Source organism: Panthera onca, chromosome B3, assembly GCF_046562875.1.
Source record: "Panthera onca isolate mPanOnc1 chromosome B3, mPanOnc1 haplotype 2, whole genome shotgun sequence".
In the NCBI taxonomy this organism is placed as follows: domain Eukaryota; kingdom Metazoa; phylum Chordata; class Mammalia; order Carnivora; family Felidae; genus Panthera; species Panthera onca.
The window spans coordinates 124,017,319-124,089,407 of record NC_138344.1 but is presented as its reverse complement, the minus strand read 5'-3'; positions in this window follow the sequence as shown (position 1 = coordinate 124,089,407).

Sequence of the window (72,089 nt, the reverse complement as noted above, 5' to 3'; positions counted from 1 at the left end):
AATTTAGAAATAATTATTAAATGTTGCATTAAATGTAGTGCTTATTATGAATGTGTTCTCATACTGTTTCTTGTACAACCCCCAAACTTAGGAGTATTTTTGTTTGGAAACTAATTTAAGTGTTTCGTATTATGAAAGCCATGTATTTTTTCAAATTTTCCAAGTTCTATTATTAAATTATATTTCTTTGAAGAGTACATTCCCTGATTTATCTACCAGATTTACACCTGAACTTCTACGGGAACATCTTGCTATCTGCTTCCTCTCCCCCCAGAATGCTGTTAAATGTAAGCAAAGGGAGAAGAGAGTTTGGACTTGGTGTTTACCAGTATGCCAAATGTGATTGAGGTCAAGTAGAATGATGAGTACAAGTGAAGTCTTTGAGATTTGGCAAGAAGGTGATTATTAGATGTCCATGGGAAGAGCAGTTTTATAGCTAAACAATGATGGAAACCAGATTGGAAAGCAATGGTAAGATACATTTAAACCCATCAGACAGTCTAAAATGTAAAATCTGACAACACGGATTGCTGCAAGGCTGTGGGGAAGCCTCAAACCTTAACAGTGAAAGAACACATTGAAACAACTATTTTGGAGATGCAATTGGTGAAAACACACACTGCCTGAGGCCCAGATATTGCACATCTGGCTAATTACTTTAAAGAAACTTTTACCCATGCCCAGAAAAAGACATGAACTAAAGTGTCCGTTTTGACATTATATTTGGTAGTGAACAATTAGAAGCCATGTAAATGTCCATCATAAGGGAAAGATAAATGACTCGTGTCTTATTTATATGATGAATATTACTCATCAGGTTAAAATGAATAAATTGAAGTCATGTATCAATATTGATAAATCTCAAATATATACAATATAAAATATATTTAATGAACAAATTTCAGAATGGAACATATAGTATGATATCATGTACTTAAACACTCAAAGGAACACTATTTTAAAAACTACATAGACCCATAAATATGTAGCAAAAGAATAAAATACTAAATAAGAAGGATTCAGAATGGTTACTTAGTGGGGGAAGGAGTTGACAGAGGTGTTAGGTGGGAATGGGGCCAACCAGAGCTACAAGGATACTGCAAATGCACTTGATATGCTTTATTTATTTTTATTTTTTAAGTTCAAATTAAATAAGACCAAACTCTAACATGGGTTCATTTAAGTGGTAGATGACTTCTTATTTTACTCTAGATACGTTTGAAATATTTTATTAAAACATGAAAGTAAAGATTGGTTTTCAATTTGGGGAGTCATAATTGTATTTTAAGATAGAGGATGCTAAGAAAGAAGGAGAATTTTAAGACTCTGAAGAGACTGGGGATAAAGCATGGACCTCTTAAAAATGAAATGCACAGGGTCTCAGGATTAGAGAGGAGTGGACTCTGAGATCCATGCCACATCTTTCTCTTCGCACATCAAAGAAGACTTGAAGGAGAGAATAAATCAGAGCTAAATTAAAGAAAGGACAAAAGCTGTGGCATTTATTCTGTGTAACCAAGAAGAAAGATATTTTCCTGTTGAGAATGGAAGGGCTTGAAACACTAAGATTTATTTTCTTTTTCAAACACTTGGATCATGTTCTCTTGGTGGTGGAGCCTAACTACGTCCCCAAAACTTAAATTCAATTATATTGTGAGGGAAAATGATAATTTGGGAAAAGCAATTGCCAGATCTACTGAACTGTAAGAGATAACTTGCATTGGTATATTAAGGGGAAGCAGACATAAAGGGAATTTTGTGAAGCTTTGGATAAGTCAGAGAGTTGGTAAAAGGTGGTTGATTTACTGACTGAATTGAACTGGGTTAGAAAACTCTGTAGCAGTAACCTTATTTTGTATTAATATGAAGGCTATGCAGGCATATGCACTGGACAACTCACATACTAACAGTGCTGTACCAACAATGGGTAGTGTTGCTTTGAACTATGAATCACACTGTGTGCATAGTAGCAACAGCTACATTAAAACTCTCACTAGGGCTGTCCCCAAGATCTGCAATTAGAGTCGACCTTAACTTGATTCTTTGGTTTCATTCATTTAATATTATCACTGATGTCAGAGGACTAAGGACAGGGCAGATGTTGACTATAGGTCATTTGTAATTGTACTATTGCATGTGATAAATCATCAAATAATTCTGAGATAATTGCTTGGCCAAATAAATAACACCAAATAATTCTGAGATAGTTTCTGTCTTCTGGAAAACAAATCTCAGGGTTTTATGACATTATACAGAATTTCAGTGTCAAAAAATTGTAATTGATAGGTAGTCAAATTAGTTGGGGCTTTCAGATTTTCTGCATTACATTTTCTTTATGACTAGAAGCTCTAAAAGCACCAACTAAATAGAATTACAGTAAATTAGAAAAGGTAAGCGTCTATTAATATTTCACAAAATACAGTAGTCAGTGGGCATCTGGTAACCATTGTGTATAACTTTAACCAAATTTTATTATGTTTTTATCAGGTGTTAAATCTAAGAGTAAAATCATGTGATGGATTCTGAAAACACATAAAATAGTATAAATATGGAAAGGGTAACTATGGGCCTACTAGCAATTCCAGTCCACCACCTGTTTTTGCATGGATGTGTGCTAAGGATAGTTTTTACATTTTTAAGTGGTTGAAGGAGATCTAAATAAGAATAGTATTTTATTACATAAGAAAATTGTAATAAATTCAAATTTTTGTTCATAAATAAAGTTTGATTGGAACATAGCCACACTCATTCATTTCTGTATCATCTGTGGCTGCTTTCACACTACAGCCAGAGTTGAGTAGTTGTGACAAAGACCACATGGTCCACAAATTCTAAAATATTTACTCTATGGGCCTTTACAGAAGAAGTTTGCTGACCCCTGGTCTAAATATGTTATTTTGTAATTATGTAGTACTTTTCCTTCCTGAGATTGGCATAAACAACTCTTTGGGTCACTTGACAGTCTTGGGGTTTGGCCGGTCATCAACCATCACATTAATCGTCCTCCGAAGGCCACAAGACAGAGAATAGACAATTATATAACAGTCATCCATGTAGGAAATAATGGCAATAATCATGTAGAATTTCCCGAGCACTGCAAGAGGAGCTATTGAAAGCATACTTCCGTTAGAGGTCTTTCAGCTCTTGCTGGAAAAAAAAGATCTTATTTAACCAACTTGTTGAGAATGCTTTACAAGTAATATTGGTAGTCATAGACAAAGAAAATAGAGTTGTTATTTCTTAGAACCCTGAACAGAAGTTGCTAGATGAATATCTGCTTCCTTATTCCTTATTTGGAAAGGCCAGCTTGTATAGCCGAACTTTGTCCTGTGTATTCAGCTCTTGTTTTTTAGTGTTTAATAGCTCAATTAAAAAAAAAAAAAAAAAAAAAAAAGGAATTCTTCCATGAAACTAGCTGTCTGTGCACAGAATTTGCTCATTTTTTGGTGCTTGTTGTTTTAATTGCCTGGCCCCTTTGGCTCTCTAATGCCCTTTTACTGTAAATTCTACACCAACTTGGTCTTTGTGTTTTTGTTTCAATGCGCTGGGCATTGAACGTGGAGGTACAATGTCCCCACATACTATAAAGGAGCCATAGAACCTTAAGAACACAGGAAAAAATTCTCTTTGGTATTTGACCATGTCAGAGTAGTTTCTCTGCCTTGCTGAGGAAAAATCCAGAAATGATGTTTTCCTTTTCAATTACTGAATTTTATTGGAAATGTCTAACATTGCTATTGGCTTACCTGTCTCTTTCAAACAGATGTGATTTTGTGTTTTCATAGTTGTTGGATTCAGAAATACCTACATGAGGTAAAGACTTTTTTTTTCTTTTTTCTTTTCTTTCTTTTCTTTCTTTCTTTCTTTCTTTCTTTCTTTCTTTCTTTCTTTCTTTCTTTCATGTCATGGCTGTGGAGCTTTTTCTTCCTTTGATGGCATTGAAGGCTGTTTAAGCAGCCAGGCAACTAGTGAAGCTCATAAAGGCTGAAAAGGCAGAATGGAAATGGCAATTTCTCTATTGCTTCTGGAGAACTTTGAGAGAAGTTTGATACCACCATGCTCGTCTCTGACACACTTTCATTCAATTTTCAATACAGAATTTTATATTCCTCTAAAAAACATTTTTGCAGTTTCCTTCTCTTCTTCCCTTCTTTCTTTTCCCTCCCCATCCTTTCTCTCTTTCCTTTATCTTCTTTTCTTTCCTCATCCTTTTTTTTCCCCTCTATTCTTTTCCTCATGTGCGGAAAGGAGTTTCCTTTCTATTTTTTTATTGGATTATCATTTCTTAGATAATGCGGATCATGATTTCAGTTTAATTGTCCAATTTAATTATGTGTGTCAGATGTACTATCACCACTCCATGCAAACAGGGGAACAGTCAAAGAAACAAACCTAAGCATGTTTTATCTCTAACTAGAAATATTTAGGGGCACCTGGGTGGCTCAGTCGGTAAAGCGTCCGACTTCGGCTCAGGTCATGCTCTTGGTTTGTGAGTTCAGGCCCCGGGCTGACAGCTCAGAGCCTGGAAACTGCTTCGGATTCTGTGTCTCCCCCTTTCTCTGCTCCTCCCATGCTCATGCTCTGTCTCTCTCTGTCTCTCATTAGTAAATAAATGTTAAAAATTTTTTTAAAAAAGAAAAAGAAATTTTTAGGGCAGGGGCACCTGGGTGGTTCAGTTGGTTAAGCGTTGGACTGTTGATTTTGGCTCAGGTCAGGATCTCTTGCTTGGTGGAATCGAGCCCTGTGTCAGGCTCCATGCTGACACTGTGGCGCCTGCTTGAGATTCTCTCTCTCTCCCTCTGCCCTTCCCTGCTCACTCTTTCTCTCAAAATACATAAACATTGGAGGAAAAAAAAAGAAATATTTAGGGCAAACTTCATATATCTTATCTCTTTCCACCTTTATGTCTTTCCTCATTTCTTTCCTTTGATGGTGCTCCATCCTACTCAGTTTTCACCTGGTTTCTTTCTCACTCCATTCTTTCTTCCAGGTTTCTCTCTTCGTTTTCTCACTGTAATGTAATAATATGTTTTCTGTTGCTGTGTATTACTGCAAACTTACTGGCTTAAAACAATACCCGTTTGTATCTCACAGTTCTACAGGTCAGTGCCAAGGTGGACCTGATTGGATTCTTGGCTTAGGCTCTTGAAAGTTTAGTTAATCTGGAGTCTCCAGAGAAGAACCCATTTCTAAGCTCATTCGAGTTGTTGGCAGAATTTAGTGCTTTGAAGTTTTAGGACTGAGGCCCCTACTTTCTCACTAGTGATTGGCTGCTACCTTTCTCAGCTCTTTGAGGCTACTTGCCTCAGGGGCAAGGACCAACCCCCCCATCTTTGCAATGGAGAACCTCACTTATAACAATCTCTCTTGTACTTTGAATTTCTCTGACTTTCTCTTCTGCTACCAGTTGGAGAAAACTTTGCTTTTAGAGGGATCAAGTGATTAGGGTGGGTCCCTGTGGATAATCTCCCTGTGATAAAGTCAACAGATTGGTCATCTTGATTACAACCGAAAAATCCCTTTTGCCACATGAGGTAGCAATCACTAGGGCTAACGATAGGAGGTACAGGTCATGGGGGTCATGTTAGAATTTTGCCTACCACAAATAATAACATTTATTTCTTCTTCTTCCTGGGATAGGTTGAGACATTGGTAATGATGAAAGTTGACCCTGCCTTTTATATATGAGGAAACTCACTGATATCCTCAATAAAGTTAGTTGAATCAGATGTTATCAGATATGTGAGACTAAAAAAGGGCTTTATGACTCCTGCTAAAGTGTTTTCTTGGCTATACCTTGGTGCTTTTCTTATAAAAGTTGTAGAATGTGAATTCCACTTTTTCCCTCCAACTTTGAATACCAACACTTATCAAAAGACAAGTAGTTATTAAGGGCTGAAAGGTGGAGGAGTCTTTGAAAAGAGCTTTTATTTATTCCTTCATTAAGAATTGTTATGAGTTGAATTGTGTTTTCCCAAAATTCATATGCTAAATTCCTAATCCCCAATACATCAGAATGTGACCTTATTTGGAAAGAGTGCCTTTGTAGATATACTTGTTAAAATGGGGTCATACAGAAGTGAGATAGGCCCCTAATCCAACATGACTGATGTTCCTATAAATAATAAGGGGAAATTAGGACATGGGCATACACAGAAGAATGCCACTTGAAGATGAAGAAAGAGATTGTGGTGACGCTTCCACAAGCCAAGGAATGACAAAGGTTGACAGTAAACCTCTAGGAACTACGGGAGAGGCATGGAGCAGATTCTCCCCCCACAGAACTCAGAGGGAACCAGCTTTACTGACACATTGATTTTGAACTTCTAGCTCCAGAACTATGGGACAATAAATTTCTGTTATTTAAGCTCCCCAGTTTATGGTACTTGGTTATGGCAGCCCTAAGAAACTAATCAAGTTTTTTACAGTGATCCAAATTTTAAAACTGTAGTCTATCATATACAAGTTACATTTTGAACAGGTACCATCTGAGTTCTAATAGATGACTACTAAGCAGTCCAGTAAAAAACATTACAGAAATTAAGGACACCTGACTCATGAAAACACATATTTCTTTTGTTTTGATTATTGAACTCTTACTAAAACTATGATATTAAATAAGGAAAACCTAAAAACCTGTCAACAGTTTGAAGTAAGCAGCGAGGGTTCATCTTTGTACCCCAGCCCTGGCTATTTATAGCAGGTGTTGAATAAATGGTCGTGGAATCAAAGAATGCAAAAGAGGAAAGTTGATATCCCACTATCAGTTCAGAGAAGGCTTTAAATAAATAAACAAGAACAAACTATTTTTAATTCAAAAACAAAGATCTTAAATGTATGGGACCTTCTTAGGAGAAATCCTAAGTTCATCATAGCACTCATTCAGTAAATATTTATTCTGCACGCATGAGCTGTGAGGTACAGTACTGGGCCGTGGGGGTAGACACCCAGACATGAGCCTCTTGGAGATGACAGTGAGTGGAGAAGATCTGAAACAAACACCCACTGGCAGATCTTTTAAATTACAAGTTCCCTTAAATGTGATGAAGGAGACAAAGTCTTCCATTCTCGCTCCCTGTCTTTGGCAAAAAAAAAAAAAAAAAAAAAAAAAGATAAAAATATAACACAGCTCTAGCTGTGATAATAAAATATACACTGGGTGGCTTAAATAATAATCTATTTGCTTACAGGTTTAGAGGCTGGATGTCTGAAATCAGGGCTCCAGGATAGTCCAGTTCTGGCCTCCTTTTCAGAATGTGTTCAAATGACATTTCTTTGCTGCCTGCATGCAAAGAGAGAAAGCTCTGGTGTATCTTCCTTTTATAAAGGTATCAGCCTTGTCAGATTAGGGATTTACCCTTATGACCTCATTCAACTTTTTTCACCTCCTCATAGGCCCTATCTCCAAGTGTAGACACAATTGGGCCTTAGGGCTTCAACATATGAGTTTTGGCAGGGTGGGGTGGGGGGAACACAAACATTCATTGCATAAGTCCTTCAAATTATTCCCCCAAGGAGCAAACAGGATGATGACTTATATAATGCAAAGCAGATCATATCACCCTTCACTCAAAAACTTCCAAGGGCTTCCGATTTCAGTGAGGGTAAAAGCCAGGGAATCTGCTATGGTGTCCAAGGTCCTGCTCCATATGACCCTACCATTACTTCTCCAGCATCATCTCTTAACAGCTGTCCACTACTTCAGCCAGCACAGTCCCTTGTCTCCCTCAAATATTCCAGGTACTTTCCTGCCTCAGGACCTTTGTGCTTGATACTCCCTCTGCCTGGAACACTTTCTCCTTGGATAGTCACAAGGAAACTTGCCGGTCCCCTTTGGCAGTCTCTTCTCACCTGCTAGCCTCTCAGTAAAATATTCCCTAGCTCCAGTATCTAAAATAAAGTATCTAGATGTTTTTGATACTCATTTACTTATTTTTCTCACCATATGCTTTTCTGACTAAAATGTTCATCAACACGCATCTTTTTGTGTGTTTTGTTAACTGTTGTATCCACAATGCTTCACACAGGTACTGGCACATAATAAGTATACAAATACATTTGTTAAGTGAATGAAAAAATAAACAGGGTGTTTTGTGATAGGAAAGAGTGGGGGATATCTGTCTAGGTCAAGAAAGGCCTGTCTGAGGGGCAATAAAGTGCAAACGTGAAAAATAAGATGCCATCATGAGAAGAATCTAGGGGAGGACAGTCGTTTGGGAGAGGAGAACAGGTGGGGAGGGATGTGATACACAAAGAGGGAGAAGTATATGCTGTGGGTTGGGAAAGGGTCTGGCATGGTTTAGGAAGTTAAAGGAGAGGAGTATTGATGGAACAAATGAGAAACGGAGAAGGGGTTTATGATGAGGTTGCAAAGGTAGGCAGGGGCCAGCTTATAAAGCACTTTGAAGGCCATGCTAAAGAATTTGCACTTTTTTTCTTTGTGCAATGGGAAGCTGTTGAAAGTTTTAAGTGGGGGAAGGGTATGACCTGATAGAGTATTTGTAAAAATCATTGTAGGCTACATGAAGAGAAAGGATTGGGGTGGGCAAGAAGGGTGGTAGAGTAGATGTTACAGCTGTCTGAGTAAGATACAACGGTTATTTGGATTTAGTGGTATCTTCCCGTAGCTTTATTTGCCCCATGCCAGTTACCTTGCTGGTTCCTGTTATCGGCATATAGCTATAAGAGGGGCAGCAGGCTGTGGACATTTCTCTTGACCAGTTACCATTACTTGGGTGCAGTATATTCAAAGCTTAATGACAAACATAGAGTTCTACAGTCTTTATCTTACTGGAAATACTGTTCTCAACCTAGTTGTTACCTCAGTGGGATCTAAGGGTGAGGATTACTTTTGAATTGGCACCTATCATGATAAGGATTCTATCTATGCTGTATGACTTTATGGAATATTGATTATGTGAGCAGAGCACAACCAATCAGATGCCCATTTTCTCCATCTGCCAAGTGGGAATGCTCCTTGTTTTTAAGGGCATGTCTCTCTTGAGGTAGAGACAATAAAGAAGATGAATAAGTCAGCAGGGACAGCTCTAGAGATGAAAGGTGATAAGCAAAATTAAAAGTATTCTAAGGACTCTTTAAGAACTTTTCAACTGAGATTCTCAAAGGAATTTACCAGCTCTTTATTATTGGTCATGACTGTTCCAGCTGAGGAGAGAGGTAGCTTGCAGTGGTAAAGATCCCAGGGGTAACAAAGTTGAGTTCCCCAAAGTCCTTGGCCTATTTTACAAATTTTAATAAATATGCAATCCAATATGCCTGTTCTAGGACAGAACTAACATTTTATTTGGATGCAATACAGCGTACAATTGCAATGGTTTTGACACATTCGGTTAGACAAGAGTTACTGAATCCTGCTATTGTACAGAAAATTAACAATGGATGCTATTGCTGAATCTTAGTATCTAGATATAATCAATCCAAGGGCAACAAATCAAAGCGGGGAGGTCTGTTAACCACCTCATGCACAGATATAAAAATATGTGTGAGCGAAGTTTCTAAGGGCAAGTAACTTCGTGTATGGCAACATTGCTAAGACCTGTAGGTACACAGGCACATAGACATGGGCCCAGAGCACAAACTGAAAGGAAGAGTCTGTATTCCCCATGCTGGTTACTATATTCAGTAACTGTTATCCTTTCTTTTGGTGAGGGTCATGCTCAAGTTTATTTTTAAGCAAGATTATCATGAGAGAGGAATTGCGAATGATTTGTAAGTTTAGCTAGGAGGCTTTAGGGAGCTCTGCCTATGCCTCTTGATTGCCCAGCTGCTTTCTGCAGGTCTACTCCATTGGTAGAAAATTTGGAAAGTGGGTTGAAGAGGACTTTGACAGCATCCTGGTAGAAATAGGGATTATTGCTGCGATCTCATGACAGGCCATGATTCCATTGGGAATTACATGCTTGAAAATACGCTCAAGTTTTGCCCCACTTCCTCAGCTTGGCATATTGGTCCTTGGCATATTTGTGACTTAAGCAGAATTTGCAATGACACTGTGCATCTGCCAAAAGACCTCATGTTGTATATAATGAGCTTCCTCAGGTATACAGCCTTGATTCCACCAATATGAAACATTTATTTAGCTACGGTGTAATTTGCAAATAATGTCCTGATAGTGCCTGTGTTAGGCAGCTGGAGCTACTGTATCTTGTGCACCATATGCCCTAGTGGTTAAGAACTCTAGTGTGTCTACCTGTCTGGCTTCAAATATACACTGCGACTCCTGCTACCTCTGTGACTTTTGCCAAGTTATTGATTCCATGTGCCTCAGTTTCCTTACCTGTAAAAATTGATAATGGTAATTTCCACATAGGTAGTACTAACACCATAGAGTTGAGGATTAAGTACATTGATTCATGTAAAGTACTGAGAAATGTGCTGAGTGCCTAGTAAGCTCTCTATAATGTTACTTTTTATGATGTAGTATGAGGCAGAGCATGACTAGAATGAGAGCAAAAGCCCAATAAACATCATGTCAGCAGGAAAGAGTACATATTTACTAGAACGTGTGGTGACTTTGCTCTATAAGAATTTAAAACAGCACATACACAGTTTTACTTAAATAGCTACACAGGGCTGAAAGATTGCCAGTGCATGGTGTTGACATTGTGAAACACTGTTATTCTAAATTATTGCTACTTTAGTGCTATTTGGGGACTTTTATCCTATTCAAGTGTCCCACCAAATGTGATGAGTTTTTGTGCTGAGAACTAAGATGGATGTTAATTGCCTCGTGCTTTCTTTAGGAACCCCCACCCCAACCCTTAAATGTCTTCCTATGACTGAGCACTCATATACTCCTGCTGCCCCCTTGTTAATTCTTAACTTAGGGCTGATCCATTGATTGAACCGTTCATTCATTCATTCATTCAACAAATTTTTTGAATGCATAATAATAATTATGGTTTCTATTAAGTGCAAACTCTGTCAAGCATTGTGAGAAGTACTTAAAAGTATATCTTTATCCTCAGAAGAATATTTGAAGGAAGGAATTACTATGCTCGTTTTATAGATTAGGATTTATGAGGTGCAGGATCTTATCCAAAGTCACAGAACTTGTAATTGGCAAAATTTGAACTCAAGCCCAGGACTGTAAAATCAAAGCACTACGTTAAACTGCTTCCATGTGATCAGGCACTATGCCAGGTGCTGGTAAAACAAAAATAAACGAGCCAAGGATCCCAATTTTAAGATCAGTTTAGGTCAGGGACTAGTTACAATACAAAGAATGACAACACAGTGGGATAAGTGTTTATGTAATGCACCAAGAGCTTTGCTCCAAATCTTTCCTTCCTCCATTATCACATCTATCCTTCCTCTTTCTTATTGAAATGTGCCTGCGTCATGTCCCATTAAGTCAGGGCTCTAATCTCAGATAGGGAATTGCTAAATAATTGAGTATATGGTTACAATGCGTTAGAGTCCTCTATGTCGGATATTTTACAGAGTGCTTCTAGAGGAGGCAGGAGGCATCTTATTGTAAAAGGCTGACATCAGTAGGCATCTCAAGGGAAAAGCTGTGAGGTTTAGTCTTTGTCATTGCATCAGATCATGAGGGCCTGTCATTTATGTGACAACCATGCCTGTGGCCCCTTTATTTGTGCAAAGGAGAATTCCTCACCTCCATCCCTCATCTATTTCCTCAAGCAAAGCTTTCTTGCCTTTGCTTCTTCACTACCTGAGTTTACCTTTGAAGGAAGGGAAGACAAAAAGTCTCAATATTTCACAAAATTGGATGATTTACTTTTGGAGTCAAATTTGGCAATGTGACCAGGAAATCTTTTGGAAAAAAAAAAAAAAGTTCTTGGTATTTCCTGCTTCTTTGCAGATAATGAATTCAGAAAGGATGACCTCCCCCCAACAAGCTTAAAAAAATGTTTACCTACCCTTCTGTTTTCCAATCCAAACTGGTATGATAACATTCAGGAGGTCAACATTTGAAAATGGGTTTTGAAAAAGAAAACCACCCACACTCAAAAAAACTATTTTCCTTCCTAGTAAATGTAATTTTAAATTTCAAAGACAGGATTTAGGTCAGTGGTTTGGGTCATTTTTTATTTTACCCAAACTGGGCCACCCTTCCCTTATTGTGCAATCTAGAGGAATCAGAAAGATGTCAGGTAATAAAAATCCAGCAAGGAAAAAAAGTTGGAATACATTCTGCCCAAAGTTGCATGCCCTTAAGTCCTGCTGACTTCAGCAGGATTTGTACATAAGTAACAAAGGGCACAATCTGGTCCACTGATTTTATTATCATTGAAGAGGAGATTTTTCTGACTGTAAAATGAAAAAAAAGATAATTTATGATTCAGACCCAGGCTGACAGGCTGAACAAGAGATGGCAACTTACCTGCTTGTGGCTTTAAATACAAATATATGCAAGTCAGTGGCAAGCAGGAGCACCCACACGTGACCGAGAGGCACTCAGGTCCAACGTGACCTTTCCATTCCCAGAGCATCCAAAGCATATGGATGTGCTTTCAGACAGGGTCTGCAAGAGAAGTTTATTATGACATGGAAGCAAGATGAGGTATGCCAGGCTGACTGGACAAGTGACCTTTTCAAGCTGTCAATCTCTGTTATCCTCATATATCATTTTAGTGCAAGGCAAGAGCCAAGAAGACTGCTTCTCACCTCATACATAAAGCTTTAGCTTGCTAGTGCTGATGCTTAACCTGGACTTAATCACCTTTGATGGATGGTAAAAATATGGCCAAGGTGCAAAAATGATGTTCCTTTGAAAACCCTTTTCTGTTTTTCTTCTTTTTTACCCCAACCTGCTGTACTCCTATCTGAACTTGTTCACTTCTTACCTCCTGCATTTGCTTGACCTTCTGATTTCATATGAATGTGCTTCTTTCTTGTACTAAATGCTCCAGTGTTATGGTCCTTCAGCTGACTGGTGACTCCATTTCAGAGATGATTCCAAACAATTGATGTATGCAGTTTTGCTGTTTGTGATGATATTAACATATAGACTCTCTAACAAGTTCACATTTAATGAACATGTTTTTCTTAATCATGCCCCCTTCTCTTTATGTAACACTTTTTAGAAGCTCATATGTTTATTCAACAAACATAACCCAGTACTTGGTACATAGTAGATATTTAATTAATGTTTGCTGAATAGATGAATGGCTTCTTATTTATAGAAGATGTTGTATTTGAACTGGAATTTGAAGGATAGATAGAATTAAATAAGTGAACAGGGCTGGGGGAAGGTTAAAGCCATAGGTAGGGAAGTACAAGGTATGTATGTGGAATGGGCTTAATATCTGGTATGAGGTCAGTAATCAACAAGTATATGTTGAATGGGTGGATGGATGAATGAATAATGGTGTTAGACACCAAACAAATAGAAGGATAAGTTATACTCTCTTCAAAGAGCTCAGAGTCTAAGCTGTAAATAACTAATGATAAACCATTTACTTATTCAAATATTTACTGAGTGCCTACTATATTAGAGTTCCCCAGAAAGAGAGAATCAGTAGTATCTCTCTTTTGATAGATAAGTAGGCAGATAGATAGATAGATAGATAGAGACACAGATGGATATAAATTTCTATATCCATATATAAATATATATATATATATAGAGAGAGAGAGAGAGAGAGAGAGAGATTTAAGGAATTGGCTAAGAAGATTGTGGGTTCTGGCAAGTTTAATTGTCATAGTAGGAGAGCAGGCTGGATATTCAGAAAAGAGTTGTACCATAGCTTGAATGCTGTCTGAAGGCAGAATTCCCTCTTCCTTGGGGGGAGCTGAGGTTTTTTTTCTCTTATGGTCTTTAGCTGATTGAGTGATGCCCACCCACATTATGAAGGTTCATCTACTTTACTCAAAATCTACTGATTTAAATGTTATTCTCATCTAAAAATGCCTTCACAGGGGCGCCTGGGTGGCGCAGTCGGTTAAGCATCCGACTTCAGCCAGGTCACGATCCCGCGGTCCGTGAGTTTGAGCCCCGCGTCAGTCTCTGGGCTGATGGCTCGGAGCCTGGAGCCTGTTTCCGATTCTGTGTCTCCCTCTCTCTCTGCCCCTCCCCCGTTCATGCTCTGTCTCTCTCTGTCCCAAAAATAAATTAAAAAAAAAAAAAAAAACAAAAACCAAAAAAAAAAAAACCAAAAAAAAAACAAAAAATAAATAAATAAATAAATAAAATAAAATAAAATAAAATAAAAATGCCTTCACAGTGATATCTAGACTGGCGTTTGACCAAATATCTGGTTACCATGGTGTAGCCAAGCTGACACATAAAATTAGCCATCATACCTACTAAGTAGTGAGCCCTGTTCTTGTTACTAAGCATACAGCAGTGAATGATATAGGTAAAGATCCCCATGATTATGGACTTTACAGCACACCCATATGCAAAATTTGTATTACAATATATGATAAATACTGTGTGAAAAATATAGTAAAATAAAAAAGAGAGAGGGGAAGCTACAGTGTTAAAGAATGGTGAGAGAGGCCTCATGGAGAAGCTCCCATTTGTATCAAAACCTTAAAGAAGTAAGGAAGTGACCATACAGTAGTCCGGGAGAGGGAATAGCAATTGTAAACCTTAGGAGGAGAGTGCCTAGTGTGCTTGAGGATCAGCTTTTGATAAGTGTTTTAATATATGTAAAATGTAAGCAAAGATGTAATATAGGCAGAGCTTGATGTTGAATTACTGTGGAAAGAGAGATCATTGTCTGCCAGAGCTTTCTTGGAATAGACCCCAGTACCTAGTACGTAGTAGATAACATTTTCTGAATAAATGAATGATATTTCATCATAGATGATGCTATATTTGGGCTGGATATGGAAGGATAGGTGGAATTAAGTAGGGAACACAGGGAGAAAGAACAAGATGAGCAGGAAGAAAGTACAAGGTATTTTTGCCCAGAATTGCTGAGGCATGAACAGTTTGGGGGAACTGAGCATGGGGTGTATAAGGAAGACTGGCTCAAAAGAAGGTTGAAGCCTGACCATGAAAGGCTTTGTAGCTAGGCAACAGAACTTGGGTGTCATTTCATAACCACTTCTAACCATCAGATTTTTAAGGGAGGGAGGAGAAAAATGAAGTTATGTTGTGATTTAGGAAAGTATTTGCTGAAGGACATTCTTTAAACACTTATTCTTAGATTATTGGTAGGTATTATATGAAGAAAACCAACAACAATGTAATTTTCAAACAAATTTGGGACATGGTAGATTAAGCAAAGTTAAAGAGTTCTTTTTTGTTCTGTAATACTTCAAATAATCTTAATATGCCAAGAGACATTTTAAGGCTCAGAGAGATGGATGTAATAAGCTATGTTTTCCTAATATTTTTGGTCACAGAAATGCTTTTATGATAGTATATCTAAAAGGATTAACAGATCATTGTGCACACTTCATTGGAAACCCTGTTTTAGGAAGATAACACTTGTTGTAGGACTGGATTGAAGGAGTAACTGACATAAGGAAGATTGTTTGGAAAGCTGATAGAATAGCCACAGGGGAGGTAATAAGAACCTGAACTGGGGCTAAGTGGGATTGTGAAATTTTTCAGAGGCAGCATCACAAATCTGTCAACAGATTATTCTATGTTTGATAGAGGGGTTTGGGGGGTTATTAAAAGAAAAAACTTGAAAAGTTTAATGTCTTAGAGCAAGGGAAGCTGCTGATGTCCTCTGAGGCAAAACCCCAAAAATAGATTTAGGTTTAAGGAGAAAAAAAATGCATTTGAGAGACTTAAAGAGAAAACAATTTTATAATTCCTAAATATTGGGGTATTTTCTAGATATCTTTTTGTTATTGATCTAGTTTAATTTCATTGTGGTCAGAAATTATATTTTGTATGATATAAATTTTAAAAATTTGGGGCGCTTGAGTGGCTCAGTCAGTTAAGCATCCAACTTTGGCTCACGTCATGATCTCATGGCCTGTGAGTTCCAGCCCCGTGTCAGGCTCTGCACTGGCAGCTCAGAGCCTGGAGCCTGCTTTGGATTCTGTGTCGCCCTCTCTCTCTCTCTCTCTCTCTCTCTCTACCCCTCCCCACTCATGCTCTCTCTCTGTCTCTCAAAAATGAATAAACGTTAAACAAAAAATAAATAAAATAAAATAAAATTTTAAAAATTTGTTGAAATTCATTTTCAGATACAGAATATAGCCTATCATGGTGAATGTTCCATATTACTAGAAAATAATGTGTGCTATTCTGTCGTGGAATGAAAGATCCTATAAATATCAATTTGATGAATTTAGTTGATAGTGTTGTTCAGGTCTTCTATATCCTCAGTGATTTTCTATTGTTTTATGAATTACTAAGAGAAGAGCTTGGAAATATCCAACAAGAACTGTAGATTTGACATTTTCTTTTAGTTCTGTTTTCTGTATTTTAAAGTTCTGCTTTTGGGTGCAATAATATTTACAGTTGTTGTTTCATTATGAAATGTCCTTGTATATACCTAGGAGCATTCTCTGTGCTGAGGTCTTTCTGATATGACAGCCACTCTCGCTTTTATTTTAAGTTTATTTACTTATTTATTATGAGAGAGGAGGTGGGGCAGAGAGAGAGAGAGGGAGAAAGAGAATCCCAGGGAGGCTCTGTGCTATTAGTATGGAGCCCAAAGTAGGGCTTGAACCCATGAACTGCGATATCATGACCTGAGCCAAAACCAAGAGTTGGACACTTAACTGACTGAGCCACCCAGGCGCCCCACTCTCAGTTTCTTCTGACTTCTGTCTGCATGGCATATCTTTTCTCAACCTTTTACTATTCGCCTGTCTATATCATTATAGGTAAAGTGGATTCTTACAGATAAACTATAGTTGTGTCTTGCTTTTTAAAAAAATTCAGTCTAACAATCTTTGCCTTTTAATTGGGGTGTTAGACAATATATTAATGCAACTACTGACAAGCTTAGATTTGACATGCTGCTTCTCCTCCACTTGCCTCATGTATTCTTAGTTCCCCCTTTCCTCTTTTTCTACGTTTGTTGATTCAATTTTATTTTCATGATGGGCTGATTAGCTATACCTCTTTTACAGTTTTTCAAGAGTGCTCCAGGGTTGGAATATATAACTTCCATTTAAAATGGTCGATATTATATTAAACTATTTCACATATCGCATAAGAAACTTTCAATCATATATTTTAATTTCCTCTCATACTTTGTGATATCGTTTCATACAGTTTACTTCTACATGTTATAAAACCAGCAAGACATTATTTTTGGTTTAGACAGTTAATTGTTGTTAAAGCAATTAAAATAAGAACAATGTACCTTTCTTATAGAGCCTCCGTTTAAAAAGATATTTCTCTTGCTCTTAATTTGTCTTTGTAAGATCCTTATTTCTAAATGGTATCATACTTCTTTCATGAAAGATTTTTCTTTAAATCTTTTTGAGTACACATCTAATGATGAAACAATGAAAAACAATGAAAAAGACTTTAAATTCCTTTCATTATTGAAAGATATTTTTGCTAAATACACAATTCTGGGCGTGCAGTTTTTTGTTTGTTTTCTTATTGTTTTTTTTTCCCCTTCCATCCTTTAAGTATGTAAGTCTAATACCTTTAGGCTTGTATAATTTCTGACAAAATATCTGGCGTAATTCATATCTTTGTTTCTCCTTATGCATATTCCTTTTGTCTATCTTCAAGATTTTCTCTTTACCTTGCTTTTCATCAGTTTGACTATGGTGTGTCTAGGTGTGTCTTTTCATGTCTATCCAGTGTGGAATTCTCTGAGCTTATCAGATCTGTGGTATGTTGTTTTTCATTAGTTTTAGAAAACTGTTAGCCATTGTCTCAATGTTTTTGATGTTTTATTCTTTCTCTCTTGGACTTCCGTAATCTTTATGTTAAACCATTGCTATTATCCCACAGTTTTTGAATGCTTTCTTTTAATCCTCCACTCTTTTGCTTTCTGTCTTTATATTGAAGTGTTTATGAGAAGGATGGCGTTCTTTTCATATGATGACATGGTCTGAATCTGTTTGTCACCTTAGTCTTTGTTCCACATGCCCATCTGCAAAGGGCCATAATAAGAAGGGAAACCCCTTATCACCCTGAACACTAGGTCTACATGCCACAAAAAATTTTATAATACAATTAAATTAAATTTTTTTTAGAATCTAATAAAGGAGAGACTGAACTAGCATATATTAAAGGGATTTTACCAGGCTGGTTTTCTTTGCTTGTGGGGACTCACAGGCTGTTTGGTTCTTTCTTCAGAGTGACATAGTCTTGGGACAATTTAATCATGGGGTAATCAGCAGATATAGGAAGTGGCACACAAATCTCAATCTCAGTAAAATCTGATACATATATTTTAAGCTACTGCTATGGTGCTTATAGTTTGTGCTTGATTGAAACACCCTAAAATGAAGTAGAAATCCATCTGAAGTTGGTACTTCATAGGGATATTCCTAGTTAACTCAAAGCTGCCATAATAAACATAGAAGACAAACTGGAAAACACATGGATGCATCTGTTATGACTATTTTCAACTATCTTTGAGAAATTATCACAAAACTCTTGCAAAAGTTTAATAATTATAAGAGAAAATGTAAGAAATATGAAGAGTAGTCCCAGGCTGTTCAATCTAGTAATAGGAGAAAAAAAAAAAGGACAGATAAATAATTAAAAAGCATATGAAAAGGAGGAAATTTCCCACAGGTGAACACTTGAGTTTTTACCTTGCAAGCAATCATCATATCAAATTCAGGCAAAATAAAAAGAAACTGCACCTATACTTAAACTCAACATATTTTAAATTTGGGAAAAAAAGGAAAAATTCTTGCAAACATTCAGGCAGAAGAAATAAGTTGTTTATGAATTAAATTTCTTTTAAAATATTAAATGCTATGAGGCAGGCTTCACATTTTGAGGGGGAAAATTTGACTTAAAAATTTTATACTCAGTCAACGTATTTTTTACAATCACGGCATCAAAAATAAATTTTCAGAAATTTAATTTTGTTTTTTAAAGGTAAATTCTTTAAAATCTTTGAAGAAAAGATAAATCTATGCTCTGAAACAAAGCTTAGTACAAGATGGACCTCTTCTCAATTTGTTTTACAAAGCCAGACTAAGCTGATAAGAAAATATATATATATATATTGTTTTCTTGGTAGATGCAAAAAATTTGGTAAAATGCAACACCTCTTGACCTGAAAAATAAGAGCCTTAGTAACCTATGACAGGGGAAAACTTGCTTAAAATACTAAAATTATCAGTCTGAAATAAATTGAAAATGTAATATTTAAAGGTGAAAGACTAGAATAATGTCAAAATCAGGAATAAAGTAAATATATCAGTTATTACTACTTATTATTGCTTTTTAACAGATGGAATAAGATAAAAGGCAATGAGTTATAAATATTAGAAAGGAGGAGACAATTACTATTTGAAGATCATATAGAAAACTAAATCATCTTAAGTGCTATTAGAACTAGCAAGACAATGAAATAAGGTATCCTTCTAAAACTTAAACAATAAGAATTAGTAGATTTCCTACATGTTTATATTTTAAAATGTGAAAACAATAGAAACAATTTCTCAATAGTCACAAAATTTGAAAATACCTAAGAATAAAGTTATCACGAAGCATATATAGTTGACAGAAAATTCATAAGCTTTACTAAGCAACCTAAAAGAAGGCTAATAAAAATCGAATCCGTTTTTGAAGGATTTAATTACATAAGTAATTGTTTATAATATTTCCTTGAAATTGGCAATACCCAGAGCTTTATTTTTTTTTTTAAGTTTATTTATTTATTTTGAGATATATAGAGAGAACCAGCAGAGAAGGGGCAGAGAGAAAGGGAGACAGAGGATCTGATGCGGACTCTCTGCTGACAGCAAGGAGCCCAATATGGGGCTCAAACTCATGAACCATGAGATCATGACTAGAGCTGAGTCAGATGCTTAATTGACTGAGTCACCCAGGGGCCTCAACCCAGAGCTTGACATACAGCATAAATTCAATTTTTTTTTTAATTCACTTAGGAAATAAATTGAAGAAGACCTACCAAATGTTAACAGTGGCTATCTCTGTATAATAGAAGGTGGACTGATTTATCGTTTGTGTGATTTTTTTTCTTCAACATGAAGAAATGAATAAACATTTTTAAAATTCAGAATAAATAAAAAATTATATACTTTTAAAAGGTAAAAACATCATAGTGTTATGGATATGAAACGTGTAGGAGTTAAATCAGTATTTGTCAAAGTATAATCTGGAGTCATCTTATCAGATTTCACCTGGACTATTTGTTTAAAAATTCTGACTCTTGGATCTCATGTCACACCCACCTAATTAGGCTACCTTGGTGAGAGCTCAGGAACTTATATTGTAAACAAGCACTCTAAGTGGTTCTTTTGCACACTAGAATTTGAGAACAACCAGGGTAAAGGGCTTGCTCAGCTTATGCAGAGGGAAAACATTTTGTAGAGCAGAGGATAGAATAAAGTTGTAAGACTTCTGCGGTCTGGAATGAGTTTAGATGCAACGCTGGAAGTCACCTGGAGGGTGAAGTGAGTCTCACTAGTTACTAAGTCATTTCTCTTCATACTTGGCAAAATTCTCTCCCAGGTGCTCATGAGCTGGAGAGAAATTCTTACAGTCTCATTAGCTCTCATTGTTCTCTAAACTCAGTAAATTCCACTTTCTGGGATGGAAGCACAGCCTGTCATCTTCACCACTCTATCCCCAGCACCTAGCATGGTGCCGGGAAATTATAGATGCACAGTCAATACAGTAAAACCTTGGTTTGTAAGCATAATTCATTCCAGAAACATGCTTGTAATCCAAAACGCTCGTACATCAAAGTGAATTTCAACAACCATTGGCTCAGTTGTGATCATGTGACATTCAGCATCACATACTACTTGTATTGCAAGACATTGCTCATTTATCAAGTTAAAATGTATTAGAAATGTTTGCTTGTCTTATAGAACACTCACAGAACAAGTTACTCACAATCCAAGGTTTTACTTTTGTTTAAGGAATGAAAATTGGTCTGCCAGGTGTATTTGAAACCCTGGTGCTCTAAGGAAACCACCCAGGACTCAGGCCTGTGTCATTTACTTCTCCTCCCCTACCCACCTCTTATCCTTACAACCTAATGGCAAACCCAAGATTTGAGAAGTCAAAGTTGCTCATTGTTAGGAAATTCTGGGGCTCTTACATCTTAGCGATATGTGAGAAATTGTTGAAGTTTGAGGTTTACAGTTCTCTGGTTTTGGTTTCAGTACCTAAGAACACTCTTTATTTCCTGGAAAACAGGAGATTAATGAATTCTTTATGTCCTAATAGCATAAATGGTTCTGTGTAAAGAGAAGAAAGTTCTTGTATTAGTGCTCTTCAGAGAAACAGAACCAGTAAGATACATGTGTAGCTGTATGTATATAGATAAATAAATATATTTATTTTGAGGAGATGGCTTGGCTCACAGATTATGGAGGTGAAAAAGTCCCATAGTGTACCATCTACAAGCTGGAGACACAAGAAAACCCGTAGTATAATTTAATTTGAGGCCTGAGAACTGGGGAAGCTAAGGGTATAAATCCTAGTCAGAGTGGCAGAAAATAGGAGATGAGATGTCCCAATTTAGGCTGGCAGAAAGCAAAAAGGGAGTATTACCTCTTCCTTCACCTTTTTTTTTTTTTTTTTTTTTTTTTTATCCAGGCCCTTGATGGTTTGGATGATGCCTATTTGAGAGGGTAATCTGCTTTACTGAGTCTATGATTCAAATGCTAATCTCCTCAGGAAACACCCTCACAGACACACCCAGAAATAAACTTTATTTTGGGAACCTCATGACTAGTTGATCTGACACATAAAATTAACCATTACAATGCATTTCTTTCGGTAGGAATAGATGCTAAAAATACCTGTTGTAAAGGTGCAGTGATATTCCTTGTGAAGTGCCTGAGTTGCCTCTTAACTTGAATATATTTTGTCTTAGTTTCCTACAGCTGCTGTAACAAATTACTACAAATTTAGTGGCTTAAAACACATATTTCTTATAGTTCTGCAGGTTCGAAGTATGACACGGGTGTGATTGGGCTAAAATCAAGATGTTGCCATAACTGTATTTCTTTTGGGCTCTAAGGGGCAGTCTGTTTCTTGACTTTTTCAGCTTCTAGAGAGTGTTTCATGTTCCTTAGCTTGTGGTCCCTTCCTCTATCTTCAGAGCTGTTACTGACTCCAGTCCCTGGGCTCTCCAAGTAATGGAGCCAAATGGGGCTAAATGAGAGTTTCCATGCAAGGCTTATGCTCCATCACAAGGGAAACAGCACAAGGAAAGGGTCTTTCATGCTGATTCTCAGAACAAAGGCCAGGAAACATTTTTTTAAAGAGGCTAAAGCAGGAAAGGAGTGACATCTAAACATGTAGGGGTTGGGAGAGATACAGGAAGTTGGGCCCACAGGCAGAGTGGATAGAACATGTGCATGTCTCTTTAGCATGTTAAATCTCCACCCTGGGGTATGAATTTTAGTATTATAATGAGAGAAAAAGTGAGTGAAAGGTCAGCACTGGGGTCTACTTTGGTGTAGACAGGTTAGGTTTGGTCTTCACCAGTCTTTGTAGTGAATCCTTCCTTTGGTAAACATCCTGCTTCTGCATCCTGTAAGACATGCTACTCAACAGGAATAGGGTTTCAGCCAACAAGTAAAGCTGGATTTCATGGTCACAGTTGAGGGAACCCAAGTGCAGTCCCTGCTCTGTCTCAAAGCCAGCAAACTGCATCTCTCTGGCCATTCTGTATTCATAGCTCTCTTTCTGATTCTAAATCCAACTGACAAAGGTTTTCCTGTTTTAAATACCCAGGTGATTAATTGGGCCCACCTGAATAACCTAGGATAATTTTATCATCCGAAGGTCCTTAACCTTAATCACATCTGAAGGTCCCTTTTGCTATGTAATTTACAAATTCACAGGTTCTAGGGATGAATATGTGGACATATATTGCGGATTCATTATTCCACCTACCACAGACCCCGTAAGATACCTACGTTTTAGGAATGTTTGGGGATATGGGTGAGTGAAGAAATGCTTCTTTTTCCATAACAGAGTACCTTTGTCCTGCAACTAAATCAGACAAATGTTCATACTGCAAATGCCAGAGGTTGCAAAGAATTTACTGCATAGAGAGGAAAAGGACTGAAGGCTTTATTTATAAACATGATGCTTCATTTGGCCTAAAAAAGTTGAACTGAGATTCTGTTCTTGCTGTGAGGATTTGACAGAGAAATAACTGTTTTAATGTAAACCAGTGTGCTCTTTACTTCAGTTGCAGAATCTGTACCTAATTCTCAACTAGGGTTATGGTATTTGAGTTGATGTTATTTGAAGTTTATGGACATTTGGACCATCAGGGATTGGAAACTTGAGATTCTGGAGTTAGACATTATCTACCATTGGAAATAAATTACTTATGGCTGTATTTGTTTTTTAAAAAAGAAGGCAAGAAAAGATCTCTGACTGCAATATTATATATATTAATGATGATCCTAAGATAAACCAAATATATAAGACTCTGAACAAGATTGCTGGAATTTAATTAAGACACAGTAAGGGGTTCAGTTGGTATATTTATACACTGTCAGTTATTTGCAGAAGAACATTAATAATCTGAGAAGAGTGTGACCTATATTTGTCTGAGTATGTAAATAATAAAGTCCTTTTGCCAAAAGTTAAAGCTGTTTATAGCCTGTGGAGAATTTCATAGTAACTATTTTTATCCTGTCATTTCTGTGTATCTTATGTAAACATCACTCGAAGAGGATTATCTGCAAGCAGGAATTAGTTAGCATTAAAAATAAGATGTACTCATCAAGCTTTCAACACAGATACCATTTTCCAAATTGACATGCTGTCAGAGGACTTCATGACTGCAAAGATATCATAATGAGAAAAAGGGGGCACATGCCTAAGTGATCCAAGTGTTCTTGCTTTCTACACAAATCTCTGTTGACAAGTGGAATGAATTCCCATGTATACTCCCAGGATGTGTCTGTGTGTGTGTTGTGTGTCTCTTTCTACCAATGATCAGCCGGTTTAACTATAAATCACTGAGAATGTTCTTTTATGTTCCTGAATCTTTAGATAGTGGAGCCAGCTGTTGATATGATTACCCATCCATGATACTAGTCAATATCCGGGAACATAAAAAGCAGGAACAAAGGGGTCCTGGATGTGTTTGTTGCCTACCAACATCCTGATTTCTGCCTCCTAAGTTTGGGAGTGAAAGGCCATCTAGTGTGGTGGTTAAGAGTGAGGTTCCAGATTAAGAAACCTAGTTGAAGATCCAGACTGCCACTTTTCAGTTGTGTGATATTGGGAAAGTCATGTAATTTTAAAGGACCTCAGTTTCCTCATCTATAAATACAGAGATAAAAATGCTACCTATTTCATAAGACTGTTCAGAGAAGTCACTTTACATATGTAGAATGCTCAGAACAATACCTGACAAACTGAACACTGAGTATTGCCAAATTGCTATTCTTGTTTGAGGTCATTTTGCCAGCAAAACATTTTTATGAAGAGTTGTGCAAGTAACTTTTAAGGGAACTGAATTTTTTCCAGAAACATTTTTAGGACAGCAGCGTATTTGAAAGAAGGTATAGGATATACTTTGAATAGTGAAAAAACTCTTCACTCTCAAGACATTAACATCTCCCATTCTTTCAGAGCAGGCCTGTATCTCCACAATATTTGATCAGCAGGTTATGTAATCAAGGAATATTCCTAACTTCTTTTATTTACATAAATGATATAGGACTGGGACTAGGGTGAGGCTCTAGATTTAGGCATCAACCCCTTCCCAATTAGTGATATGTTAACACAATATTTAAGAAAAATAAAAACTAATGCAAGAAGTCCATGATGAACACAAAATCAAAATTTAAATAACAGGATCAGCATTTCTGATTTTCCCTTTTGCCTCAACCTCAGTATGGCTTGTCATGGCACTGAATAATGTACTCATACGTTCCATATAAAACTATTCAGGAATATATGTAAGATCAATGGTTAACATTAATGAATGACTCTGTTCTAGACATTATGCTAAGTGATTTGTGTTTTTTTTTCTTTTCAAATTTTTTATTTATTCTGAGAGAGAAATAAGGTGAGCAAGGGAAGGAGCAGAGGGAGAGGAGAAAGAGAATTCCAAGCAGGCTCTGTGCTGTCAGGTCTCGAAGTCATGAACCTCGAGATCATGACCTGAACCAAAATTAAGAGTTGGACACTTGGGATGCCTGGGTGGCTCAGTCAGTTGAGCCTCCAACTCTTGATTTAGACTTGGGTCATGATCTCACAACTTCTTGAGCTCGAGCCCCACATCTGGCTCTGCACTGACAACATGGAGCCTGCTTAGGATTCTGTCTCCCCTTTTCTCTGCACTTCCCCCATTCTTGCTGTCTCTTTCTCTCTCTAAATAAATAAATTAACTAAAAAAATAAAATAATTGGATGCTTAACTGACTGAGCCACCCAGGTGGCCTATGCTAAGTGCTTTCAATGAAGTGATTGAATTAGTATAAATACTCCCATTTGTACATCATTAAATTCAAATTAAGTGACTCCTGCCAAGTCAAATCCTTTGTTAGTATCATATGTTTTACTTCTACATACATTGTAAAGTCCATTTTATATTATTATTAATTTTATTTTAAGCAATTATCTTCCAAAGAAAGGAATTTAAAAAATGCAAAAAATAATTTTTGTATTTAGTCACATATTACCATTTCTGGTACTCTTTTTGTGTAGGCTCATATTTCTGTCTGGTATCATTTTCCCTCTGTCTGAAAGATTACTAGTGATAGATTCTTAAAATTTTTGTGTGTCTGAAAAAGTTTTAAATTCACTTTCTTTTTTGATATATATTTTTCCTGAGTATAGAAATGTAGAATTCTTGGTTGAAAGTGTTTGGTTTTTATTTGTTTGTTTTTTAATTTGTTTCAATACTTTTCAAGCTGTCACTACATTGTCTTCTTGCTTCCATAGTTTCTCAAAGGAAGTCTGCTGTAATTATTATCTTCAGTTTTCTATATGTAATGTGTTTTCCAGTGAATGTTTTTAAGATTTTCTCTTTATTCTGGTTTCAGAAATTTAAATGTGATTTGCATTGGATTGTTTTTCTTCATGTTGGGGTGTGGTGAACTTATTGGATCTGTGAGTTTAAGTTTTTATTAAATTCAGAAAATTTTTGCCAATATTTTTTTCAAATATTTCCCCTCTCCATTTGCATGTTAGATCATTTGATATTGTCCCACATTTATGGTATGTTCATATTTTAGTCTTTTTTTTTTCTCTTTGTTTTATTTTGGATATTTTCTATTGCTCTATCTCCAAGTTTACTGATATTTTCTTCTTCAATGTCTAATCTATTTTCAATCCCATTCAGTATATTTTTTTCATGTCAGATATGGTTTGATTTGTGTTTTTTGCATACTCCATTTCTCTCTTCATCATGATCTTATTTTGTCCCTCTACCTTCTTGAAAACTTTTTTAGTTTTAATATCCTTGTCTACAAGTGTTGTCATATTTTAATTTCTGGACCTATTTCTATAGATTGATTTTTCTCTTAGAAATGTGTCAGTTTCCCCTTTATTTGCATGCCTGTAATTTTTGATCGGATGCTAACATTGTGAACCATATGTACTTGAATGATGAATTTTGTTTTTTTTGTTAAGTACTATTTGGCTTTATTCTAGGTTACAATTAAATTTATTGTTTCAGTTTGATCCTCTTAAGCCTTGTTTTTAAGTTTCATTAGGACAGATCCAAAGGCAACCTTCATTCTAAGACTAATTTAGCCCAACTTCTAAGGAAATGCCATACTGAGGACACTACTCAATACCCCAGGTATAAGGAGATTTTCCTACTCAGTATGGCTGGAACAGAACTATTCTCAGTCCTGTGTGAGTTTCAGGAATTGTTCACTTCTTCTTCTCTTACCCTTGGATAGTTTCCTCTCACACACATGATCATCAGTATTTAGCCAAAAACTGAGGTCATCCCCTCTTCAGATTTCTGGGTGCTGCTCTCTGGGTAACCCCCTCTCTAGTACTCTGCCCTACTAATTCTAGCTTTTTTAGCCTCCTTGAGTTCCAGTCTCTTGTCTCCTCAATTCAGAAAGACTTCCAGTTCTATTTGGGATCCCTTTTCTGTATTGCAACCTGGAAACACTGCACACAGTAGGCAGGGGCAGTCATAGAGATCATTTTATTTGTCTCATTTTTCTCAAGGATCACTGGCCTGAGTTGCCAGTTGTCAAATATTTGAATAGCATTGTTTCATTACCCCCCCCCCCAACCCCCCACCCCCCGCTCTGACCTCCCTGGTTTTCTTATTTGAGGTAGGAGGATAAATCTGGTCTGTTACTTCCACATGACTGGCTGGGATTAGAAGTCCTCTGAAGGATAACTATTTAAAAGTTAAGGACATTTTATGTATTATGTAATCATCACAATCCTTACATTCTCATAGATTAAAAGACTGAGGGTCAAACAAGTGAAATTATGCTGAAGAATGATATAGCATAGAGGTTAAGAACATGGCTGAACAGCTAGCACCCTGAGTTCAAGTATTAGCTTTTCACTAACTAGCCATTTGAAACTCTGTTTCAACATCAATAAAATAATAATATCATCTAATTCATACAGCTATTATATAGACTATACTTAACATGTCAGGTGCTAATATCTGTTCCTGGAAAATACTAATTTCTCAGTAAATGTTATTATTTTCAAAGTCACATGGCCTGCGGTGGAGCTGGGTCTAAAATGGGGACTCTAGGGGTGCCTGGGTGGCTCAGTCGGTTGAGCGTCCGACTTCGGCTCAGGTCATGATCTCGCGGTCCGTGAGTTCGAGCCCCGCATCGGGATCTGTGCTGACAGCTCAGAGCCTGGAGCCTGTTTTGGATTCTGTGTCTCCTTCTCTCTTTGACCCTCCCCCATTCATGCTCTGTCTCTCTCTGTCTCAAAAATAAATAAACGTTAAAAAAAAATTTTTTTTTAAATAAATAAAATGGGGTCTCTATTGCTCATTCAATTCTTGTGATTTCCTCTATTTCATGCTACTTCTGAAGAGTGAGGCTTATGAATATGCTGTTATCAAAACAACTGGTGGAATCTGGTAAGCAAGTTTTAATAGACTTTCATTAACATCTGTGCATTGAAGGTAGGTTCCCAAGTATTCAAACACTAGAACTAGTCATTTATAATGTAAAGTTACCCCCAGTGACACAAGTCAATTTAGGGTCAGTGACTTCAGTATGGGAATATAAAAATTAAAGCTGGAGGGTCCTAGCTATCCCTGCTGCCAAGAGGAGGCCAGTATTTTGGTAACCTGCAAGCAAATGGTACAAATATCTTTGATGCATCATTTTCTTCTTTCCTTTTCCATATCAGGCCACTCTTTTTCCATATACCCACACTGTACTAATTCAACTAATGTCACACAGAAATATTTTGGATGGTGCCCTTGCCTGTATGGCAATGCCTATGGGGCTAGGTTGCTTCTGTAATTTCCTTTCAGGTTCAAAAATGTATGAAGGACTATTTCAATGGAAAAATTAATCTCTTTCATCATCACAGAGGTGTGTTTCTGCTTTGACATCTTGAGAACACAGAGATAAAGACATTGGATCTTTTTCTTCTATTCAAAGAAGAGAGGGGCACCTGGGTGGCTCAGTTGGTTAAGCATCAGACTTGGCTCAGGTCATGATCTCTTAGTCAGTGAGTTAGAGCCCAATGTCAGGCTCTGTGCTGACAGCTCAGAGCCTGGAGCCTGCTTCAGATTCTGTGTCTCCCTCTCTCTCTGCCTCTCCCCCATTCATGTTCTGTCTCTCTCTGTTTCAAAAATAAATAAACATTAAAAAAATACAAAGAAGAGAGAAGGAGGGAAAGAAGACAGAGGATGTAGGAGAGAGAAAGAGCAAATAAGCCATGGAATTAAATGACATATTGAATAGAAACTTCCATTATATCTAAATGTTTATGAAAACAGAAAATATTTAGGGTATCTCAAAGTTATTTTACCTTAAACTTATTGGATAAGACTAAGGTTACTAGTAAACTCAGTGTTGGAAACTCCTGTAAAAGCCTCCAGTGTCCTAAAGAAGATAAATAATTAGAGGACTGATGAGCTGCCACCCTTCCCTTTTCACCAGCTGATCTGTATTGTTAATCTATTAAAAAGATATCTGTTGGGGTGCCTGGGTGGCTCAGTCGGTTAAATGTCGAACTTTGGCTCAGGTCATGATTTCCTGGTTCATGAGTTTGAGCCCCATGTCAGGCTCTGTGCTGACATTTCAGAGCCTGGAGACTCCTTTGGATTCTCATTCTCATTCTCTCTCTCTCTCTCTCTCTCTCTCTCTCTCTCTCTGCCCCACTCCCACTTGAGCTGTCTCTATTCTCTCAAAAATAAACATTTTTTAAAATTTAAAGAAAGATATTTGTTCTTTTCTGACCAACTCAGCCTTCTTTCCTCAAAATTCATCTCAATTGATGTGGTTTCCTATCAAAAGGATTATTCTTTTAAGGCTAATCTGTGTTTTTTTTTGTTTTGTTTTTTTACAGTCTGGGGTCACTTCAGGCCTTTAAGGTTTTAGTGGGTTTATTTTTTTTTTTTAATTTATGCATTTCTTTTGTGTCTCTGTCACTTCCCTTTATGAGTACATCTGAATGGAATTTCTTCACTTTAATTATAAGTCACTAGTGTCCTTCACAACTTGCTCCCCAAGCGATGAGAAGCAGCTGGTCCTTCCATGAGGTAGGGAAGCACCGAGATGGCCTCTTCCCTCTATGCTGAGAAGTCCTGTTAGGAATGTACCATGTTTAAATGTAAGTTCCTTTGTTTGTTTATCTACAATTTCATGACTGACCTTAGCTAAGTGGAACCTGATGAAAGAGAAGGGAAACTCTCATCACCATCCATTCTTTTGTTTTCTTGGCCCACTGAGTACATTTTCCCAAGTTTCTGGCATTTCATTTTAAAATTTATTTGGAACAATTTTTCTGTTGCATATTTAAAAACAAATGCATTATAAGTTCATTTGGGTTTTGCAAACAAACTTTGCAATATGGTTAACTTTATAAGAAAAAGCACTTTGTGTTCTTAAAACTATTTTTTCTTGTAGAATGGTGGAAATGGTGGTTTTGTAAGCAATCAAATCTGTAATCTTGAATGAAAATTGTACTCCACAAGGATCAGTGGACAATGAGGGGTCTTCTACTGGAACTTGGTACTTTATTAGCCTTTTAGCCTTGATTGTTTTAATTCCCTGGTGACCCATTTGGAAGTGAAGTAATTCATTTTCCATGCACCAATCTCAGATTGAAGCAAATTGAAGCAAATGAAGTAAATTGAAGCAAAATGTCAAGTTATGTAGTGTTACCCCCATCACTTCTGAGAACATGACATGCTGCATCCAGTCGTTGCCCCAATCTCAAGGGTGTGCTTCTCTACACATTTGAAGTAGTTGTCATTAAATGATAAATATCATTATATAGACCCATGACTGGTTAAAGCTTGGAGTACATTCTAGAGGAAGGGTTTACTGCGTTTCCACAGTTTTCCTTATAGGGCACATCTTGGTTTTATAGAAGGGTATAACACAGAGGAAGTTTGGGTAAATAGATGCAGAAAATAAAATCTCTTAAAATTGTAGGTTTTAATCTGATAAAGAAAGTTGCAATGTTGAATGTCTATTTATTTCCTACTGATGTTTTGCATTGATTTAGGATAGTGGTAGGAGGAGCCTCACAGTACCCAAATGCCCAACTTTATGTAGTGTTTACAACAGCAATTTACAACCTTGTTTGGGTATTGGAATGCATGTGTGGACCTGAAAAAAAAAAAAAAAAGTGCAAATGTCTAAGCTCTGCCCAAGACCTACTGGAAACAAATTAGGTGGAGGTCAGACCTGGATATCTGATTTCTTTCAAAAGTTCCACAAGTGTTTCTGATTGAGAACAGTGCACTCAAAAAAATTTTTTTTCAGTTATCTTGGGAAGCTTTACCTTTCTATCCATACACTACAGAATTATCAGAAAAGTTCAAATAACAGTCCATTTCAAAGATTCTGGACTATCTAGATAGCTTTTTAGAAATAGAAAGTTCTTAAAACTCTAGTTTGAGAATGACATGTTATATAGTAAGAACATCTCTCTCTTTCTTTAATCCTTTTACTCAAAACACAAACAAACAAACAAACAAAAACCACTCACTACCATCTGTCTTTATTGAGGATCTTCTCTGTCAAGCACCATGCTGGCTGTTTACATTTAATGTCTCATTCAATATTTACATTTATCCTAGACTAAATGTAACTGTGTCCACTATAGAGATAAGACACTTTGGGCAAAGACACATAGCAAAAGCCAGAATTTAAATTAATGATGATCTGATTTCAAAACTTGTTCTTTTTTTTTTTTTTTTTTACCAGCCACCCTCTCTCCTCATTTCTTTTCACCTTCCCCACCCTTTTCCTTTCAGCTCCTATGTCCTTTAATTCTTGTTTTCTTTACCTTTCCATGCTATAATATCTGGAAAATGAGAGAAAAGGGTGCATATGTCTCACTAAAATTCTTGGTAACAGAGATTGTCTCAGTATTCTTGTAAACATTTCCACTTGGAGAAGTTCTCACAGTCACTGATTTGACAAACCTCGGTCTGGTATCCTTTGACTAATGGAAATATTTATATTTTTTGACTGCTTCATTTTAAAGAATGTACTGGGATTTGCTCAAGAGAATATAAAAACCTGCTGTCCCTGTTTCCATTTCCTGACCCAGACATGACCCCAGTACATTAAAGCATCTGCTTTTGATTTCACATCTTTCTATCTTAAGGGCCATCTTTCTGAACTAGGGTTTAAAGTAGCTCAACAAGCAGCAAGTGTGAGATGAAGGCAATGAGGGGAGTGGTTCTGGTTAAAAAGCATAAATAACAGAACTATCTATGTAACCTGAACTTTGGTGTAGTCATCTACATTCATGGCCTCCCATTTACACTTGCCATGGGCCCTGGTGCATCTAGCTGCTCATCTGCCTGTGTTTCTCAAGTACTGCCAAAAATTGCAATGACTTACCCTTTCTCCTCTAATCCACTTATGTTTCTCTCTAGGTGGGGCATGGGGAAAGGGGTCTCTGGCTAAAAACTACTATGCAAGGGGCACCTGGGTGGCTCAGTCAGTTAAGGGTCCGACTCAGCTCAGGTCATGATCTCATAGTTCATGAGTTCGAGCCCCACCATCAGGCTCTGGGCTAACAGCTTGGATCCTGGAGCCTGCTTTGGATTCTGTGTCTCTCTCCCTGCCCCTCCCCCACTCAAGCATGTGCACGTGCTCTTTTGCTCGTGCTCTCTCTCTCTCTCTCTCTTGCTCTCAAAAATATTAAAAAATTTTAAAAGCTATGCAAAATAAGACAGCTTAAAAACAAATATGAGTTATGGAGAAAAGCTTTGAACCTTTCTGACGTGGAGATGTAGATATTTACTTAAGTAAGATTCTGCATGATATTTTATAGTATTCATCTAGAAGTTATAGAGGAAGCTAGTTGTAGATTCAGGGAACGTGGAGGTAAACAACTTGATCAATTTGAGAACTGAAGAAATTGACCAAGCTGGCAAGAAGTCAATATCTCTGCCTAGTGAATATTCTGCACACAATTAGTTCATACTTAATAAATATGGGCTAGTAGAGTATGCAACCAAAGAAGACTAAAAGGAGGTAATACAGTTGATAACTCAAAGCCACAATGTGGTTATGTGGAGTCAGAAATGTCCATTTCTACCTGGGGCAACTGACACATCATTCCTGAAATTGCTGCTGCTTTTGTAAAATGAGATTTATGATACATACAATGGAATATTATTCATCCATAAAAAAGAATGCAATCTTGCCATTTGCAATGACATGGATGGAGTTAGAGTATTATGCTAAGTAAAATAAGTAAGAGAAAGACAAGTACCATGTTATTTCACATATGTGGAATTTAAGAAACAAAACAGATGAGCAAAAGGGAAAAAGAGAGAGAGGCAAACTAAGAAATAGACTCTTAGTTACAGACAACAAAATGATAGTTACCAGAGGGGAGGTAAGTGGGGAGATGGGTTAAATAGATGGTGGAGATTAAGGAGTGCACTTGTGATGAGCACTGGGTGATTAAAATAAAAACTTAAAATAATAAAACAAAATGAGGTTTATGATACCTACCTCACAGATTGTTATGAGGATCAACTGAAATGATATATGTGAAAGAACTTCAGAAATTATAGACTATGAATAATCAATCAGGGAAGTATGAGAATCCCAAATCATAGATATGTAGTATGGATTCAATTAAAGCTTTGGTAGAGAGTCATGAAAGGGAAATTAATAGGAGTAAAGCTACACAGACTACATATGTTTGGACCTAAAAGTTAGTGCTGTTGTTGAAGACAAAAACTTTGGTTGAAGTAGATAATTGATTTAGAGAAAGGACCGTGTCATGTTAATACTTACAGTTCTGGTTCCAGCAGGGTCTTCCCTGGAATAGATGTTTAGTGTATGTTAGAAGGGATAGGTGAATGGATGAACAGATGGATGTGTGACCACATAGCTCTAGTTCATTTTTAGGTTCAGAAGTGGAGAAGCAGTTTTTAATATTCTCTTTAGCTCAGCCCAATATGGTTTTATAAGAAAACCAACATCATGACTTTTACTAAATATTTTTTTTTAAGACTGCGGTGTTTACCTCATTTTCTAGAAAGACAGGTGATGACATGAAATACTGCTGAGAAAACAAGGCTTATACTTTGTGATTGTAAACCACATTTTCTGAATTAGTATTATAGTCAGCCAATGAGACCAAGCTGACTGTTAAGTGATTTTTAAATCACATAAGAGGTATAAAGACTATGCCATCAGCCAGTTTTATCACATACCATAGAATGGTGCCTCCTGGCAATGGGAACCAATATCCTTATTGGGCATTAGGGTAGAAAGGAGGTAGCAGTCTTTGGTGGGGAGTCAGCTTTATACAGAATTGGGGCAATTATGAATGAGACATTTACACTAAGTTCCAAGACTTATTTGAACCTATCAGAATTTGAAAAGCACCAATGTGGTGTATCTCATGATTTGTGTTTTCATTTTGGTAGGCTTGAGTTTTTGTGGCCTTACATTTTGCCCATTAACATTTTTCACAAAGAATAATTGTGTGTTTGTAGATAGGCATCCAGACTATTGGTGAATCCAACCAAGTAGCTTTTTCATTGCACAAACTTGTTTTGATAGTTTGAAATACCCCACAAGAAAGCAAGATAAAAAAATTGACCCCTGGAGGCTAACAAGATAGACTTGAAACTCTATGAAAGCAATCCAACTCCTATTATTGCTCTCATGGGGATACTTTCTTGGGATATGTGAATGCATCAAGTTTAAGCATGCTCAAAAGAAATACGAGCAGATGTAGACAAAGAAGTTTAGTTATCAGGTCTATCTATGTCCATAGGGCAACACATGTCAGTGAAAGATGCTTCCTGATGACTGGACAGTCAGTCTCCAGTAATAAAATCATAATTATAGTACCTAATGTGTAAAGGAGAGAGAGACCTGGGATTATGGGCAGTAAAGGATGAATCCGGGCACATAGATATTACTTGAAGCCTATATCCGCATGTCTTGGTTTAACAGGTAAAAACCCATTCCCTTCCTTTTCTCATCTTGAAGACCTTAAAGAATCCCTAGGGTATAAGAGCAAATAGGTGATCCAGTTACAGTATTATTAGGTGAAATGTGGGTATAGAGACCCTTTCCACTATTTACTTATTTATCAATAAATATTTATTGATCAGATACTATGTGCAGAGAGCTTTCTAGGTGCTTGGGTTATAGCAATGAACACAACAAAATCCTTGCCCATATGCAGCTTACATTATGGTGGGGAGGACCAATAGTGACCAATCAACCACATGAACACATGCATTATAATGCCAAATAGGGATAAGTATGACGAAGAAATACAAAGTAGGCTAACAAGATAGAGATGACCTGGGATAGCCATGTTAGAGGATGTGGTCAAGGAAGGCTTCTCTGAGAAGTTGAGGTTGGAGGAGAGAACTGAATGAAATGAGGGAGCAAGTTGGATAATGTTATAAGAGGATGGAGCAGCAAGTGCAGAAGCCTGGAGGTGATTGAGCTTAGATTTTTAGAGAAGGAGAAGGGAAGTGAGTGTGTCTTAAGTTGGAAGGGTCACAGGAAGAAAATGAGACTAGAGAAACAGGCAGGCAGCAAGAGAATCAGGTACCTCCATGTAGGTCATGGTTCAAATTTGGGTATCATTCTAAGTGTGCTGAGAAGCTATCAAAGGGTTTTGAGCTGGTGAACAATATGATCTCATTTGTATTTTAAATTCATCTTTCTTCTCCCAAACAGAGACTAAACTTCTTGGGTCAGCCATGGTTTGAAAGCAGAACCAATTATCTCTCTCCCCTCTCATGATCTCTAGCCTAAAAGAATATGTACTCCTCATGGATGGAGACTACCTATATCTCTACTATTATTGTTCCCAGTGCTTTGCCTTATCTTGGCACTACATGGGTACTTGGCAACTACTGAATATATTCTGGAGGGGTGGGTGAGGGAAATTTCTTAGACTGGGGCCGATATATCTTCGCCTATTATGAATTAGGACCCCTCTCATAGATGGGTCAGTCCCCAAGAAGCATGAATTGGGTTTCTTATGTTTTCTAGAGTTTCCTAAGTGATTTCCTGGGATTGTGGGAAGATCATTATAATAGCGACCATATAGAACTTGCAGCGATATATGGAGGGAACTTTGAAAGCATCTCATGAAATGGAGATGAGAAATTTGAGTCATACAGAAAGTTTGGCTTGAGACCGGAGACCAAGACTACATCAGTTAGCTGGTCAATTTGTTGTCATTTCTCGAAAGGCACTTTGCAGATATAAACTATGGAAGCATTAAATTTTTTCTTCCTCATTGTCAGTATAAAATGTATTTGATAAGGTCATGAGTGTTGGGTAAGAAATAGGTCTTTCTTCTTTGATGGGCCCCTCTGGAGACTTGTCTTGACCTGTGTCCATAAAATCACCCTTTCCTAGCTAAATAAAAGAAACAAATCTGTGCAAGCCTCCTCATAATTTTGACTTGTGGGTGTCAGACAAGTCTGTGAGCTCCCGCCCTTATTATAAACACCATCTCCAGAGGAGGCAAACGTTCTTAATTTTTACAGTCACGATGCAGTCATGCTTTGAGATCATCTGAGAAGTGCTGTAGAAGCACAAAGCATTATTACTATCATTAAGGCAGTAATGACTATGATTATAATGCAGTTAGGGGAGCTGAGGAGGAATGGTAGTTAAGGGTGAGTAAGCTTTACCCCCCACATATCTAAGTAAGAATTGCAGTATCAGAAACATGTATGTGTGTGCATGTGTGTGTGTGGTGGGCACAGAGAGGCAGATGATATTGAGATATCATTACTGGAGGATATGTACTGAAATCCATTTTAGTGAAAATTTTCAGAAAACATCATTCTAATCCATTCTACTTAAAACCTAGAGCACAGCTTTGCTTTGTTTCAGTAGTAATGTGTTGGTAGAAATGTGATTTCCCTGCCTATCACTTGGAATGTGATGGTGATCTCAGAAGCTCTGGATGTAGCAGAAGGTTGTGATATAAAGTATTTATTTCAGATATTACTCTAACTGCTCTGCAGAACAAAAGGAGGATGTGACAGAAAGTCTGTAGTTTGGTATTTTGTCATTTACTATGTTTTTCCCACTTTCTTCCTTGATCTCCATTTAAGAGAATCTGTGATTCTGAAAAACTAACATTTACTCATTCAATAAGCATTTATGAAATATCTATTAAATGCCATGCCTGGTGTTAGCTTGTAGGATTAATAGGATGAATATGATTTGATCCTTGCCTTAAAGGTGTTACAGGTTAGTGAGAGAGTCAGACAAGAATATCAATGGGTTTGATGTGTTAAAGACAAGCTTTTCCATTGCCAGAGCACCATGATCAAATCTACATCTTGGATGTCTCCCTTTGGGGTCAGTGTGTAGGATGGATTTAAGTGAAGTGAACTGGAAGCAGGGAGAACCTGATCAAGGCCATTTCAGAAGTACAGGTGAGAGATAACTGTTAAGTTCTTGAAAGATTTTTCATCTCTGAAACTCAAATACTTGACATTATTTATTATGAGACCAAATGAAGGGAAGGACTGGTTTGTAGGATTCGCATAGTTTGTGTGGTTGGTATCTTTAATTCTTTGCCCTGGCTGTGAGTGGAAGTGAACAGTGATTGTTTCACAGGGGTGGGAAATGCCTGGATGTTTCCTCTGAGTTGGAGAAGTTCTGTGCAACTGAGAAATTGACTTAGAAATATTTTGTGAGTTCTTATAGAGGGCTAGAGTTGCATGTCACATTTTGGACGTGGTCCTAAATGTTGCCTAAGAGAGCATGCACAATGATAATGACCAAAATAATTACTTATTTTCTATCAGATTGGATGTTAATGGAGATTTTAGAGACTCTCTTTCAGAATTTGAGAATTATTTTAGTGGAGAGAAAGAAAAAGACCATGGGCATTGAGACTCCATCTGCCTTGCCTGGGGTTGATACAGTGGGTTTTGGGAGAAGACCTTGGGTCATTTATTTCAGGCAGAGGGTCCAGCAAGTAAATAAACTCATAAGGCTGTACAAGATGTACTCTATAAATTCTTCCCTATCCTGAACGAGCTATAAAGCCCATGACCTTTAAGATTTTAAAGAAGCTAATTGTTTTGAACTTATAATTTGAAAAGATGGAGTTTGCCTTTATATCACTGGGAAAACTTTAATCCCTATGAATTAATGCTGCAGAGTATGTTTACAAGGGTCATGTTTTACCCACTTAGAGATCAAACAGCTTTGGGAGGACTTTTGAAACTTTCCTTGTATGCAAATATTTGCTGTTGATTACAAAAGAGGCTTAATTGAAGTCAGCCTAACTTTGCACCAGACCTGAGTAATAGAGTATGGGGACCAGCTATTTTCCATTCTCTCTCCAAGTGTGGAAAAGATGAATGACTTTAAATATAGCCAGGAAAGATAAAGTCAACAAGCTCTGTTCTTAATACAAGTAATATAACAAACAACAGTAGAAGACTGAGATTGAATCAAGAAAAAAATCTTGTTAGCCATTGCAAGGTGACCTGAAAGAGCCAGCCTCAGTTTTGCCAAACTCTTCCTAAAAGTTTCAATAACATTAAGAGTCTGCTACCTTTTAGGGATGCTTTCATATATGGTGAAGGGACTGGGTAAGCTCTTTTAGTTCTGTATTAACAACATTATATTTAATTGGAAATTACCCTTGAAGCATTTGTGGAAGTGTGGACTATTTTTGAATTTCAAGGTGATATTTATTTATTGCCTGTAACTAAGAAAAGGCTTTCTAACTTCGTTGTCAGAAAGTACCTTTGCCAGGGCAGAAATAACATGGGTTGCATAGGGACACTCCATGATATGAAAGCACTGCCTCCTATAGCTATATAAGCATTTTTCTTTTCATATCTTCAGAAGAAACAGAAATGATTGCCCATGGAAACCTGTAAGTGTAATTTGCCTCATATTTATTAATATCTTCTGATTGTGATAGGTGCCATGCTAAATGTTTATGTGCATGATCTCATTGCATCATATTTTATTAAATGAAGAAATAGAAAAATAGTGACTTTTTTTCAGAGACATAGAACTAAAATGAGGCAGAATAAAATTTCTGAGTTTGAGATTCAGGTTTCTTTCCTGTGCATCTGTGGTCTTCTACTCTCACTGACACACTGCTGATTACTCCCTGGCTGTCAGGCTGAGCTCCAAGCAATAGCTCTATCCCACCCACCACCTCCTTCAACACCAGCTGTATCCCCCTCAAGCTAAGCTGTCCTACACATTGAAAGTTTCCATCTCTGCTTTTAATTCTTCCCCTGTTATCTCCATCCATACCTAGTATTGAGACCAGAACTTCTGGTTCCCTGAAATTTTTGTTTCAGAGGCCTTTTTAATACATACACTGCTACAATGTAAAGAAGCATGCTATAGTTGTAACACCCAGATATATCTCAAATCTGTCAAATTTCCTCTCTTAGCACATTTTTGATCCTAGATCAAGCCATCATCCTGAAAGAGACAAAAGTCTGGACTGCTGTAAAAGTTTTCTCATACTTTGCGATTCAGAGCATGGTCCTTGGACCAGTAGCATCTGCATTACTTAGGAGCTTATTAGAAATGCAGAATCTCATGCCCCACCCTGGACTTGGAGACTCAGAATCTGCTTTTAACCAGATCACCAGATGTTCATGTGTACTTTAAAGTTAGAGAATCAGTGTTCTAACAGACCTCTCCATACTTTTATTGCCTCCTCCATTACATTCTCCCCCTTGTATCCAGTGTGATCTTTTAAAAATATAAAAATGTTCATGCCATTTCTCTACTTAAAGTTCTTTAATGGCTTCCCATCTCACTTATTATAAAGCCCAAAGTTTTTACAAGAACTTACAAAGTCCTGCAAGATCTGATTCTTACCGACTCCCAGGCACACTGACTTCCCCTTCCTTTCAGCTTTTAAAACACACCAAGCTTGGTTTTACCCACAAGACTTGCCTCATTATTTCCTTTACTTGAATACTCCCCTTCTGCTCTTGGTGTAATCTCAATTTTCTTAACCTTAAGGTGACCTTAAAAGTCACCTCTTAGAGAAAATTTACCTGAATACTGTAAGGAGGTTCCTCCAGTTTTTCTTTATTATAACCGTGTTGGTTTCCTTTAGAACATATATCTCAATTTGCCATTATATTATCTATTTATTTCCCTAACAACTGTCCATTTCCCTTCTTGGACCATATAATGGTAAAACCCATGACTACTTCCCTAGCCCTTAACACAGTGAATGAGAAGTGAATAAGTATCTGTTCAACAAATGAATAAACCATAGTATAGTTATGCTTCTTGCTCATTGAATTTTTTTCAGGAGTATATAATCAAAGAGAAATCATTAGTGTTTATAATTCCTGCAATTGTTACTAGTTTGTTTTTTTTTTTTTTTTTTTTTTTTTTTTTTTTTTTTTTTTGTCATTTTACCTGGATTATGCTTAGTTAGTTATACAGATTCTGGAATACCAGAATCTAATACTTAATACCAACTTTAAACATTATTGGTATAGTGATTTTTGTTTTTAAGCTATTTGCAAATGTGAGCTAGTTCTTATTTATCTACTTTATCCAACAAATATTGTCCTTATATCAAATATTTGGCCATTTCCTTAATGGAAAACAGAAAATGTTGTCTACAAGTATAATTGCTTTGGACCAGGGTTGATCAGGAAACATATTGAACAAATATTCAAATATTGTTTTTTCCTTTCTTTTCTTTTTTAAGAGTATTGTAAAGGATGTAGGGGTAATGAGTTCAAGGGCTGATGTCTTGAAATATTAGGCTGCAACTGATGGTTAACCCAGGGTCGGAAAAAGAAAACTCCCTTGTGATGTATCATTGCACAATTGCATAAAGCACATGTGTAATAGAGACTTATATCTTCCCCTGGAACATCTGGCATTACTCATCATGAGAAGCAGGTGCCTAGGTTGGACGGACCATATGTCCTTTCCAGGATGACACATTTCTGTTGTTTCTGGGTTGCATTTGAATTTTATTTGGCTCTTGTCAACCCAAGCACATTAATGATCAGAATGATAATGTAGAGAAAGATTGCCTAAGAATGACGGTAAACAAGGTAGTTGTTGCTTCTGGTATGATGAGGTTCTGGATTGCAGAAAACTTAGTAAGCCACCCTGTGATTGACAACTCATGACAGTCCAGATGTAATGCTTGTATACTTGCTCTGACAAGTTGAGTCACAGCTTCCATGGATGGAACTTGTCTCCAAATGGAGGGTTTGCCTGCTAGCTAGCCAAAGTGTTTGTTCAGTCTTAGCCAACCATGGGTCACAGTGTCATAAAAGTTTACTGAGTTGTACCCATTCCCCTCACATAAGCTGTTGTGGCTCAAAAGATGAAGGTTGGTGAAAGTACTGGAAGAAATTTTATAAATGTACAATACTTCAGCCAGGGTACATCTTGGTAAACTCATTAAGAGAACATCGTGAGGTCACCTGTCCTGTTGTGCTGTTCTCCCTTGCTTTACTCCAGCGTGGTGTTAAATCACTGACTGTTAGATTTCCACGATGAAAACCCTCTGGTTATCTGGGTCCATGCACACTGCTTGTATTGTGATCTTTCTGAATCCCGTGTGGAGTTTGGCAGGAACTTAATATTTGAAGTTCTAATAGTCATAGTGTTTCTCCAGGTGTGGTGTGCTGATTATCTGTTTTGCAATTACCTTCTGAAAAGCCTAGATTTTTGGCACTGCCCCCACAGATCTACTGAATCAAGGTCCTGACATAAAGATTCGAAGTCTGTGTTGTCAACAAATGTTCCAGATAACCCTTATGAATTCTAAAGTCTGAGAACTAGCTTCTCTTGAAATTAAGTGTGCTATTTTAAAATTATCTTCCAATAGGCTTTAAATAGAATTGGGGGTTCAAATAATCAACTTTAAAAATAAAGGTTTCATGGATTACCAATAGCTCTACAATGCATTCTTGGCTTGTCAACTATGACACTAATAAAAATTATCCTAAAGTTAATCCATAGAAATGTAAATGTCTGAGTCCTGCTCAAAAGTGACTCTTTATAAAACAAAGACTTATTTTCAGGGATGGTATACATGATTTGGAGTGCATGCATGTGTGTGTATTTGTGTGTGAGTCTATTTGTGCATGTTTGCATATGTGTGTAAGAAGAAAATTAATTGGGGGCCTGTTGGTTTTTTTTTTTTTTTTTTTTAACGTTTATTTATTTTTGAGACAGAGAGAGACAGAGCATGAACGGGGGAGGGTCAGAGAGAGGGAGACACGGAATCTGAAACGGGCTCCAGGCTCTGAGCTGTCAGCACAGTGCCCGACGCGGGGCTTGAACTCACGGACCACTAGATCATGACCCGAGCTGAAGTCCGCCGCTTAACCGACCGAGCCACCCAGGCGCCCCTGGGGCCTGTTGTTTCTGAGGATTTTGGATCACTCCTTTTTATCTCAGGTTAAATACTTATGGAATCCTAAGAGGAATTCATCTTTTTTCCTTTAGTGAAATGATTTTAAGAGATTTTCTTTTGTCATTTTCTTTTTGCAAATGAATAGATATCCACTATACCTTAGCTTTTTTCATGGCTTTTGTTTATTTTTCTTTAAAAATCTGTAGTGCAAAGATGCAAAAACCATCATTTAAAAATCAGGGTGCTTTTAGTCCTCACTGCTACAGGTCATTTCTTAGAAATGTTTATTGAACTGTGATATATACAACTGAAAATATACAAACTGAGCGTCACATTTAACCAATACTGACATCAAGCAACAGAACCTCATTGATAACCCAGAAATCCCTTTGTCCCTAATTTCAGTCACCAAAACTTTCCAAGAAAAGTCATTTTCCTGATGGCCAGAAGTTACTTTATTTCTAAAATACATCTAATCATTTTACTTATTTTTTACTGTAAATATTAATCTTTCTTTACATATTGGAATCTTTAGCGTCTTAATGATCCATATGAATTCAATCTGAACTTTCCTGACTACATGCTGACTTTTCAAAAACCCTTTTGTTTTGCTAATTTTATAATTCTAGAATTTTTATTTCATTGAGTGGCATTCTCTATGTTCAACTTGAATCATTTCTGGTTGCTCCATGTTTTGTTTCTAATCTGGAATGTACAACTTAAAATTTCAGGGTGGCATTAGCTATGTAGTTAATATCAATTATGGAATACTTCAGACAATTGTTTGAACTATATTAGCTTAAAACAAGTGGTTGACTTTTTTTTTTTTTTTTTTTTTTTACCATTTATCTAATGGGAAAACTTGGTCAACAAACAAACCAATTGGTTGGATAGAATAGACTCAGTGCAATAATTTATTAGAGCTAGGAATAATTCATTAAGAATTAATATTTGGTGTGTTAGGGAACCACAAATAAAAATAAATATGGCACTCCTAGGGACTTCCCATGATTTTCTGGTTTAGTCATAAATCACATGGGCATTCTCAGCACCAGACAAGCCTATTGTCTCTAGGATTAAAAAGAAAAGGGATCATGGGAATGTGAAGAGTACTGTACATGGGGTCTTGAAACCTTGTGTGACCAAAGGCAAGTCATATAGTCTCACTAAGAGTCAGTTTCTAGATATATGAAATGAGGATGATAATATTTTCCTTGAAAAGTTGTGGTGAGAAGTAAGTAAGATTAATGTTTCTAACCATCTAAGAAAATTCCTGGACATAGACATTGCTCAATCAGTGTGGCTTTCATCTCTCAGCATAGCAGGCTTTTTCAAAGAGGCTTAACATGGGAGGTCTATTCTACTGGAAAACAAAAAGCACTATACCTTTTCCATACATTTTCTATTTATTGATTTCTTATTCCAAAACAAATGCATGCTAGTTACATAAAAATTTGGAAATAGAGTTATACCAAAGAAGTCCCATACTCTCAGAGATAGCCACAGTAAATATTGGTTGTAAGCATCGCCCTTACCATGTACTTTCTTAGTATTCCTCCAAATGCTCTGTACATAGTAGGTCTGTCAGTGCTTCCAGAACGAACTTTTTCCAAAAATATATGAAAGTAGTTGTAAATCCTTTATGAACATTAATTATTGGCTTAGTGTGAAACCCAGCAGACTTTCTTGTCTACCTGCCATTTTTTTCAATCCTCAAGGACAGATACTTGTCCTATTAACTTCTCAAATAGCTCTAGGGACAGAGATTATAAGCGGATAGGTCTATAGAGCAGATGTTAATAAAATAAATCACTTAAAAACTACTTTATTAGACTTTCATTGAATTTTAAAATTAAAGCTGGGTTTTTATTTTCTTTTTAAAGGAGTACAGCAGGGTAGGAAGAACTGAATTAGGAATCCCATGAGCTGAGTTGTAGCCCCTGCTCATTCATTCATTCATTTCCCTGCCTTGAGATCTAGGTAAGTAACACAACTTCTGTCACCTTGTAAAAGCTGTGGAAATAATGCCTGCCTTGCTTTCCTCTTATGTGGTGAATGTACAGCTCAATTGTAATAATGTATGTAGTAATGATTTTGTGCACTAATGTGCTATAAACTTTTTGTGTTGATATGGTATTAATAGGAAAATTAGTATGTATAACATTAACATAAATATTTCTTTTGGGCTATATGTGCAAAACACCAGAATTTACTTTATTTTGATTTTATTTCTCAAAGTGGTTTATACCTACATCCTTAGTCATATGGATGACTAAGTCATATGGATAGAGGCTGAGTGCTATACCTGGCAGTACAAAATTCCCCGACTTCCTATAACTTTTGTGGATTATCATATCACTTCTTTACTATGTGCCAGTCTAAAAATTCAGAAAGCAGAATTTAAAAAAAAGGATAATAATACATTTTCCAGCCCTTATCTTACCCAGGAATAGAGTTCCATTTATATTACCATTAGTCTCTTTATATACTTTGATACAACATGATGATAATAACTGTTATCCCAAGCATTAAATGGGCTACTTAGCATTTGGGGAAACAGTAGCATTAACCACTTAAAATTATAATCATGCATCCCCTAGACATGTTGTAACATTTCTGTGTCTTTGTGCAGAAAGAATATACATTTTGAAATCAGAACAAACTGTTTTTGAACTTGCTACACTTCACCAGCGATGTGACTTTGGGGGTAAGTTATCATCCCCTCTGAATCTCAGCTTTAACATTAGGATTATATGAAATGGTGTATATAGTATACCTAGGACAGTGCTTGGCACATTTTTGGCATTCTGTAAGTATTAGTTCCCTTTTCCTTCTCATCATGACACCAAAATGTTTACTTATTTTAACAGATATGAATGTTTGATAACTTAGAATAACATGAAAAATTTATCTCATTTATGTTTCCAAGGCATAGTATAAAAATCCATGCTTTTATTTGCGTAGATTAAGAGGCAAAGAATTATATTTTCAAACAAGACGTTTTCTTGGGAATTTGTTTACCTTGCATAATGCAAACATAAGCTACAATTGGGTTAATGACCTAAATGTGAAGCTAAAGCCACAGAGGAAATAGGAGAAATATTTTAATCATAGGAGGATATTTTAATCATCTTGGATTGGAAAAAGTTTCCCTTTACATGACAGCAACTCAGGGATCATAAAAGAAACATAAGTCACATTTCATTACACTAAAATTTAAGACCCCTGTCAAAAAAAGTAACCATAAAACAAAGGGTAAACTGTGGAAATTTTTCTTACAATTCGGAAATATTGTGAAGAGTTCCCACAAGTCAATAAGAAAAGATAAATAACTTAGTAGAGCAAGCAAGTGAATGGCATACATTTAGGTAACTACTTCTTACCACCTGAAGAAGTTACCTTGGTAGTCTTGAGTCCAAGTACTGAAAACACAGTATTCAACCATCTTTGTAAATGAATGGGAAGACAGTGGTCCTTTATTTTGGCAGTGTGATCAGCTTTGTTTTGAATGAATGAGTTTTCTTGACTGAAACCTAGAAGTTTCCTGAAAAAACATTGTTTAAAAAATTCTGGGCTTTTAAATGGATATTTTTTCTAAACATTTCTGTTTATTCCGTTGTCTTTGTCAGAGTTAAGAAACATACACCTAACCCTTTCTTGATGACTTTATTCATCATCAAGAACATTGATTATTATATTGTGCTGTAATGCAGTACAATGAGGTTAGGAAGAGCTGTTTACCTCTGGGCTAGTTAGGTTAAGATTGCTCTGCACTTTGAATTCTTAAGGAGATATTAACTAGCAATGAAAGACAATCATATAAATTACAGTTACCTTTGAAAATCCCCTAGGGAGTTTACCCTGTGGAGATCAATGTATAATCAGTCTCTCAAGAATTCCAGAAGAGCCCATTTTTCTTTGGCATTGGAAATGATTGTTCTTTCCCTGAGGATCAGATAGTTGGTTCACAATGTGGTCCCAGATTCCATGAAACAATATCTGCATTTAAACTCAAGGGCACTTGCTTTGTGTTTATACTTTACATGAGTGTGCTGATTACATCTTCATACTTATCCTATGAAATATCCATTTTACAGGTGAGTAAATGGAGGCTTTGAAAGGTTAAATCTCCTACTAATACATGGGAACTAATATATGAGAGAGCCTGTGATTTTGATTTAGATTAATCTATGTTTTACTAAATTTCTTAGAATTGTGTATAAAATAAAGCTAAAAAGGTTCTAAGTGAGAGTCCAATAAACTTTTCACTGAATGAAATATGAAAGTTTCAGGTATGAGCTTTGGAAGTAAATGTGTACTAGCTGTTCAGAGGTATGGCCATCTTCTGCTCATCATTAACATTCTGCCTATGTGAGCTATTACTTTGCATATCTGCAAAGGTGATAACTAAAGTATGAGGTGCCATAGTTTATAAAGAAATGTTTTTGATCATGTCTGCAGCTTGCCACACTGTATTATATAAAACACATTGTGATTGAGCAATGAATGTCATCTTCTCCTGGATATCTCGCATTTCACACCTCTACACTGTCATTGTCCTCATGAATCTTTCATTGTGGCTCAGAGTTGGGTAATAGAGTTGAGCATATCAGGGATGGAAGCTTTCCTGGAAGGGATGTCTGTAATCAGCTGATGAACTGAATACAATTGGACATGTGTGATGTAACTCCTACTATATACACCCCACAGAAAAAGCCTGAGTAAGGGCAAACAAACCCGCCATGGCATGTTTGCTTTCTATTCATGATTGCACAGTCTTGGCTTCCAGTATTCTGGGATCAAAAATGGTGATATGGGTAGCAAGAGTTAAGGGGAGGCTCTGAGAAACAGGGAATTTTATATAAACCTCTCTTCTAATGATTGTGATCAAATTACTTAATGTTCTTCTGTTCTTTCTAAGAAGACATTAAAGAATCATTTTCCAAGCCTTGCTTCAAGCAGTTAACTCAAACACTTACTTGCCCAAATGTTTGAGATTTTATGACATCAAAACTTTTTCCTATTTTCTTTTCATTGTCCTCAGTGGAATTCCTTGCATTACTCTTAGGATGTGTCCCTGGTTTCTTTTTTAGTCATTATTTCTCTTCCGCTCTCCTTCCCTCCCCCATCACATAGATTCTCCACAGGAAGAACTAGCTTGAACACATTTGTTAAATTTTACATTTTACCTACGTATACTCCATTTTATCCTTTTTACTAAGCTTCTGTTGCCACAGAACTTCCTCGGTTTCTAATGTTTGAGTTGCCATGAATTACTCCATTTGTTTTCAACTTTTGAGTTTGAAATTACTCTAATTTCTTTGTTTTGTAAATTAATGTGGATTGGCAGCTCCACATTTTGCTCTTTGCCTGAGAGAATGCCACTGCTGGTGGCACACTTTGAAAAAGGTGGCTAAAGCCAGTCCCAAGCTGGGTGACTCAGAGCTCTTGCAACTCCTTCAGGACTTACTCTCTTGTCTACAAAATGATAATAATAATACCTCATGGTACAGTTGGCTCAGGTATTGTTCCTTAACAATGCCTAAGGAGATTGTCTGATTGCTTTTTTGGGTGTTTACCTTGGGACTTCAAATGGTCAACAAAACTATTAGTTTGGGAAACTAAAGGCATATAACGGAAAGAACTGCTTTTGGTTAAGTAGTAAATATATATACACATACCGAATTACAAATGGCAAAATAATAATAATAATAAAATAATAATAATAATTCATCATGGAATCAATGCAAGGATTAAGCAAAGGACACATATAATGTTATTGGCAAATTATCCTGTGTAAACAAAATGTTAATTATTGTTGTGATTGACATCATCTCATTTCTCATAAGTTATTTTTATTTTTCTATTTTTGAGAGCAAGAGAGAATGAACATGAGTGGGGGGGGGGGGGAGAGAGAGAGAGAGAGAGGGAAAATTCCAAGTAGGCTCCATGCTCAGTACAGAGCCTGATGCAGGGCTCAATCTCATGACCCTGGGATCATGACCTGAGCTGAAGTCAAGAGTCAGATATTCAACTGACTGAGCCACCCAGGTACCCCTCAGAAGCTCTTTTGTATATGTAACTTGATCTGTGCTTTGCCATTCATATTCAGTTGGTAATATATGTTGTCTTGATTTCAGTTTACCTATGCATTCAGATGGTTCCTTACGTACATTTTTCCTTCTAGCTACCACCCTATTTTTCTCCTTTCATTAGACATGGCTTGAAGGAATGTTCTATATTATCAGCTCTGGGTTTAGAATTTTAGAAACCCTCAGCTGTGAACACATTGTGGTACCCTTACCCCCCCCCCCCCAGTACCCATCCATATATAAATCAAAGTAAAGTTGTAATTTTTTGAAATAATGCAAAACCCTATAATAGTATCTCTATAATACAATAATCTCTACAGATAAATAATATGAGACTTAAATGATGAAATTAAAGTAGATTTTTCATGTTATGGTTATAAATTTCTGAGTCAATTCACAGTACTTGACCTTTTTACTTTTTTTACAGGGGCAACTGTTGAGTTATTAGTCTTTGTATTAAATAAGTCAGTCTTGTTAAGCCAATTGTCATTCCTTTGGCACACACAATCACACACATATACACTCTACTAGGGAGCAAGAATTCCTGTCCCCTCAAAGGTCCTTCTAGCCAGACTAGAATCAGTTTGACATGAGACCGATTAATAGGAGAACATCAAATTTAATGGCATACACATGGGGAATCCACACAGACCTGGAAATTTCAAAGACAGGTGAAATGAAGTATGTATGACATCCTGAGTTAAGGAGAAGGGGGTAAGGTATCTGGGAGTTCAGAAGAAAGGAATGCAGTTTACAGAGTAATAAGAAGAGTAGATGTTCAGTATTTAGATATTTACTTTGCCATACAAATGGGTTACTCACATAAAAATTATCTTTGATAATCAGCCTTATTCTGAGGAAGACCCCCAATTTAGATTCTTCTATGTAGTTAAGGGAAGGACAAAAGTTTTTCTTGAGGCTGTGAGGGCTTGCTTGCCTTCAGCTCAAAATAATCTTCATGCCAAAGTGGTTCATCTTGTCCTTGGCCCTTACAACACATACTACTATCTGTGTGTGTAGTGTATTTTGTACTCAACTGTATATAATATATATAGTTTTATATAGTTAATGTGATATTTATATAGTTAACTATATATAATATATATACTTATATAGAGTCACAATATTATTTGAAGTGCTTAAGTCTGGAGGGAGAGTATAAGACAGCTGTTATATCTGCCATTTGCTAGTATGTTTTTGTGTAGATTGTTATGAGTGTCCTTTTTTGGTATGTGAAAATGATGTCACAACAATATTTGCTTCTCAGATTGCTGTGAAAATTGGGTGTTATGTAGGCAACACCATTTAAGAAGTTATTAACTACTTCGGGGTGACTGGATGGCTCATTTTGTTAAACATCTGTCTCTCGATCTTAGCTCAGGTCTTGATCTCGGAGTTGTGAGTTCAAGCTCTGCATTGGGCTCTGTTCTGGGTGTGAAGACTACTTTAAAAGAGAGAGAGAGAGAGAGAGAGAGAGAGAAAAGAGAAGTTAGTAACCACTACATAACTTCTGTGAATTACATTTAAATAATGGTATACTTTGTCCCATTAAACTATTAAAATGTGAGATCAAGGTCAGTATTGAATAATTGTTACCTACCCATCTCTGTTATACCTGGCTGTTACTGAGAACACTGTCTCTTTATCACTAAAGTGTGAGCACCAAGATGAAAGTCTTGTTTCATGCAAGGAAAAGGTCAAGGGGCAGAAGTGAAAAGTGATATTTACTTCATAGACTTATTGGGAGGTTTAAATTACTTAAAGTATTCAGAACATTGCCAAGTGCACAGGAAATGCTAAATAAATGGGGGTGGTGCTGATTTTTATTGATGGATATCTTTGGAAGCAGGGTCCATTCTGATTTTTGACCAAAGTCAGACTTGAGGTTCAAGATTTGAAGTAACCAAGGGTGAAAGTCTGGTTGAAGTGAGGACATTCAGAATTAACATGGAGACAGGCAGAGTTTCTGTGGAGAATGTATCAGCTCACATCATTTTTATGGACAGCGATCTGGATAAATTTTTATGGACAGGGATTCTGGAGAGCTAAGTTTATTTCAGAAAATATAACTTCTCATTGCCTCCTTTGGGGTAGATGGATGTTGTAAATCAGAAAGTCTTTATTTTTCTGAGTGTCAAGGGCACTGGATGCAATTTGGAGTTAGTCCCTGGGGCAGAGCTGAAATTTTCAGCATCTTGAAGGGGAGAGGTGTTTGAAGATCCTGAGAATTTGGGAGAGAGAAGAGTCAATAAGATTGGGCAGCATGTGGAAAAAGAGAAGAGGGAAAATAAGTCCTGGTAGTGATTTGGAAAAGAAAAGAAATATCTAATGGAAGACTTTAAAGGTTTTGGAGATAATGTGCAATTTAAATCTCTTCCTCCATCTTCCCTACAAAATCTTCAGTAAAATCTGCCACTATTCATGAATATTTTGATGTAGATGGGTTCTTCAGAAGAACTATGAGATAGAGAAGTACACCAACACAGAGATAGTACAGAGTGGTGCATTTGAAAACATGTGGGTTACACTCTGCTTTTCTCTGTTCCTTTTACTCTGACTCCACTGTTCTCAGAGGTTTCTTTTATACAGAACAAGCTTTCTTGTTTATAACTTTTTTAATATACAGATTTGAGGTCACTTTCAAGTTAGGTTCTGTTCCCTGGAATCCCCAAGTCTATCTTAAATTGTTCTAGGACATACATACTACTCTGATGTGAGGTTTTAGATGTATATAGTTCAAGAGATTAGGAGTCAAGATGATGGTGATGGTGGTAGTGAGGATAGCAGTACCTGTCCTCGCTGTAGAGAAAAGCATAATATAATGGTTCAATGAAAAAAAGCCCATGTAATTTTTGAGTTAGACTCACTTGAACTTGAATCAAGTTTCTGTCATTGTTTACAGTGTGACCTCAGTCAATTTATTTAACTTCTCTAAAATGTAGGTGTTGTTATCCATAAACCCTTTCCTCACAGAGTTGTGAGTTTGTTACCCACAAAGACAGGTAATAGTGGAAGGGCAGAAGGTTGAAAGAGTCTAGTAGATATCATCATTGCCTGTTAAAGCTAAACATCTTTTTTTCTTTGTTTTAATATTCCTCTCCACTAAATATTTTGTAGAACATGGTTAGTTCTACAATATACCAAAAGAAAGATGAACTTTGATAAATGTTTACTGTCTTTCATCAGAAAGGAATTGTAATAGTCAACCAAGTCTAGTTTTTATTTAATTGTAAATATTCTGATAAGTTTTCAAACATTCACATTCATACTAGTAATTAGTATTGACTGCCTATGTATAAAACTCATTTTTTTAAAAATTATCATTATTAAACTACTGAGAGGATAAACAACTAGACAGTTTCTTAAGGTACTACCGTTTAGATACTGGTAAATTGAACATTTCCAAAACCAATTATATCTATCACAAAATAGCAATAGGAATATGCTACATTTGCAAATGTATTCTTATCTTAAAATTTTTATTGTTCAATTAGCACTTCAACTTAAGGTATTGTCCGAGTACTAAAGGGAGGACTACTGAACCATTTACTAGACAAAAAGTATGAAATTACTTATTCTCCCAAGTCAGCTTCAAATTTCTAGTGCATCTGGAGCTAGGAAATGCCAACCAATTTGAAAAGGAAATGATCACAATCTCTTTGCCAATATTTTCTGTCTTAATAGAACCAAGGATTATGGCTAATGTTTTTCCTTTAGCTGTTGCTGGGCAAAAATTTACTTTCTATAAATCTTGCTTATATAACAGGCATAGTGGTGCTTAAGAAATATAACAGATAATAATGGCTATTTTGTAGAAATCTCTTCATTGAAGAAGATGGTAATTCCATTATTTAAACATTTATGGAATAACTAAGGGGTTTAAAACAAGAGGTTATTTTTAAGTTTTTTAATCATGATACTTGTGTAGCAATGGGAATATTGTTTAAGTTTATTTCTTTTTTTTTTTTTTTTTTTTTTTTTTAAATTTTTTTTTTTCAACGTTTTTTATTTATTTTTGGGACAGAGAGAGACAGAGCATGAACGGGGGAGGGGCAGAGAGAGAGGGAGACACAGAATCGGAAACAGGCTCCAGGCTCCGAGCCATCAGCCCAGAGCCTGACGCGGGGCTCGAACTCACGGACCGCGAGATCGTGACCTGGCTGAAGTCGGACGCTTAACCGACTGCGCCACCCAGGCGCCCCTGTTTAAGTTTATTTCTATAAAAAGGGATATTCAAAGGCTAAATACAACTAGAAATCTCTTGAGCAACCAATATGCAACTATATAGTAAATAACAGAGAAATTAGATGGCTTATACAATAAAGAGTTTTTTCCAAGTAAATTTTAAAATTATTTTAACAGGGACTAGTTGATAATTAATAGAATCCACTACTAAGAGTGGATAGCCTGATCCAATACTTTAACAAGCATATTTATTCATCTTCAAAGCCAAGGGAAAATGCTTTTGAAACTAGGTCGAAGGGAAAAGTGGTTTTTCTTGGACTATTATATGATCTAATATTGCTTGACTTCTATATTGTAGGGTAACAGACCACCACAAAGGTATCATGTGCTTTGTTTACATTTCAAGAAACACACAAAAGACTACTTCATTCTGCAAAGTTGAGAATTTTTGTGATTCCTTTACTGTTGATTTTAGGGCTTTTTAAAGAACTTTAATAACAATAGATTTTGTGACTTTTTTTTTCAAGTCTTATCTCAAGCAATCTAATTTCATGATCTTTATCTCCATTTCTATCTCCATTTTTACTCCTACCTTTTCTTATCTCTATCTCTCTCTATAATTTAATCTGTAAAATTACAACACTAAAGTAAAATACATTTTAAAATTTGGGTGATAGAGTTATGTCTTCCCATGTTTTAATAAATACCAGTTTAGATTATGTCAGTTTAATGTGCCTAAACTAATAAAACCACTTTCATGTTTATGCTTGATGTTAGCAGATGCAGTTGGCATTTATGGATTATGGCTGATGCTGAATAGCTGCAGATGAACTGTTGCTTTCTCAGTCTTGACACTTCTTATTAAAGTCTAAGAAAATTCTGATTATTTTAGGAGATAGAATGAAAGAGATTAAAATTATTTCACCTGGAGAAAGAAAGCTCACTGACAATCTTCTAGGATCGAATCTTGAAAAATAGTGGCTAGCTGGTCTCCATCAACTCTGAGAAATAGTTTTAAAGCAAGAAGAATTTTGTTAATGTCTAAGGAAGAAATTCCTAAGAATAAATATTTCAAATACTGACATGACTTACCCAACATAAGCTTGTCTTTTGTTTTGTTTTGTTTTGTTTTGTTTTGTTTTGTTTTGTTTTCTCTCATCCATAGGAAAAAAACAATCCATGGGATCCACTGTGGACATAATGGTTTGAAGTAGAGGACTTCCTTGGAGTCCAATGAACAAATCAGACACTTTTTTCCTCCCAGGAAAATTTTTTTTTAATTAGGAAAGTTCAGTATGGTCTAAATTTTAAATTAGCTTTAATGTGTTTTATGTTAGGGGCTCCTGGATGACTCAGTCAGCTGAGTGTGACTTTTGATTTCCATTCAGGTCATGATCCCAGGTTCATGGGATTGAGTCCCTCCACACTCAGTGTGGAGCCTGTTTAAGATTCTCATATTCTCTCTCTCTCTCATAATCATTTCTCTCTCTCTCATTTCTCTCTCTCATAGTCATTTCATAATAAGGAACAACTTCTGCTGAAATAGATCAGTTGAATTGACAACCTATACTAGCTTTAAACAATATTAGGAAGTTGATAAAGTTGTTCTTGGTATTCTCTTTATTTTTCTTCTTCTTTCATGAATATTTTCTCTTCCTGGTAGGCAGCATGGTTTAGTAGAAAAGTATTAGACCTTAAAATGAAATCCAGTTTCCCATAAACCAGTTGTTCATCTGGTCTTAGTTGCTGAACCTGAGTGTCTGCTTCCTCATTTTCAAGAGGAGGATTATCAGTCCTGCTTTATGGAGCAGATATGAGCATTACATGACACTTCACAATGTACTTGAAACAGAAGAAATATTGTCTTTCTTTTCCTCTTAAGATCTTTCCTGTCACAAAAGAAAGCAGTATATTTAAACCATCCTAAGGTGTTATTGTCTTGTAAGTTACTATTTTCAGGAATATTTGAGTTTAGAAATAGCCTGTATAGAATTTGCAATAACATATCAGAGTGGAAGAAGGGAGACATTTGAGAATTCAAGGGCACTCTCACTTCCCTTAAATAATATATGGAAGTGATTATGTATATCATTTACACATGATTCTGGACAACTTGCTCATGGTATTATACAAGTTATCAGCTAGTTGGCCAAGGATGTCTGGCTTCATGACTTTGATGTAATGACCATTTATGTGACATTTTAAAATAATTATGTACTATGAAATATTATTCAGTCCTTAAAAAGAAATGGAATTATGACACATGCTACAAGATGGATGAACCTTGAAAACATTATGCTAAGTGAGGTAACTCAGACACAAAAGGGCAAAATGATTCCATTTATATGAGATACCTAGAATAGTTAAATTCATTGAGTTGGAAAGAATAGTAGTTTCCAGGGGCTGGGGGAAAAGGAGAATGGAGAGTTATTACTTAATGGACAGAGAGTTTAAGTTCGAGATGGTGAAAAAGTTCTGGACATAGGTAGTGGTGATTGCATAATAATGTGAAGGTACTTAATGCCATTTAACTGTACACTTAAAAATGGTTAAATTTAGTTAATTTTGCATTATGTATATATACCACAATAACAAAGGTAAACTGCTTAATACAAAATAATGATATAATGTCAATACTAAAAAGTACACATATTCAAAAACAGTCTCACAAACTGGGAAAAAATATTTGCAAAAGACTTATTTAAAAAGGACTATTACCATAATATGCAAAGAACTCTTAAAACCCAACAATAAGAGAATGCACAACTCAATTAAAAAATGGTCCAAAGGCTTTAAAAGATAGCACATTAAGTAGATATACAGATTGCAAATAGCAGATGAAAATGTGCTCCATATCATATGTCATTAGGGACATGCAAATTAAAACAAAAATGAGATAGCACTACACACCTACTCGAATGGTCAAAATCCAGAACTCTGACCAAATGCTGGCAAGGATATGGAGCAAGAAGAGCTCTCACCCATTGCTGGTGGGTATGCAAAATGGTACAGCCACTATGAAAGGCAATTTGACCATTTCTTACAAAACTAAACATACTCTTACATTACATCAGCAATCGTCAGTCTTTTTGGTATTTACTCAAATGAGTTGAAAACTTGTATCCACACAAAAACCAGCACAGGTATGTGTATAGTAGCTGTATTCATAATTGCCAGCTCATAATTGCCAAACTTAGAAGTGAGCAAGATGTCCTTCAGTAGGCGAATGGATAAACTCTACCACACCCAGACAATGGAATATTACTCAGTGCTGAAAAGAAATGAGCTGCCAGGCCATGAAAAGACAGAGTAACCTTAACTACATATTAATAAGTGATAGAAGCCAATCTTAAAAGGCTACACATTGTAGGATTCTAACTATATGACGTTTTAGAAAAGGCAAAACTATGGAAATAGTAAAAAGATCAATGGTTGCAAAGGGCTGGGGAGAGAAAGAGACAAACAGGTGGAGCATAGAGGATTTTTAGGGTAGTGAAACTATTTGGTGTTATAATGGTGGATACTTGTCATACATTTGTTAAAACTTCGCAGAATGTCAAGAGTGAAACCTAATGTAAACTATGGACTTGGGATAACAATGTAAGTTCATCAATTATAACAAATCTACCACTCTGGTGTGGGATGTTGACAATGGAAGAGGCTATGCAGGGAGGATATGTGGGGTCAGGGGTTATATGGTAAACCTCTGTACTTTCCCCTCAATTTTGCTGAGGAGCAGCATGAAACTGCTCTAAAAATGTCTATTTTAAAAAATGTGCACAGAGCATAATTATATAGCTTGGTGGATTTTAATAAACTTGAAGTTAACTTTTATAAACAACACTCAAGAAATAGAACAATACTTGCATAACAGAAACACCCATGTAACTCTTTCCAGTCACTACCCACCTGTCATGACTAACCACTCTCTCAACTTCTAATAGTGGTTGAGTTAACAATCTCAACTTCTCTTTCTCTTTTTTTAAATTCAAGGTTTTTTTTTTTCGTTTTTTGTTTTTTTTGTTTTTTGTTTTTTTGAGAGAGAGAGTATGGAAGGGGCAGAGAGAGGGAGGGAGAGAGAATATCAAGCAGGTTCCATGCTATCAGTGTGGAGCCTGATGTGGGACTTGAACCCATGAAGTGTGAAATCCTTACCTGAGCTGAAATCAAGAGTCAGACACTTAACCAACTGAGCCATCCAGGCGCTCTAACAATACTTCTAACAATAGATTCCACCACCGCCCCCACCACCCCTTACTTTTTTTTTTTCTGGGTACAAATGGAATAATACAGTACATACTCTTTTGTATCTGGCTTCTTTCACTAACTTGTTTTATTTGTGTCATCCATATTGTTGCCCATACTTGTAGATTGCTTATTTTCATTGTCACATAGTGTTTCATTGTGCAAATATCCTATAATTTCTTTGAACTTCTCTGCTATTGGTGGGCATTTGAGGCATATTTTGTTTTGGGCAATTATGAAGTGTACTTCTATGAATATTGTAGTGCATTTTTTGGTGAACATATGGTACATTTCTGTTGAGTTTATACCTGGAGGTAGAATTGCTAAGACATAGGGTATGTAGATATTGCCAAGCAATTTTCCACGGTGGTTGTGTCCACTTATACACCAAGAGCAGCGAATGGAATTCCGGTTTGCTCTGCATCCTTACTAGTGTCACCAGTTTTGTGAGGTTTTTCCCCCCCACATTTTAATTTTAGCTCTTCTGGTGGGTAGCCATACACATTCATATCATTTTTAAAATGACTTCTCAATTGCCTCTATCATATGTGCCTAGATGTCTCCATTTTAGGTTAGGTTGATGCTCCAGTTAAAAACAAAACAAAACAAAACAAAAACAACTCCCTTTATTCTTTTATCTTACATCTAAATTCTTATTTCACATCATCTCTTCATAAATAAAACAGTGGATTTTTGGTCTGTGTTTCACTTTTGTTTTCTTGGCAAACACTTCAAAAGGCAACTGGTAGCATCAAGATTCCAATGTCCTGGTATGAATAAATTAACAGTTGTCTCTTCAGAGTTAAAAATCTAGCTTAATTCTTTTGAAATATTTTGACAACTGTTTTACTGATGTAAGTAATTTAGATAGCCTGTCTTTATGGAGAAGAAAAACAAAAATAGTTTGAGATCTCAAATAGGTACAGTTACTGATATTGACTAGTAGAAGTTAATTATTTAGGAATATCCAGGATATGTACAAAAATTGGGCCTTTCAGCTAGAAACCAAATAGGAATGGCATTAAATCTTAGCAACTGAGATTAATTGAGACATAGTCATAGAAATATTAAATTTGAGTTATATATATTAAAGTATATTGATACAAAATATTAGTTTCAGGTGTACAACATAGTGATTTAACAATTATAAACATTATGAAATGCTCACCATGATAATTGTGGTCAAAATCTGTCACCAAAGTTATTATAGTATTATTCGCTATATTCCCTATGCTGTACTTTTCGTCTCCATGACTTACTTATTTTATAATTGCAAGTTTGTACCACTTAATCCCTCCAATTGGTAACTAAAGTGTTGGTCAAAGGCCATTGAGGAATTTGTTAAATTCCTAAAAAGTGAATGGATAAGAAGAATTTATAATATATTAATTAAGGATTGATAAAAAACTTAGGTACTCAAAAATTTTTCTATTCTGTTAAACTTTGCAGTACCATATTCATTTGTGATTTCAATAACACACCATTTTTCTTTTAGCCTTTTTCTGGTCTATCAAAAATTCAAAATGAGTAGATTAGGAATTAACTAATAAAGCGTTTGAGCTTCAGGGATACCCAGGATTAAAATTACATCCAAACAAAACAATTATTATGTATCAAATTGTTTATATAGGTTGATAACTGGTGCATATAAGTTTCTAAAAATCATCATTACTCATTGCTATAACTGCAAAACAGTCATTATACTATTAATAATGTGTTTCTGGATACTCAACCATGTTACAAAATCCATTAATGGTTCTGTCAGTCTTGGGTCTATCTTTAGCTGTCACTTAAGGGATAAGCAGTTTAAAGGTTGAAGATGGATTTTCATGTTTACACTGGATTTCAACCCCAAGGCCATACCACTCTAGGATGGTTGAATCTCTGATTTTGAAACAAGAAGCATCATGTGTCTTATTTAACTATCCTTGAGGGGCATATAAGGATGCCCTTGAGGTATTGAATTAGATGGATTCATCCCTATGCGAGGGTTATTGGGGATTTGCCAAAGGAATATAATACTCAGTTGGTACTTCAAAAGGCTTGTGTGCCAGTTGAAAAATTATACTTTATAGTTTTAAAATAAGCAAGTAGAGTTCCAATGTTCTGTGCTATTCTATTTACCACAAAACTGCCAGAAGTGATCTTCAGTTGCTATTTTCATTGGTTAGTAAGGTCATTTTTGTCATTCTTTACTGTGAGTTTTTGGAAACTCCTTTATATTCTTAACAAAATTCTAAAAGACATGATCTTTATTTTTTATTTCTTTCTTTGTAATTTTCTGACTTTCCTGTATATCTATTGGCTAATGTTATACTTGGAGAACGCCATTTTTCTTCCTAGAATACATGATATGCTAGGACATAATCGTCATAGGGACAGGAACTTTTGTCTATTTTATTTACTACTATATCCCCAGTGTCTAGAATCATGCTGGGCATATGGTAGGTTTCCATAAAATGTATTGAGTGCATGAATGATAAGTGGCAATTTAAGCTTCAGGTAAATTATAGCAATTAAAAAAAATAGAATTGCAATAGTAATTAATTCATTTATTTATTTTTAAATAAAGGGAGAGAGAGAGAGAGAGAAAATCCCAAGCAGGCTCCTCACTGCCAGCACAGAGCCTAATGTGGGGATTGATCCCACAAACCATGAGATTGTGATCTGAGCCAAAATCAAGAGCCAGATGCCTAATGACTGAGCCACCCAGGCTCCCTTTTATTGAAATAGTAATTTAAATCAAGTTTTTCAGATACCAGTAGTGAAGGAATACACTTATCTTACTTAAAATTTCCAGATGATCCCAGAAGGCAAACCTCATGAACTCCTCTCTTATTTATTTATTTATTTATTTATTTATTAACTTGCTTGCTTGCCTGCTTGCAGTAAATTGCCTTGTCCTCAAGCTGAGAGCCTACCTTTCATATCTTCTTTACTGCCAAAGCCTTTGCAAGAGCAAACTGTCTTTACTCCTTTGCTGATGGGTCATCCTCCTTACCTCCTCCTCCCATTACAGTCTGGCTTCTCTACTACTATTTTCCTGAAGTTCCTTTTACTGATGTCACAAAGGTCTTCCACTTGTAAGATTGGATCATATTTTGTAGTCTCTTTCTCACTTGACTCTTTTGGAGGATTGATCCTCTTACCCTGCTCCTTTTCCTTGGTTTTTATTTTTCCCTTTCCCCTGGCTCTCTTCCTAAATTATTGCTTATTTATGAGCCCCTTTCTGACTCCTTTCTGTTTACTGTTGCAAGAAGAATTGGTCTCCCTCAGCCCCACTTCTCTTATTATATGTCTTTCCTATCATGGCTCCATTCATTTCCTTGACTACAACCCTGATCTCCATGCTGCTGACTTTCTAGTCTATATCACCAGCTCTGGCCTTACCCCAAAATCTCACACCTTTATGTCCCAAAGCTTTCTAAATTTCTCTGCCTGTATGTCTCTTAGATTGAACATATTCAAATCTAACCTATTCAAAATTTAAGTCAATGCCAACTCTTAAAATTAGTACCATCTTGTGTCTGCCTATTGCAAGTTAAAGCATTATCATCTTCTCAGATACTCAAGCAAGACAATATTTTTTTCTTGACTTCTCCTTTGTCCCCCACATCCAGGCCACAGTTGAATCTTATAAGTTCTAAAATAAAGTTGATTTTTATTTTTCACAGTGATTATGTTCTGTAAAGTCACTTTGAACAATAAATTAGGAATACTGAACCATTGCTACTAGAGGAAATACAAGGTTAGGTTCCTGTGAGCCTCTGGTCACAACATCTTTGCCAACTAAATAATGGATAACCTTGTTTATGAATTTGTGTTTAAAGAAACCATGATTATGATATATTGTTGATTTGTTAACATTGAATTCATGGCCAGCAAACAGCCTTATAACTCATGCCTAAATGAAGTCACCTAGCACATGTATTTTCTCCATGAGGCATATCACAGTCATCTGGCACTTAGGAACTCTAGACAGCACTATGCTTGGGACCATTTTGAACAGTGAAATAACCAACAAAAAGCACAAAGATATAAAAAACATGGCACTAAATAGACTCAAATGTGTTTTTTACACTATATGTTAACTAGCTAGAATTTAAATAAAAACTTGAAACATTTTTTTAAAAAAGGACATGTGTTTTCCATATGAAAACTGAAATAGGAAAGCAGAGCTTTGCCTTGTTCGATCTCAGCTGGGAATATGCACATTGGGCAACTCAAATTTTTCACTACTCCATGACTGTCTGCAAATGACTATGAAAAGAACACAAGTATTGATTTGGGAGTTACAAAAAAATTTAGTAAGTAGGAGTAATTTCAGGTACTTAGGATTCAACTATACATTTGAATCCCCCTCCTTCATTGTGCTCAGAATTTCTTTCCTGGGTTGTAATATTTGCCTATTATCATTGACTCAAGTCTCTCTTCAATTCCTCCTCCTATTGTTTTTTAGAGCTCATCACTAATCTTGTCACATTTTAGTGTTAACTCCATTGGTGAAGGGATATATTTAAATATATCAGCATTTCAGCCCACCATATAGATTAGCCCCAACTTACTTTTCCAGTCCCATCTTTCATACCTGCACAGACTACTTTCTTTTTGAACTATTCAGTGTTCAACAAAAACTAGAGATTTTATGCCTCTAGACCTTTTGATATTCTTCACATTCTTCAGTAATAACCTCATCCGTCTCCATTGACAGATAAAGATAGACCTCAAGGGGCACCTGAGTGGCTCAGTTAGTTAAATGTCCAACTCTTGACTTCAGCTGAGGTCATGGTCCCAGAGTCATGGAATTGAGCGCCACAATGGGCTCTATGCTGAGCATGCAGCCTGCTTGATATTCTTTCTCTCTCCCTCTGCCCCACTCATGCTCTCTTACTCTCTCTCTAAAATAAGAATATTAAAAAAATATTGGTCTCAAATGTCATCACCTCTGAGTAGCCATCTGAATCTTTGTCAGACAAGTAGTTGTCCTCTTCCCTTGTTTCCATAGATTATTGTTACATGCCTGGACTCCATTATTTACTTAGGCCACCCTGAACACTGTGCCTCCTTAAAGGTAGAATCCATATTGTATTCATATAATTCTTCTTTTTCTACTCATATCCAATTAGCTATTAATTTTTATGAATCAGCTTCTAAAATATTTGGTAGTACCAGGCTTAGCTTCTGACCTTTGTTAGCCTAAGAAGACATGTTTGCTGAGTAAATGGATGAATGAATAATAAACTTTAGTCAATTTATGAGAGGTCTTTGATTGATCATATACTTTTATTAACAGTTCATAAGAGATCATAAAATAATAGTCCTCAACTATCTATGTATCTATGTACTAAAATTAAACTACAGTATGTAAGCATTTACCAGCATTTATTCCTATCTGTCTGCATAGTTATATCATGTTTTCTCTGGCATGGAAACAAAATGACAGCCATTTTGAAATTCATTCTGAGCTGGTGCCACCTATATTCAGTTGGTGTGGATCAATTACCGATGATTTTGTGCTACAGGATTGTTTAGGAAAACAATGAAAGAAGAAATGTGTTCATATTTGAAGAATATTGAGTCATACACATTATTTTTTAGCTGGTTTCTCTGAGGGAAAATCATAAAACAGAAAATGATAATATCAAGAACAGTTCAGTGAAATAGTTTGTAAATGATAGTGTGAAAAATTTATTTTTCCTTGGTAAGTAATAATATTTGAAATCATGGATGTCTTTCACTGTGATCCATCTTTACATTCTAGAAAAGTCATTTATATGCTGATGAATTTAATACCTTTTGCCCTCATTTTTCGATGAACATCATTGGGTTACTTGCATGTTAGCAAGAAAAATTAAACTTCTGAAATGTTTCATTCAGGAATAGAAATTGGGTGTTTTATTATATTTCCTTCTAATGGATGAAAAACTACAAAGGATGCATTTTTATCTATGGGAATCTTGTCTTTTATATCTTAAATGTATTTTACTATATTGCTTGGAAGCTATAATAAAGCTTTTATCTCCCTCTGTGTTCATAAATGCTTGGTGTGTATAAATCTGCAGCAAGATAAACACTTCACGAGGCTTATGCATGTATGTCTATTAATTTCTTTTTCTTTCTGGGATTGGGATTCACAATCAAATACTGAGAAGGAGAAGTGAAACCATGCAGTATAAGGGAAAGAGCATTTGCTCTTGACTTTGGCTCTAGTCTTACCTCTGTCTTTACCAATAAAATTATGTTGCTTGGAGAAAGTCACCTAGTATCTCTGAACCGTATTTTTCTTACCTGTATAAATGATTCAGTTGAACAACACAGTTTCTAAGAAGATCACTTTAAAATTCTTTGATGAAAGATGAAAATTCATTTACTATGGGGATGTTGTAGGAAGATTTATTCCAAGCATAGAGTAGGCATTTAACACATTGAGTATATATTTGTTACCTAAGGAAATATTGTGTGATGGGTAATTTTATGTGTCAACTTGACTGAACCAAAGAGTGCCCAGACATTTGGCCAAATATTGTTCTGAGTGTGTCTGTGAGGGTGTTTCTGGATGAGATTAACACTTGTATTGGTAGACTGAGTAAAGCAGATTGCTTTCCCTAATATGGACAGACCCGATCCAATCAGTTGAAGACTTGAATAGAACAAAAGGGCTGAGTAAGGGGGAACTCCTCCTGGCTAACTTCTTGGGCTGGACATAGGTCTTTTCTGACCTGAAACGTTAACTCTTGGGTTTTCAGTCTGTCAATATTGGAATGGCACTTATACCATTAGCTCTCCTAATTCTCAGGACTTTGGACTGAGACTGGGGTCATGCATTGGCTCTCCAGGGTCCCTAGCTGCCAACTGCAAAGCTTGGGACTTAGTCTCCATAATTGCATGACCTAATTCCCTGTAATATTTCTCCATCCATCCATTCATCATCCGTCCATCCAATTTGTTTTGTTTTTCTGGAGAACTCTAATACGTCCTGTATGTGTTTCCCTTAAGTCTTCCTTCTCCACCTATATCTAACTACAAATCAAGACACATGGCCAAGACAATAGAAAATAAGAGTATTCTGCCTTCTATGAGCATGGCACAGCAAGAACAGATAAATATTTGTGAAAAAATAGAACAATCTTCTACAAGATGCAATACATGTATAGCGTTTAGCACCATGTCTGGCACAGAGTATAAGTATAATGTTTGGTAATTGTGCAATAATAGCAATAATAATGATGGTGGCTAAATTACACAGAAATAGAGGTAATGGAGTAATTTTATCCTTTCAGGGGACAGCATTGCAGAAGAGTTATTGGGTCATTAGCTCAGGAAAGAAAGAGAAGAAGGGGACTCCAGATGGAAAGAACATAATGAACAAAGACACAGTGATATAGAAAAGGATTAGGCTACAGGCTAAGTAGGTGTGCAGTTTATGACCATTTCTGGAGGTAATGTTTAATATCTAACCCATGATAACTTATGGTAACTTCAGCTGCAAGTAACAAAATATTTAATTAAAAGTAGTTTAAAGAACAAAACAAAAACATGCATTATATCATTACACAGGAAGCCATAAGGTGTTGAATTTTAGGATCCATTCATTGTTAGAAGGATGCCAGTGTGCACTGACCTCAGGTTTTATTTTTCCATCCTGCCATCCTTGGTGTGATGGTTTTGTTTTCAGGTCACTCCCTTTGTGTTCAGAAGACCCTTTCAGACCTGAATTCTTATGTCTCATTGGCTAGAACTAGTTTAGATGTCTCCTGCTAAATCATCACTGATAAAAAGAAATGGAATTGCCGTGATTCATTTAGAACAATAATGTCTGAGGAGGTTCTTACCTTCTCTCAACACATTTCTTTTCCAAGACAAGAATAAAATAAGGGATTTCTTAGCAAAAAAAAAAAAAAGGATAACACCAGTGGTGTCTACTATGCACAGACACAAGATTTGTGTTTTCTATTCAAGATTAAACATTTGGAATGGTGACCATTTCAGTATATATTATCTTGATTTTAATCATTTATAGAAATTGCCTCTTTGAGTAACTTCTAGCATGAGATTATAGTTGAGAATTGAAAAAAAAATGGTTTCAAATGTAGGACAATTTTTTTTTTTTTGTGGACTATCTTGATGTGTTGATAACATAGAGATACAGTACTGGATCCAAGGTTATAGTTTGAACTCTATTTTTACCTTCAAAATCTCTATAAGATTTGACAAGTGTATGATCTGGTTTATATGATAAACTAAAATAGACTTCATTGGCGAAATATTATGTTACCTGCTTCCATTTTCTTTTCTTTTCTTTTTTTTTTTTTTTTAACGTTTATTTATTTTTGAGACAGAGAGAGACAGAGCATGAACGGGGGAGGGTCAGAGAGAGGAAGACACAGAATCCGAAACAGGCTCCAGGCTCTGAGCCGTCAGCACAGAGCCTGACGCGGGGCTCGAACTCACGGACCGCGAGATCATGACCTGAGCCGAAGTCGGCCACTTAACCGACTGAGCCACCCAGGCGCCCCAACCTGCTTCCATTTTCTAATAATCACATAGAATAAATCCTTTATCCTATTATTTTTTCTTTTCTTTATTGATGTACTGTGAAAAACTTCATCAGTATTGATAACTGTCTTAATCAGCTAAGTCTGCTACCACAAAAATATACACTGGGTGGCTTAAATAAGAGATGTTTCTCATAGTTCTGGAGTCTGGAAAGTCTAAGATCAAGACACCAATCAACTCAATGTCTGATGATGACCCACTTCCTGGTTCATAGATGGCTGTTTTCTTGCTCTGCACTCTTTATGTACTCACAGGACACAAATCCAACCATGAGAATTCCACCCCCCATGACCTTACCCACACTTTATTATTTCCTAATGGCCCCACTTCCCAATACCATCATATTGGGAATTAGGCTTCAACATATAAATTGAGGGAAGGGGCATAAACATTCAGTTTATAGCAACAACTTAATAATTTCCTTTTAAAAAACCCTTATTTTATATAAACCCAATGGACAAGCATCCTCCTTTGAAATGCATTCATCTTTGTGCCATGATAGAGGCCAATCTGAACATTGGGTCAGTTGTAGCTCTGGTGAATGGAATGCTGATTCCCAGTGTGAGGGAATGCAAGGGTAACTTTGCAGTGAACACTAAATGCTGACAAGATGACATGAGTCAACACATACACTCACACTCAGTATTAGAATTTTTAAAATGTTAAAACTGAATTTATTCACAATGAAAAAAACCTTCTGGAACAAAAGGTAGAAATTCATCTATTTTCCTCTCTCAATCCATATTCTCATATTCTCATATTCAGACAGCATGGTTCTGTGACTCATTGGGCTAATCCCCTGTTTATGACATATTTCAATGCCCACACATTTTTAATTCTCATGACTTTCTTTTGTTCATATGCTTGAGTCAATTATGTTAGCTATTCATCAGTGTATTAGACAAGTCTCTACCACTTTATCCTTCAGTGTCTCTCATTATAAGCTTTTTGGCCCCCCACCCCTCCTGCCTGATAGAATTTAAATCACAAAATGGAGCAGAAAGGAAGAAATCAGGATGCATGGGCTTTATGGGAAAGGTTAATCATTAGAGAAGATGTGAAAAATACATGAAAACAATGAGGACAAAGAGACCAAAATGGCTGTTTTAATGGGCAGATTCCCTGAGGAAATGGTTTCAAGGGTTTAGATACCACTGTTGGTATTTTCTGGACAGATCCTGCTTTTTTTCAGTTTGAATTGGTATTTCTAATTTTTAAAACTTTGCACAAGTAAAACTTTCTCCTAAATATTTATGTGAGGATTTGTGTCCTACATTAAAAATCTTGGTTTGTGAGCATAATTCGTTCTGGAAACATGCTTATAATCCAAACACTTGTATATCAAAGTGAATTTCAAGAACCACTGGTTCAGTTGTGATCATGTGATGTTTGGTGTCACATACTACTCGTATTGTAAGATATTGCTCATTTATTAGGTTAGAAATGTTTGCTTGTTTTACGGAACACTCGCAGAGCAAGTAACTCACAATCCAAAGTTTAACTGTATCTCTTAATATTGCCAGCTGAAAGAAAAACACTTAACAAAAGAATGGGCACAAAAGTTTTTAGATTCATTGCAACAACTTCCCAGCATAGTCCCATGGTATTTAAAAAATACCATGAATGGAGCACGTTTAAAAGAGATGGAAGATTCTCTAGGAGTGAAGAAGCACTAAGAGTCAAGCACTGTGCTAGGCAATTTCCATTCATCATCTCTTGCCAACAACCAGACTCCTTTGCTTACCCTCACTTTACAAATGAAAGAATTTCACCTCATAGAGTTCCAGTAATCCACAGTATTCAAATGGAGAACTAGGACTTGAACCCACTTCTCTCTCACTCCAAAGCCTATCCAAATCATTCTCTACCATGGTCTTAAAAGATTAGATGAGATTTTTGAAAAGTTTAGAGACATAGAAATGAATGCATAAAAATGCATCAATTTTATATACTCACTAATTTAAGAAAAACTATGTTTACTCTGCCTTTACTTACAAGTTTTTGTTCTTGACATCTTCTTGGTTGGTGCTAGCTAGAAGCAGAAGTTGTTATGTAGCTTTAACTTCAGGGTTTCTAGTTTGTCTTTTAATCAATGTAGATGATTGTATATACTGTTAGCAGAAAGGCAAATTGGTACACTTTAATGGTACAAGTTACAATATATATCACATGTCTTAAAAATCTTTATATTCTTTAACCAAATAATTCTTCTTCCATGTACTTAGTATAAATAAATAATCTGCTACATTCCCAAAATTATGTCAAGGATGCTTATTGCAATACTACTATAATTGCAAACAAATGAAATAACCGACAATGAGTTATTGATTGAATAATCTAGAGTATAGCTATATAAGAAGATTATATGTAATTATGAAAGATCATAATTTGGAAGAGTAAAAATTTGTGTTAATTAAGTGAAAGGCCAGCTTATAAAACAATGTGTAAAGATAATTCCAATTTTATTTAAGTTTATATAAATATATCTATGTAAAATATAAGCATCCATGTCAAAAGGTTAACAATTATCTAGGCAGAGATAGTAAGGAAGACTTAAAATTTTTCCTTAATTTTGTCTTTGGATCCAAAGCTTATATAATAAACACATGTTGCTTTGTGGTCTAAATAAGTGATATAAAATAGTAAGTTTGCAAATTTTTAAAGAAATGTTTTGTAATTTAAAGTCAACAAATGAGTCACACAAGGAATTGAGTCCTTGGGCATTTTTCAGCTTGTCTTTTCCAACCTGTTTTTGGTTTGGACTAGATATTGTAATACATACATTCTCATGATTTTTTTTTTTTTTTGGCTCAATTGTTTTGTCCATAACTTGTATCAGATTTCCAAATAAACCATGCAAGAAACTCATTCATTCCTTAGAAATGTTTGAAGGAAGCTGCCTAACATAAAGGCAAGAGGAGAATGAGCCAAGGATACTTTTTTCTCTTAAGAAAACCCCAACTCCAATTTTCAAAAAGATTTTTAAAAAGGAAAAATTATAGGTACTGTTCTATTCATTGTTGATGCTGTTTGAGGCAGTCTGCAAACACTGTGCTTCTTGACTGTATATTGGACCCCCCCCCCCCCACCAGCCACTGCCATGTGTTATTATTCTTGGAATTGTGAAATATCTTCTAATTGATGGGTGCATTTAATATCATAGGGATTTAATGCTGTTAAAATACTTTTTCATTAGAAAATATTTGAAACATGCAAAACTATGCACCTACCCCCTCACCTACTCTACTCATACACTGTCAACGAGAAATACACTGCACTTATCCTAAGATAGGTGCAATTCTGGCTTCAATGCCAACATTCCAAATAGGAAGGTAAATTTGTAGAGTTGGATGTCAGACTTCCAAAGTATGCAGTTGAGTCTTGTAACTTTCCTTCAAGTCAGTCTGATCTCCCCCTCGTGTCATGTACACAATGGCATCAGGCTGGAGGCAGAATTGCTTCTTCCTTCTTCCCCAGCATTCTTCCCTCTTTGTTATTCCATTTTTTTCAAATTTTTTTTAATGTTTATTTTTTGAGAGAGAGGCAGAGGGCGAGCGGGGGAGGAGCAGAGAGAGAAGGAGACATAGAATATGAAGCAGGCTTCAGTCTCTGAGCTGGCAGCACAGAGCCCGACATGGGGCTCGAACCCACGAACTGTGAGATCATGACCCGAACCAAAGTCGGACGCTTAACCCACTGAGCCACCCAGGCACCCCAGCCCTCCTTATTATTCTTTAAATCAATTTTCAGTTGTAATATGTGAAAGTTGTATGTTTGTGCTTAGTTACTCATATTTTGCTCTTCCTTCCTTGCCATAGCCCCTCACAGTCCCATTTAAGGTTACCCCGATTTTATCCACTGTCCCCTTCTACACTTTTTTTTCCTCTTGGTTTTGTAAATATTTTTTAAATCTCCCTTTCTTTCCTCTCCTTACATCAATTTAGGCACTGGCAATACATGGCAGAAATACACCAGAGTAACTCATTCCATTTAAATAACCAATGAATTCAAAGCCTTTGCATTTCTTCCCTGTTAGTAATGGGATCAGGGAAGGACCCCCTTCCTCCCTCCTCAGCTCTGCATTCTCTCTTGCAGGGATTATTATGTGTGGAGGCCACTTGTAATATTATTCAAGTAATTTGTCTAGAATCTAGTTAGAATCTTTTGAGGAGTTGTCCCCTTAGTGAAGTGTTCAATCTGATATGGTTTCTAAGGTTTGTTTCTGTTCCTTATTAGTGGTTGTTGATTTGATAAGCACCAGAAACAATCTCAGAAGTTTGCTGGATAGCTTTGGATCCTGTCAGCCACTGTGTTTTCACAAGTGATGCTTTGAGGATACACCTTCCACTAGACTCCAGATGGGACAGAGCCCACTTACATGGGCTTTCCTAGTTCTCATGTAGGGACAGAAGCACCAAAGTGGTCATGAAACATCTGGCAAGCACAAGTATTACATATTGCAGTGGGGATATGAAAGAACATGTTTTTTGTTTTTTGGGTTTTTTTGCTTTGTATTCTCCACCTTAAAAGTCCAGTTTTATTTATAGACAATGGTTACAAATGGTTATATACATTTTTCCCCCTAAGGAACACCTTAAATTAAGAATGACTTCATAATTATTAGTAATCCTATAACCCAACCAACATGAGTTTACTCCTTGGTTAGTCACAGATACATCAGGTGGAATTGTTGCACAAAGTAAACTTTATTTGCAGCAAATAAGGAGATCATGGGGAAAAGCCATGGCTCTCTGAGCAAGGGTGGATAGGTTCCTTTTATTTAGGGTTAGGCTGAATATTTAGATAGGGAAGCCTTGTCATCGTATGTAAATGTGGGCATAAGTCCACGCATGCACCTTAAGGAAACATGCCTTTACATATATTATATGTTATGTAAATTAGTTTTGTGCTCCTCCTTGGTGGAGATTTTAGTATTATAATGAGGTAGAGTTGGTTTTTGGTCATTTTAGAGGTCACACTGTGTTCCATCTAGGCAGATGCGAGTCAGGGGCGGGTCGGGGGGGTGGGTTACACTCAAACTGGTCTGGGTGGTCTGGGCTGGCTGGAGGTCTTATCAGGGAAGTCATTATTTCTCAAGGGGTGGTTTCAGTTTCTATTTGCCTGAGTTAAGAGATAAGCTGGAGAAAGAGCTTAAGGAAATATGTGGGGCCAAAGGTCAGTGAGTACTAGCAGGTGGGCAGTGAAGATCAGGTCTTGGGGTCTAGTTGGTGACATAACAGGTATCGCATAGGCAGCACTTATTCTGTGCTAGGTATTATTGAAGTGCTTTCTTTATATATATTAGTTCATTTAATCGTCACAACTCTATGAGTGAAGTATCATTGTTACTGATGATCTCCATCCCCACCATTTCATCACAGATGAGAAAATAGGCTCAGAGTTCTTATCCCAGGGTTATACAGCTCATGAACAGTCATGCCAGATTTGGAGCCTGGGCAATGAGGCTCCATCATCCTGTGCTTCCTTTGGCTAGCTAGCTGTATTTCTAGTAAGCCACAGCAGCACCATCCCAAACACTTTATTGGACCACAAATGTCATTCTAGGGGATTATACTGAGTGGAAAGGCACCCAAGTTTGCTTTTGCTAAATGTTGATGCCCTTTTAAGTCACCCATCCCTTGAAAGATAGCTCTAGGGTTCCATGTGGCAAAGAGAAAGTTTACATAATTCAGGTTGTCAGCTAAGTCTTTGAGCTTGAATGAGAAGCATCAGAATCTGAATTGAGACCACCCACACCAAACCAGAAGTTCTCCTGATTCTTCTTTGTGTGCACATCACTCTGTTTTCAGTCCAAAACCTGTACCTAATTTCAGATTAGCTTTGGACTGAGATTACAAATTTCCTGCGAATGGTAGGCACCAGACCCAGCATTTAATCTTTGGCTCTACCATTTATTAACTGAATGACTTTATTTATTTAGCTTTCCTGATTTGTTTTAAATGTTAGCCTTATGTAACTGTGCTGCTTAAAAATCCTTCAATCTCTTCTAATTGCTTGGTGAGTAAAATCTAAACTCTTGAACACAGCCTACAAGGACATGCAAAATCTTGTTCTTGCTTACTTTTTCAGTCTTACAGAGCACCTCTTTCCAGTTTGTTCCAACCCCTCCAGCCTCACTGGCCTTTCATGAGTTCCTTACACTTTCAACAGACTCCTTCCTTTGCCTGGCACATCATTGTTCCTCCTTTCACATTGGTACTCATCATTGAAGTCTTAGTTTAAGTGTTCCTACCTTAGAAAAGAAGCCTGCTTTCCTGAATTATCTTCCCCAGCCTTCTACATTATGGCCCTTGCTCCAACTTGTTATTATACATTATTTACATAATTATATTTTTACTATTTGTCTCTCCCACAATTGTTAGCCCTTCTTAGGGGCAACCTAGAGACTCTGTTTGATTCACCATTACCTATTAACACCTAGCACAGTGCCCAGAAAATAATAGGTATTTATTTGATAAATATTAAGTAATGAATGAGTCTCAGTATCTTCATATATAAAAGAGACTTTCTAGTGTTGCTGTGAAGATTAAGTGATTTATTCACAAGCACTCACACATTCACAGACTAGCACAGTCCTAGCATATTAACAAATCCTGAATAAATATTAGTGCTCTTCCTCCTTTACCCTTTGATGTTAGTGATCTCAGTTTGGGCTCTCTTTTAGCTTCTCTTAGCCATGGGTAAACATGATGAATTAAGGCTGATGGAGATGCTGGGTGTGGGGGACATGGTAATCCCAGGAAGAGAGAGCAGCATGAATAGAAGCAGAGAGGCAGAGTAGTGAATGCAAAATTTGAAGAAAAGGGGTCATTTGGATTGGCTAAAAATCAGGGGCTGTGTAAAAGAGTTATGGTAGGAAAGTCTGGAGAAAATAGACCTGATTCAGAT